Source organism: Capsicum annuum, chromosome 9 (assembly GCF_002878395.1).
Source record: "Capsicum annuum cultivar UCD-10X-F1 chromosome 9, UCD10Xv1.1, whole genome shotgun sequence".
Lineage (NCBI taxonomy): Eukaryota > Viridiplantae > Streptophyta > Magnoliopsida > Solanales > Solanaceae > Capsicum > Capsicum annuum.
In genome coordinates, this window is record NC_061119.1 from 204539326 (window position 1) to 204611414 (window position 72089).

Genomic DNA, 72089 nt, shown 5'->3' on the forward strand with positions numbered 1-72089 from the left:
AACAAAAAGAATAATTAATAAAGAGATAAATGATATAAAAAGCAGAGACCCAATAAAATATGTACACCTTGGAGGTACAGAGATATTAATAAAAGCATGTTTTAGAGAAGGAATAGATACACCAATAGAATTATATTTAGCAGATGATAGAATTATAAAACCTGTAGAAAAAAGCATAAGAACTGCCATAAAAGGAAATTTAATATACCAAAAATTTAAATTTATAATAAGTGCAAATTATTCAGTAGCGGTAACAGATAAAAAATATAGATAAATCATTAGTATTATATTGAAAAATATCAGGAATAGAATTAACCCCAGGAAGTAAAATATTTACAGCAAGATGCAAAAATTTATATGTATTAACAACAAAACATAAAATAACAGGAAAAATAAGATTAACAAAATACGAATAGAAAGTCCATTCGAACAAATTGTAAAAACAATAGATTATAATGATTATAGCTATAGAGACATAGATATAGAAGAAAATTTAGAAATAATAAATGATAGAATAAGTACAACGAAAAGAATAGCTGATGAAAAACCCGAATCATCAAGCTCATAAAAAAGAACAAGTTATGAAATAAATTCAAAAAATAATTTAAACCAATATTACATAACAGGAAAGGTAAATGAAAAAGAATATTTAATACTCTTAAATACAGGACAAGAAGAAAATTATATAGCAAAATATCTAGTAAAAAATGAAGAAATAAAAATTGATAATGATATATGCTCAGATATACCAAAAAGTTTAATAAATAGTAAAAATATAGCAGAAAAAGAAATAATAATAGGAATTAGAAAAATAAAAATAGAATTTGAAGTAAAGGAAGAAATGCAAAAAGCAGACATAATATTAGGAATAAAATGGCTAGGACAAGTAAAACCATATAATATAGAACATACACAATTAACCTTAATATAACAGAGAGAAATTATTCTTAAGAAGAGCCTTAACATAAAATGAAAATATATGTATTAATGAAGATAGTAGTAGAAGGATATTACAGTAGATATTATACGCCTATGATAGATACAGGAGCAGAAGCTAATTTATGTAGATATAATTGCTTACCAGAAAGCAAATGAGATAAATTAAAAATACCAATAATAGTTAAAGGATTTAATAATGAAGGAAGCTTAATTACTTATAAAGCTAGGAATGTAAAAATACAAGTATGGGATAAGATATTAACAATAGAAGAAATTTATAATTATGAACTAACATCAAAAGATATACTTTTAGGAATGTCGTTTTTAGATAAATTATACCCACATATAATAACTAGAACAGATTGGTGGTTTACAACACCATGTAAACAGAAAGTAAGAGCAAAAAGAGTTAATAATAAAATAAGAAAGAAAACTGATTGGATAAAAGGAAGCGAAAAAATTACACAAAAGTTAGAAAATATAAAAAATACTGAAGATACAATAGAACTAGTTGTATTTTCGATAAATAAAACAGAAATAACTATATTTTTAATAAATAAGATAGAAATAATTAAGAAAAAATTAGAACAATTATATAGTGAAGATCCATTAAAAGGATGGAAAAAACATAAAACTACTATAAAAATTGAATTAATAGATAAAAATAGCATAATAACCCAGAAACCATTAACATATAATTTTGACGATTTAAAAGAATTTAAAATGCATATAGATGAATTATTAGAAAAACAATATATACAAAAAAGTAATAGTAAACATAATAGTCCAGCATTTATAGTAAATAAACATAGTGAACAAAAAAGAGGAAAAAGTAGAATGATTATTGACTATAGAAGTTTAAATGCAGAGACTATGACATATAATTATCCAATACCAAACAAGATATTAAAAATAAGACAAATACAGGGATATAATTATTTTAGTAAATTCGATTGTACATCAGGATTTTACCATTTAAAGTTAGAAGAAGAATCTAAAGAATTAACCGCATTTATGGTACCACAAGGATTTTATGAATGGAACGTATTACCATTTGGATATAAAAATGCACCAGGTAGATATCAACATTTTATGGATAGTTATTTTAAACAATTATCTAATTGTATAGTATACATAGATGATATATTATTATATACAAAAACTAAAGAAAAACATTTAAAATTATTAGGACAATTTACAGATATAATAGAAAAATCGGGAATAAGTCTAAGTGAAAAGAAAGCCGAAATCATGAAAAATCAGATAGAATTTTTAGGAATACAAATAGATAAGAGTGGAGTAAAAATGCAACAATATATAGTACAAAAAATAATAAATTTGAAAGAAGAATTAGATACGAAAAAGAAATTACAATTATTTTTAGGATTAGTAAACCAAGTAAGGGAATATATTCCAAAATTAGCAGAAACTTTAAAACCACTACAGAAAAAATTAAAAAAAGGATGTAGAATATAACTATAATGAAGAAGATAAAAAACAAGCTCAGAAAATAAAATTACTTTGTAAAGAATTACCAAAACTACAATTTCCAGATGAAAATAGAAAATTTATATATATAGTAGAAGCAGATGCTAGTGAATGTAGTTATGGAGGAGTACTAAATACCGATATGAAGCAGAAAAATTAGAACACCATTGTAGATATTACTCAGGTACGTTCAATGAAACAGAAATAAAATGGAAAATAAATAGGAAAGAATTATGTTCATTATATAAATGTTTGTTAGCATTTGAGCCATATATTGTATATAACAAGTTTATTGTACGAACAGATAATACACAGGTACGCTGGTAGTTAACAAAGAAAATACAAAATTCAGTTACAACAAAAGAGATTTGGAGACTAGTCTTGAATATATTAAATTTCACATTTATAATTGAAGTAATTAGTACTAACAAAAATGCTATTGCAGATTACATATCAAGACAAAGCTACACAGACTGATATAATAGAAGAGGATACTCTAGAAAAAATACTCAACACCCTAACTACGCTTTCAATGAAAGTGGACAGTATGAGTAATGAAATAGAAAAGCTAAAGACTAATGAAGTTAAACTGAAGTCTACAGCTACAAATCAACTAACTCAGCAGTGTGCAGAGCTATGTCAATCGGAAGACATTAAAGTTCCAGAGCTAGAAGGAGACGATGGGACACTCCACAAAACCCATAACATTTATCAATCTACTTCTGCAGGTACAAGCAAAGGAGTTAAGAAAAACACAAATATGAGGCAAGAAGCCGTGGTGGGGAGTAACCAGAGTAGAGGCGTTGTTTAAGGGAAAATGTCCAGATTACCATGTAATAGTGACCGAAGAACATGTTATTTAAGAATAATCTAGTATATAGTAATCTAAGATGACCATATTTTGTTATGTACATGATTGAAGGGAATATTTTGAAAATAGCAATTTTATGAAAATGAATAATTATTTATCTGATGTAATGGTAGATAAATTTAAAATACTTATTTTGTATGCACTTAAGGATATAAAAGTAGTAGATATAAGAAAAATCATATTAGAAAAAACATTTGGTAAATATTATATGACTAGAATAAATTACATACCATACCTACCTAACTACTCTTACAAATACTTACCATGATAAATTACATATATCTAGAATTTTTGGAAAAAGATATGAGAAACATACAGTTAATAGAAAAACAGATGAAAGTAAATTTAGACAAATACATGAAAACTAAAGATATAAAATATATAGAATTTCTTAATGAAAATGTGCAAGAACTACTAAGACTAAAACAAACAACTACAAAATATTATAATAAAATATTTAGTCAATTTTAAATGATAGATAATCTTAAAGTCTTAATCTTATATATACTTAGAGATATAGAAATTATAGATATTAAGAAAATAATATTAAAAAAAGTATTAGACTATGAAATTGAAACTATAAATTGGATAGCACAGTTATACCTGGATAATTACCCAGATGGATATTATTCAGATTAAGAGATGTTAAAATATATTAGAAAAACTAGAGAAAATCAAGATAATCTAAATAAAGAAATTAATTATAGAAACCGAATTAGAAAAATAATGGAGAATCTAAAAGAAAAATTAATATGGATAGAAGAAACCTTAGAAAATTTAGGAAAAAGTACATGTGATAGTTTATATAATTTAAAAAACTCGCTACGAGAAGAACAACACAAAATAATAAATAAAATTGAAAATCTAGAATTAGATATACATTACAGTACAATTAGGATAAATTATTATACAGAAATCTGTAACTCTGCAATTACTACAGGATAAAATGATAGACTACAAATATTTAAAATATTGGAGAGAAAATATGGTTGAAACAATATCACAAAGAAAAACAGATCCATTATATATAATAGATCTATTTCACAAGTTATCTTCACAAGTTAGTTATCACAGAGCTCAGTTATTTAAAAAATACATCAGTAGCATATATGTTTGATCAGGCCACAACACATAGCTTTTCATCAGGCCACGACACATAGATCAGTTATTTATCTCTTTTCATCAGGCCACGACACATAGCTTTCCTCGCCAATTCAAAAGTTCTTTCTCAGTTTATTGTAGCAGTCTGACATTTTAAAAAAAGAGGTGTGGGATGCCTATTATCTTCATCTACCAGATAGTACAGGGAACATAATGCATTAGATGTCATCCCTCAGTGGGCGAGTATACTATTGTGTATAATTTCTTGTGTACAACTAATTTTAAAATGAAAATCCATTTGTGAAAACCATGGGAAGAAACACTAATTTAGACCTTCATTTGTGATATCTTACCGTCTAAATAAGTGCTTCTCTTTCTTCCTTGATTCGATCCCAATTTAATATCAAAAATAACAAAAATAAAAATTTTATGTGTTGCATCAATTAAGAATCAAGCAAAACCTTCATGGAAAAACCTTGGTATAAAAATAAGTTTGCTTTTAATATTACTGATGATGAACTGTTGAAATTACAAATGATAGGTGATCAAGAAAATCATGATTTCAGTTATCTTGGTGCAGTATTACCTAAAAAAAATCAGTGTTGTTCAACAATCACAAGCTCTACGGATGAAGAACCTCTTCCAGAGGCAAAAGGCCAATGGGAGATACCATATGAGATCCATGAATCTCTTATCAAGACCGTATTCAAGCTCCACGGCTAGCCTGAACTCTTTGGACTTTTTAAACTTAGCTAACTGAAATATATTAGCAGCTAAAAGGAGGAAAAATCAACTGAGACTCTGTTAGTAGTGGCAAGCAAGGCGGAATTGTGATTATGGTACCTAAAATTTTCCTTGATCTGTTGATACTTATAGATTGTCTTGTGACATAGAATAGAAACACAACGCGTCCACCTTGATTCATGCTTTGGCAAAGGAAGAGTTCAAAATTAACCCCAGTGTAGTAATTAATTTCAAATCAATTAATGTGCTAAAAATCATGTAATTCTAGTTTAAAAAATCTCAAATTTTAAGATGTGATTTGGACACTTGCGTTCTACCTGCTTCAATAAAATGATCTGCCATTATTGTAATCTGACAAGTAAATTCATCAAAGAAGAAAATTTAATACATAAATAAAGAAGATACGTTTAATTAATTGACAATTCAGTTCAAAAAGCAAGTTATTAAACGATTAATGAACCATCTCAAAGGCGCAATGAAAGAATTTTTTTTAATGAACAAACGACAAATAACAAAAGGAAATCGCTCTATATATGTTTATTAGCGGTAATACCTAAGGTGCTATGAATCAAAACTTTTTTTGAGAAATTTATGAGGAATTCAATCAAAAGCTTAAACGACACACCTTACATGCAGAATTCCACATCTCTTATGAAATCTGTGCATATCTCCACTTAATAACTCTTACACCTCTGTGCAGGGCATGTAATATGGAAATATCACTGGCTTTATGCAATCAACACTCAATTAATTTCCAGTTAAATAAGAATTATATATGGCCTGTGTATATGAAGTAATGAATCAAAAGGCATTCATATCATGGTGAATTAAAAAAAAAGAAGAATTTATTGGTGAAAAGAATACATTAGATATGCTAACCCATGAAATCAACAGGAGAAGCACCTAAGAAGCAAATCTAAGAACTGTGAGTATCCTCCCATGTTGTTTTCCTCCATCAGAAGACAAATTTAACATCAATGAAGGTGTTGCTTAAGCACATTTGCGTAATTGCCCCAACTCTTGAATAATTCCTCAACCCAGAACAATTTATTTCCGAGCTTCATCCTCCTGACGATGTTGCTTGCTTCACTTTCTGCAGAGTTAGTAACTTAAATAGTCACTCAACTTATGACTTTTCTCTCAGAAAGTCACTCAACTTTGTTTCTTACTCCAAAAGTCACTCAACTCATGATTCTTCTCTCAGAAAGTCACCCAACTTTAATTTTTACTTCAAAATTCACTTAACTGTGAATATTTTACTTACAAAGTCACTCAACTTATTTACTTAATTAACTATTAATTAAAATTTACTAACATGAGATTTTATTTAAAATCAAAATTCTAAAAAAACTAAAAAATCATTTGAACCATATTCTTATACATTCTCATGTTTACTTTATAACCAACTGAAATTTTGAAATATCATAAATAATTTATATCAATTCACTTATAATGTTAATACTAATTTTTAAGATTTTCAGAATCATATTAATTTAGCTGATTAGATTTAATTAACTTCAACGTGATACTTATTTGTGGAATTGATTTTTCAATCATAATGTATTTTGTTATATTACCGCTTGTATAATATACAGATGTATCAAATAAATACAATGAATTTTATTCCTAATAAGTTGACAAAAGGGAACACTATAGATTTTAAACTAAAATGATATGATATAAAACATTAGCAAATGTTATTAAACATTAGTAACATTATAATATATACATAACAATGAGGTAAAATTAGCAGCAAAAATTGTACAATTAAATGATTGTGATTTTAGGATATTAATTGATGATTTGTATGATTATATATACTTTAGAGTATAGAATAATTATTCGACAAGAAAATTGCAAAAAATAATAGTAAAATCAAAATTCTAAGAAATAAAGAGATATTCTTTTAAATCATTTAAATGAATTTTGGATGGGGGGTGGGGGGGGTGGGGGGTCATTAAATTGATGGTTTAAATGATTTTTTAATTTCTTAAAATTTTTATTTTAAATAAAAATTACATGTTAGCAAATTTTAATGAAAAAAATTAATTAAATACTTGAGTGACTTTGTAGGTAAGACATTCATAGTTGAGTAACTTTTGAAGTAAACGTAAAGTTAAGTGACTTTCTGAGAAAAAAAAATCATAAGTTGAGTCACCATTAACTCCTTTTTCCATATTTTGAATATAATAAAAACTAATTAGTAGTACCTACGTAAGAATCTGAGTACATTACAAGTGGTGACGATTCTTCACTATGTCCGCGGGGTATGGATTCGTCTCCTTTGTTGATTGTTATCTGTTTTCACTGAAATTCAACCCGTGAAGTTTTTGGCATGAAAGGACTGTAGAGAATTTTGAAAGACACCTTTTAGGATTCCTTATTGTTGTTGTGTAACTGAGAAAAAAGTAGAAAAAACTTCTAGGTGAAAATTATAAACGAATTAGCTTAATCAACTGATGTCGCTATTAATAATTCTATTGCCACACTAATAAGTCTCCACTATGAAAATCAATACTTCAGAAAGCATAGGAATTCAAACTTAAAGCTTCACTAAAACGAAAAAAAAAATATTAAAAGCATAGTGAGACCAAATTTAGAACAAATTGACTTGATGCTGGATTTTCAAAAGAAAAAGTTAAGGTGACTTGTATTTTTCAACTCCAATGTGGAACAAAACAAATCTGAAAGATAGCCAAAATAGTTCACGTACACTTTTAAGAATTTTGTGTTCCTCGTAATACCATTGTCTACTGTCAAATTGCCACAAAATAGGCAATGAATCTGCAAATCAGTAAACACAAGAGTCAAAAATTCAGTCTTTACTACACTTTCAGTCAGTTTAGCCAAAAACGATGGAGAATGAAGGAGAAAAACAAAAATTTTCTGAGCAATACCATGATAACAAAAAAGATATGCAAAATCAGTAAATAGAAGAGCCAAAAGTTCACTCTTTACTATATCTTTCAGTCATTTCACCCAAAAGCGATGGAGAATGAAGGAGAAGAACAAAAATTTCTTGAACAATACCATAAGAACAAAATGGTCATCTCCCTAAATTAAAAAAATTATGATCTATTTGATTAAAAAGTAGACTTAAAAGGTTTATTTAAGAAAGAGTCCCAATAAAAAGAGCCAAAAGTTCACTTTTTACGATACCTTTCAGTCAATTCGGCCAAAAGCAATGGAGAATGAAGCAGAAGAATAAAAATTCCCTGAATAATACCATAAGACCAAAAAGACGTAGGATTGTGGAGTTATAGTTTTGTTGTAGAATTTCTTATTTTTGAGAAGAAGGGAAAAAAGATGAAGATCGAAGAGTTTTCTTGAAATGACACTAAGTGCTTGTTTGGAATTGCTTATTTCTCAAAGAAACACACTTATTTTAAGAACAAACACTTTGTCTTTTTTTAAAAAGAAGAAGAAACAATTTTTTTGCTTCTGGAAAGAAGCAAAAAATTTCTGCTTTTCAGAAAAGCAAAAGCAGAAGCAGAAAATTATTTTTTTCATGACTTAAATATCCCTATCACTCCCCCTTACACACACACACTTATCTTATAAGTATGATTAAAGTTTGAGTTTAATATTTTATACTTCATATTTACATCATAATTTTTTATTTTATTTATGATTTATATATTATTATTTTATTTTCACTCATTTTCTTTATATAATTTTAAAAAATCATTGATGATGACCCGAAGAATATATAACTTTTTATTTTTTATATTAATGATAACAAATGACAGATGAATCACGTTACAAGAATAAATGATATTTTGATAACACTTGTAAATTTTTTTCTCGAATATTAAATAAATAATTCATGAAAAGTGATATATTTGTTACCATGTAGTTTACATATATGAAGAAGGAGATAAGCCTCCTGATATACTTTCAGAAATACAAGATAGATCTTCTAATAGTATGGAGATATTGCATAGTAAAATTAGGGATGAAATCATTGAAAATTTTGTGATGTATGAAGGACTAATTATTTTTGTCGTTATTTCTTACATAATTAATAATTTAATTTATGAAATAATTTTTATATTTATTTTTGTTTGATATTTTAAAGTGATATTTAAATTATTTAAGTAATATATCATTATTAATATTTTTAATTCATTATGTATTTAAATATTGATTGAAAAATTTAGAGTACGTACTTTTTAATTAAAAGGCTATTGATACCTGTTCTTTTTGGTCATTTATCTCTAAAAAATACTTCTTGAAAAAGATTTTTCAAACACAATCTGTTTATCAAAAGTACTTTTCAAATGAATTTACCACACACAAATTGCTTTTTTCAAAAGCACTTTTCCGAAAAACTATTTTATAAAAGTGCTTCTTAAATAAACAGTTTTGTAATAGTAATCCCAAACGGGCTCTAATTACTACTGCTTTTGTTGCTGCGTGTGCTTGGTAATAGTAAACGATAATTAATGGGTTTATTAATTAAGGAATATAAATGAAAAAGATTAAAATAAAGGATTTAAAATGGAGAAAAAACTCAAAAAAACCTGAAAAAATAACTCTGAATAGCGGCTTTAGAGTCACGCCACATCAACATCTCTAAGTGTTAGCTTTATCTATAATCTATAATATATTAAAAGTATGAAGACCCTTATAAAAGTGATTCAAACTTTTTACCCTTTATTAATATACTCTCATTTAGACAAAATCGCCTTTTTACTATTTTTTCAAATTATAATTATACATAAATACAAATAATATATATTTTAAGAAAAATAAAAAACACCATTATTAAAAGAGTCTTAATTATAGTACCTTATATTTGACAAATAAATACAATCATAAAAGTAAAAAAAAATAAAATTTATTAGTCTAGGATTGTACAACTTGTTTGAAATAGAATTCAACATATACACTAAAACAACAAATTTGTCCTATTTTTGGACAATTGCTTTATTTTTTGGGGGAAAAAACGTCTAAAAATGTGTACAAATTATTTAAAACTTTATTTCAACGTGTGTCTATATAAAGCAATTGTCATATTATACTATATTATGAAGAAATTCAACAAGTGTGTATAAAGCAATTGTCATATTTAAACAACAAATTTATTTTCTACTTCCACTATATTTTCTTATTTTGTTTTCATTCAAGTCGTCCTTTAGGGTCAAAATTTCCTCTCAGGCAAAAATTATTTTCATCGAACACTGGAGCTTTGCGATCATTATCATATTATTTTGTTGTAGTTTACAGATCATAGATGAATGACAGTTGGCTTTGAAACTTATTTTGTGTAAGGTTAGTTTTAATTGCATTGTTTTGATATCTTTATTATCGTGTTATTTTATTTTAATTTACAGGTAGTAGATGAATGACGGTCGGATTTGAATCATATTTTAGGTAAAAGTTAGGTTTAACTATATTATTTTAATATCTCTATTAGTACATTGTTTTGTGGTAGTTTGCAGGTCGTAGATGAGTGTCGATCAGCTTTGAGAAATTTTTATGTGTAAAGGTTAGACTTAAATGTATTATTTTGATATCTCTTTTATCATATTGTTTTGATATCTCTAATTTAAGAAATTTTTTGTGTAAAGATTAGGGTTAGATGTATTGTCTTGATATCTCTATTATCATATTATTTTGTTGTAGTTTACAGATGGTAGATGAATGTCTGTCGGCTTTGAGAATTTTTTTGTGTAAATATTAGATTTAATTGTATTATTTTCATGTCTCTACCATCTGTTGTTGTAGTTTACAGGTGGTAGATGAATGTCAATAGGCTTTGAATTTTTTTTTTTGATAAAGTTTAGATTTAATTAAATAAATTCTCCATCTTTACATATTCAAAAGATGTCGAATTTTATTATTATACTCATCTTTATCTATTTAAACAAATATCCTATTTAGTGTAACATTTGAATTCATTAAAGTGAGATACACGCGCGAGGTGCGTACACCTAAACTAGTATATATATATATATATATATATATATATATATATATAGAGAGAGAGAGAGAGAGAGAGAGAGAGAGAGATTGTTGGGGCTTTGAGCTAAAAGTGACAAAAGATTTTGAAAATGAGGTGTAGGTGACTCAAGTCTTAATAATTGAGCGTAGGTGACAATTACTTTATTATGGATTAAGAAAGTTGGGTAAGTTTGAGAATAACCCACAAGTTTTTTAATTTACACTTTGATCCAAATATTTACCTAATATAACGGGAAATAGAGAGAAAAAAGGCATGTTTCTCTCTCTTTTCATCCATTGTTGTTTTTTCTCTCTTAGCAATTTTTGTTGTTCATTGTTGTTGTTGCTTTATTCATCAGTTTCTGCTTCATTATTATCATCTTCTACTTCATTATCATCTTCATCTTCTTCTTGTTGACCATTATTGTTGTTGTTGCTACCGCTACTGCTGCTATTTGATCAATTTTATAGGTCAAATTTTATTTCATACATCACTTTCCACTTTGGTATTACTTCACAAGAGACTTTGGTAAGTCACATAATAATTTTTAGTTGAATTTGTCATCCAGGTAACTGTTATTGTGCTGTTTTTTCAACAATAGATAGCGCACGAACATGAATGCAACAAAAGAGACATATTTTTAAACAGATCAATCATCTGTTGCAACAAATGATCTATCTGTTGCAACGAAAGATATATGTTGGATTCATGTTTATGGATAGTGTCGTAACATAAATCGAACAAATGGGTCATCTGTTGTAACAGACTAGTTATCTGTTGCAACAGGGTAAACATCTATTGCAACAGATTAGTAACCTGTTGCAACAGAACCTGAACTCGATTCTAACAGACGTGTCATCTATTGCAATAACTGTATAGTCTGTTGCAACATATTATTCACCTATTACAACAGATGACTCATCTGTTGCAATCAGCTTCAGGAGCTTAGCATAGATCCCAAAAAGTAAGTAATCTATTGTGATTGATCACTTACCTATTGCAACAAACTACAAATCTATTGGGATCCATGTTATGACACTATGAAATCACTATTAACCTTTTTTAACAAATGACTTTATTTAGGTACCACTAATGGAGGGATCAATAACAATAGGGGTGGATTGTCATGGTCAATGGATCGAGAAGAGTAATTAATATGTATGGCATTGGAAGGAGGGTAAAATACTAGAAACGATAGCTATGACAGTCCAAAGTGATGTTTCGTATGATGATTTTGTGAACTTAATCATTAGCGATTGTGGACTGAATTGTCAACCGAAAGAACTTATCATCAGCTACATGAATAATCTTTTGAAAATAAGAGAGTACTACCTTTCAAGATAATTGATCAGGTTGGTTGCATGCTTATCTTAGTAATTCACCTAGGTCGGTGTTAAGGGTGTACGTGGTTGAAAAAATGAGAGAAGATGAGAACCAGAATGTAGAAGAAGACAACAACAAGACATCTTTGATGATGGGTTGGATGATCTAGACATGAACATTCCAGTTGATGATCAAACACCTACTCCCGTTGATGCGACAATACGATGGGCAGTTCTTTTCGATCGAAACAGTCTAGCAATCATCAAGACGATGAGACCGGTTTTTACAAGAGAATGTCATTCAAGGACAAGAAAGAACTATCTACTATTTTGTTTATTTCTTGCTTGAAAAAAGATTTCAAAATAATAAAGGTGATTAATTCGAGCAAAGTCTTTTGCTACAAATGTGTTAATCCGAACTGCAGGTGGTGGTTGAGAGTTGTGAAGTACTTAAGTTCTGATAGATTCGTCATTCATAAACATGAAAAGTATCACACATGTGGTTCAGAGCACATTTTGGGCCAAAATCCTCACGCCACGGCAAATATCCTTGGTGAATATGTCAAGAATAGATTCCCCGATGGAAAAGACCCTCCTACAAGGGTTATGGCCAATACACTCCTTATGGAATTGGGTGTCCTAGTCAATTGTTGGAATATATATACGTCCATGGGTATTGCCAAGTACTTCGTTAGAGGAACACACTAGTATGGTATGCAGTCCTTGATGCCTACCGTTACATGCTTGAGTCCACAAATTTCAAAAGTAAGACAACGTTGAATGTTGATGAAAATTCAACGTTTATGTACTTTTTTGTATTCCATGATGCTTGGATTCAAGGTTTTCGATATTTGAGAAAAGACATAGCCGTCGACGGTACCTTTTTTAGGAGCAGGTATAATGGTGTTCTACTAGCGCAGTGGCACAGGATGCGGAGAATTATATCTTATGAATATTTTTTTGAATAACTGCGAAGCTGCATCGAAGATACTAAAGAGTTGTGTTTTGTTTTGGATAGGCATCCAAGTATTCCAAACATGGGTTCAATTTGCTTCACTTCAGCGCACTCTGGTTGTTTTTTATCAGGCATCTTAGAGAGAAAATTTGAACCAAATTTCACAATGAAAGGGTCATGACCCTTTTTATAGAGTAGCTAAAGCATATAGTATAGAGGAGTTTTAAGACCATTTCAATCAAATAGCGAATATGCATCCCAAGGCAGCAGAACATATCGTACGTATCAGTTTTGAGAGATGGACCCAGACATTGTGTCCGACAAATAGGTACATTCTTATGAATTTAATGTCTTGTTTGAGTTACAAGTTTAGTATAATGCCGTACTAAGTGATTCTTTTGTATAGGTACATTATTATGACGTCAAATATAGCTGGATCGGTGAATTCATTGTTTGGTGATAAAAGATAATTTTCCATCGTGGCTCTGTTTGAAATAATAAATAGAAAGTATGGCTAATTTTTTCACGAAAGACGTGTGGAGTTCGAGGACGCAAGAACCTTATTTGTTCTAGAAGTGAAAAAAATAATATCAACGAACATCAGTCTGGGGAATAGGTTATTATCTCATCAAATAGAAGATTATAAGTTCAGTATCAATAGTCATGGTGATGTTGCCACGGTCGATCTTCAAATAAGATATTGTATGTGCAGAGTTTTAAATTGGACAAAATACCCTGTCCACATGCTATGGCAGCATTTCAAGATCAATACGGTGCAAAATATGGAACTAAAATTTACGAGTACTCCTCTCCATATTATTCGGTAGAAAAATATACAATGGCATATAGTGGGCATATTACTCTGGTGCCTCCCAAAGAATCTTGGGTTGTTCCTGTAGAGCTTTTAGGGAGATTAATACCTCCCCCATATATTGATCCAAGCACTATCAAATCGGGAAGAAGGCCATATAAGAGGAGGCGTAGAGTCGGAGAATCATTTCCATCAAGAAGAAACAAGTGTTCCATATGCAAGAGCACTGGCCATAAAAGAACTACATGCATGGATCGTAATTCACCATGATCGTTGTAGTTGCAAAAACTTGTGTTGTTATTTGTCGTGGACTTTTATATATTTAACTCATTGCTGAGAACAAAAATGTTATTATTTATTATATAAAATATTTTTTAATAACTTGTGCATCAATAAAAAGAGGCAAAACATGAACTAAATACAGCAGACCACAAAATTATTTTCAACAGATTACCTATTTGTTGCAACAGATGGACATTAGCTGGAAGAACACAATACAGTTCATCAAACTAAAATATTTTCCTCAAATAGATGATAAATCTATTGGAACAGATGGATAATATGTTGACATAAACTCAATCGATAACCAATCTATTCCAACACATGGTCCATCTATTGAAAGAACTCAAAAACCAAAATTGCTATTGCTACTGGATTCAAAATTGCTCCTTACCTCCAACCGTCGATATCTTAACATGTTTAGAAGAAGAAATAGACAGAATGAAAATTAAAAAAGAATTAAAAAGTTAAAGTCGACCAAAAATAATTTCTTTATTGAATGAAAAATAAAATACATTAGTATAGATCTGATATAGAAAAATTAAAATACATACGCTAAAAGAAAAAACACATTCTAATTATTATTATTATCATTATTATTATTACCAGCTGGCCAATCGTCAACAGGCAGCAGCAGTATCCTCATCAGTCTCTGCATCTCTCTGGACATCCTTTCTCTCATGGTGACCAACTCCCTCTGCAGGCCATTAACCTGCCTCTAAAGTTTCCGCATGGTGTCGTGTAGAATAGCAATGTCCCAAACAAGATCAACCATATCTAGAACATGCATGAATTGACAAAAACATAAACACAAAAGTAAATAAAAGAGTCTGAATATAATATAACTTATACTACCAACTGGTAGATTTACACAGAAAAAACATACCTCATCGAGAAAGGAATATGCTCTTTGAAAAGAAGTGGTCAAAGATGTAATACGAAGAGAAAAAATGCAAAAAATAAATAAAATTGTAGTAGAATGAAGATTAAGGAGGGACCTATTTATAAAGGATTGAATCTGAATGTGTTAGGAAAAAAGGCACGACTGTTCAGTTCCACTGTATTAATTATATTCAAATTGCTTGCTTTTTGTTTTCTGTGAAAATTTGTGACTTTTTCTTTTACATTTGAAATTCTCACCTTTTCAAAATGGCTTGAGACTTAATAACAATAGTTATTATTTTGCTGTTGCAATAAATCGTCCATCTGGTATAATAGATAACCCACTGGCACAACAGATTTACCATCTGTTGCAACGGATGGTCCGTATGTGCAACAGATGAGACATCTTTTACAACATATGTATTATCTGTTGCAAAATATGTTTTTTCTTGACTGGAAAGTAGTTATCTGACATTGAAGATGGTTACTCTTTGAGCCTCCATAGTCTTATACACTACTTAACGATGTGAAGTAAAGAATAAACACTGTATGACATTGATGAGGTGGGAAGAATAAAGTATGTGCAGATGAATGGATCCACTTTTATGCATGGGGGTTATGTATTATTGATTAGGCTATTGTGACAGACACACATAAAGTACAATAATTTTGTGAATACAGTTTTTTATTGATTAGACATTGATTCTTCAAACAAGATCCTGCATTTTACAGTTTAGTTAGATAGGTACGAACTGATAAGGCCAAAGGGTTCCAAGATGGTGGTGTTGATACCCTATTATAATTTAATGACGGTTTTGCTTATGTTTATATGTCAAGTTTGGAGAAGGTTTCAAGTTTTTAGCTACTGTGTAAATATCCAATAGTGATTGGACTGATTTTAATAGTGCAATAGACTTTTGAAAGGTCTCCGAAGCCTCGCACTGTAGAAAATAAGAATAGAAAACCAATAGAAATTCTCCTGGTCCAAATTTATATGGATGGGTTTGCCCGAGAAAACTATTATACAATAGAAGGTGCTTGCAAGAATACCTATGCGGGAAGGGAGAGGTGGAGAAGACCATATATCATCTCAGATCTTGTTTAAAAGGAAACACAAGGAAGAAAGTAAGGAATTTCTAGCAAATCTGGCCAATGAAATTAACTTGAGAGATGGAAAAACTGAATGAGCTTCAAATGTGGAAGTGTATCCAAATATTAAAATTTATCAGTCGTTCTTAAAAAAGAAACATTCTCAAGAGAACTGGATCTGGACACTTTGGTAGGGACTGCGACTAGCGAGTGTAGACTCAATGAATACCCATAAAGTGCAGGACTAGAACTCTAAGGAAGTAGTTTGGCAAACATATAGGATTGGTAAGATTTTCAGTCAATAATGAAACCTGAACCAACAACTCCAGAATTAAAAAAAAGGGAAGCCAAGGCATCAATTTCTGAAGTCTAACTTGTATCACATGCCTTCTTTTTATGGTTCTAATCAGGTCGATGACAGTAGAAACAAAAAGGCCTGAAGTTGGGTAGAAATCCCATGCCTTGTTGTTTCCACTGCCTTTGACCAGACCAGAGCCATAAACAGGAGGCATGATATGCAAGTTTAACTTGAGAAATTGCCATCTTAGCTTGATCCCTTATTTTTACTTCAGGAGTTGTTGGTTCTGATTTCATTCCTGAACGAAAATCTTACCACCATCGGTGCTCGCGAAGTTGAAACCTTAGAGTTTTGGTCCTACATTTTGTGGATCTTCAGTCAGGCCAAGCTATCTAGTTACAGTACCCTAACAAAGTGCTCAACTCCAATCCACTTCAGCATTTTTCTTTTCAAAATGGACTGATGGATTTTCATTTTTGGATACACTTTCACATTTGCAGCTCATTCAATTTTTTCATTTTCATGTCAATTTCATCAGACAGTTTTGCTACACTTTCCTTCCTGCCCTGTGTTTCTTCTTTAATAAGGTTTGAGTTGATGTATGGTCTTCTCTACCCCCCCTTCCCGCACATGTATTCTTTCAGTCATCTTCTGTTATATAATAGTCTCCTCGAGCAACCCATCCATCTAAATTTGGACCAGAGCAGTAACTATATTCATTTCCATTCTTGTTTACAATAGTGCGAGGATTCGGAGGCCTTTCAAAAGTCCATTGAACCCTTAAAATCAGTCTAATCACTATTTGAATATTTATCTTACCACCAAAAACTTGAACCCTTCTCCAAACTTCACACATAAACATTAGCAAAATCTCTATTAAACCGTAACAGGGTATCGACACCACCTACTTAGTCACTCAGCCTTACCAGTTCAAACCTAACAATCTTAACTGTAAAATGCCATATCTTGTTTTAAAGATTAACACCTAATAGATAAAGAACCAACATTCACAAAATCAATATACTGGATGTGTGTTTTTATGATAGGTTGATCAGTAATACATACCTCACACATATGAAGTGGTTTCATCTGCAAGCAGCTTATTCCTCCGAACCCATCTTTATTCTAGCCTTTAATGTTGGTCAGACAAAAGTTGATCCAGTTTTACTTTCTTTTATATTCAAACAAGAGAAAAATAGTTGATGTCAAATAAGAGAAAAACAAAATGAACATTATAAAAAGGTAACACAAAATTGAATGAATCAATGGATGACCCATTTGGTGCAACAGATTCCCCATCTATTTAATTGTTGAGTCATCTGTTGCAATAGGCGATGAATCTGTGGTAACAGATGGATGACATATTGCAACAGATGGGTCATCTGTTGGAATAAATCAAACTAGCCTTGCTACAGGTTTGATTTCTTCTAACAGTTGCTCTGTCTGTTCCAACAGCTGATTCATCAGTTGAAACAGTTGAGAAAACTATTGCAACACTACCAACAACATCAACAATAGCATCAACAACAAAGAAACAACACCATATATTCCAACATCATCAACAACACAAACACTACATGATCCAACAACACCAACAATAGCACCACCAAAGTAACAAACAAAAGACATAAAAAAATGATACTAATAAGGCTTTTTAAGTTCTCCCAACAGATGACTTTTTTTTTGCATATTTTAATAAAATCAATGGTTTGTTTTTTCAAGACTTAAAGGTCACCTTTATTTATATTTTCTCAATAAATAGGAAACTACAAATGGGTAAATCAATAATAACAATAGATGTAAATATTTAATTTAAGTAACATACAAAGAAGAAGATGGGAAGGAAAGAGTAATAGTGAACCATACCTGCAATGTCAAAAAAGCAAAGGGATCAGAACACCCATTTCAGTCAAAAAAAGATATTGATCTGTTGAGATTAAAAAGAATCCTCATCAAAAAGAGGAGAGAAAAGAGAGAAAAAAGGAGACGATTATGATTACCCTAAAGAGGAGAGAAAAAGAATTTTGAATAAAGAAGGAAGATGAGTTGAGTTAATTTATGGTTGAAGGAGAGAGAATTCTAGATATAGGTTTTAAATATTCATTAATAACTTTGATGGGCGCGAGGAGACGGTGACATTGGAAAGACAAAATAAGACTACTCAATGAGGAAATTTTTGAGTTGTCTAAGTAATATTTTTTATTGCCTTAGTATTTTATCTTTTTATCTTAGACAGGAAATTAGGAAATTTCTTTAATAAAAAAAGATTTTAAAACATATAAGTCATACTTTGCAATAGATGACAATTTCTGTTTGAAAATTTTCAACGGCTCGGTCATCTGTCGCAACCGGTTGAACATTTGTTTTTATACGATTACAATTGAGCTCATATGTTAAGCTAATACCTAAATTGATTAAGATAGAACTAGGGGTGATTTCATAGGGTCAACTACAACTTCAATTGAGTCTTTGGCAATTGCATGATGTTGGTATTGCGTTCCTGTCGACCTGAGTCATCAATCGATCACTCTGAGTTGAAACAATTCTTATTACCTCATTATCAAACTAATACCTAAATTTCTTTAAAATAGAACCAGGGGTGAGTTCATAGGATCAACTACAACTTCAATTAAGTCTTTTGGCAATTGCATGATGTTGATATTGCGTCCCTCCTAGCCTGAGTCATCGATCGATCACTCTGAGTTAAAATAATTCTTATTACCTCATTGTCAAGCTAATACCTAAATTGCTTTAAAAAAATCTTAAAAAATATAAGTCATACTTTGCAATAGATGACAATTTCTGTTTGAAAATTTCCAAAGGCTTAATCATTTGTCGCAATAGATGGCAATGCCTATTTGATAATTTATAATAGATAGTTAATCTGTTGCAACAGATGACTTAATATGTTTGATAAATTCCAATAGATAAGTCATCTATTGTAACAGGTTGAAAATTTATTTTTATACAATTTCAATTGAGTTCATATGTTAAGATAATACCCAAATTGATTAAGCTAGAACTAGGGGTGAGTTCATAGGGTCAACTACAACTTTAATTGAGACTTTGGCAATTGCATGATATTGGTATTGCGTTCCTTCCGACCTGAGTCATCGATCGATCACTCTGAGTTGAACTAATTCTTATTACATCATTATCAAGCTAATACCTAAATTACTTTAAAATAAAAAAAGATCTTAAAACATACAAGTCATACTTTGCAACGGATGACAATTTCTGTTCAAAAATTTCCAATGGCTTGGTCATTTGTCGCAACAGATGGCAACACTTATTTGATAATTTACAACAAAAAGTTAATCTATTACAACAAATGACTTAATTTGTCCGATAAATTCCAACAGATAAGTCATCTATTGCAACAGGTTGAATATTTGTTTTTATATAATTTCAATTGAGTTCATATGTTAAGCTAATACCTAAATTTATAAAGTTAGAACTATGGGTGAGTTCATACGGTCAACTACAACTTTAATTGAGACTTTGACAATTGCATGATGTTGGTATTGCGTTCCTCCCAACCCGAGTCGGCGATCGATCACTTTGAGTTGAAATGATTCTTATTAGCTCATTGTCAAGATAATACCTAAATTGATTAAGCTATAACTAGGGGTGAGTTCATAGGGTCAACTACAACTTCAATTGAGTCTTTGGCAATTGCACGATATTGGTATTGCGTTTCTTCCGACCTGAGTCATCGATCGATCACTCTGAGTTGAAACAATTCTTATTTCCTCATTGTCAAGCTAATACATAAATTAATTAAGCTAGAGCTAGGGGTAAGTTCATAGGGTTACCTACAACTTTACTTGACTGTTTGGTAATTGCATGATGTTTGTATTGCGTTCCCCCCGACCTGAGTTGTCGATCGATCACTCTGACTTGAAATGATTCTTATTACCTCATTGTTAAGCTAATACCTAAATTAATTAAGCTAGAACTAGGGGTGAGTTCATAGGGTTAACTATAACTTTAATTAAGTCTTTTGGCAATTGCATGATGTTGATATTGCGTTCCTCTCGACGTGAGTCATTGATCGATCACTCTAAGTTGAAACAATTCTTATTACCTTCTTGTTAAGATAATACCAAAATTGATTAATCTAGAACTAGGGGTGAGTTCATAGGGTTTACTATAACTGCAATTCATTCTTTTGGCAATTTCATGATGAGATGGTTAAAAATTATGCATATCTTTTAAAATTTTTAAAAATAATTAAGATCAATTAGGACTAAATTAATATTTTCAATACTTGTCATTCTTTTCCAAAATACAAATCAACCCATACAAATCATCCATTTGCGGAAAAAATATTTCATCATTTCAAATCTCGAGTTCTCTCTCTTTTCTCTCTCTCAATAATACAGACAAAAACTACTCAACAAATTGCTTAACCCTTCATAACAGATCGATTTTCTTCTTATTTTCGATCATATAGGTGTTATTTTCAACTTCATTCTTATTTGTATCCGTCATTTTCTCTGTCTTCATAGGTACAGAGTTCGAGAAGAGTTCTATATTTGTTATTTTTTCTAAACATTAGGAATTTTAAGTTAATGATGAAAAAAAGACTTTTTGTTGTATTATCTTCAAGAATGGATTTACAATTTTGAGTTTTGATGGTAAAATCGTAGGAAAAACCTGAGAAAACCCTAGTTTTTTTCATAGTATTTCGTGGACTATCATAGTATTGTTGGATGGTGTTTATGGTATTGGTGGTTGTGGTAGTGGTATTGGTGGTCGTCGTGGTGGCACTAGTGGCACTGGTGGTGTTTATGGTGGTTGTTGGTGTTGGTGGCGGCTGGTGGTGATGTCGGTATTGGTGGTGTTTGTAATGTATTTTTTAAATTTATGCATATATCAATTGTAATATAATTTTTATTTTTTTGTTGTTTGTAGGTAAAACATGTCTCCCAAAAGAAAAGAAAGTGAAAGTGGATCAACTTTTGACCACCTAACAAAAAAGACTATAGTATAGAGAGATTCGGAGGAACTTCCTGAACAACCTCAGTCAAGGAAAAGTGAAGCTGAGGAAAGTTATGAAAATAACATTGAGGGAGGTGGACAAGGTTCTGTAGATGGTGATGAGGAAAATGAAAGTGAGGAGGAGAAAAAAGAAGATAAACAAGAAAAGGAGGGAGAAGAAAATGAGAAAGAAGATGATAATGCATGGGCGTGAATTAATACCGAAATCCCAACATGAGGTTGTCAAAGTTATTAGTATTGACAGGTTTCAAGTTGCAATGCTGATAGATGACCCTGCAAAACTAACTGGTGATCTTGTACTTAAATGTCAGTTGGGAAAACTTTTGATGAATTTATGAATATTATGAGGAATGAAAACATAGATGAACTTTTTAAAAAGAGATGTTTTAGACACTTTCTTGAGCTGTCTAAGGACCACACTACCCATTTCTAAATGAGCATGATATATGGTCTTCTCAAGCATAAGATCAAGTACGTGGGGGGTGATAAAGATTCAAAGAAAGGGGAAAAAGATGGATGAAATCTGGATCAATTACTGTGGCATAGTGACGGGCTTGAGATGCGATCATCCAAAGGAACCTCTCACCAAGGAAACACCACGCAAAAGGTCCAAGGCAAGCAGGATAGTCAAACCACCACCATTAAATAGAGGTAAAGCATTGTCCCAGCGACCACCCACCAAAACCAACAAACACAAGGAAAAAATAGATGGATTGTTGGATATTGCTGGACATGGGTGCAAAGCAAATAATTTGATAAAACATCTCAAGGATAAAACCATACCAAAGCAGTACAGGGAGCAATTGTGCTTAGTTTGGTTTGCCCATTCCGCTATAGTGGCAAAAGACGTCAACAAAGTCATAAAAGATGATTTGTTGAAGTTTGCTAGGGATTTTGAGATATTCAACAATTATCCCTGGGGATATGACAACTACTAATTGACTGTCAAATATTTACTGACAAAGCTATCCCCAAAGACGATAACATTATACGGTTTTTCTTGGGCTTTCATGGTAAATTTAATCACTATTTATTTAATTTAATCACTATTTATTTACTCATCCATTAATTTATATTGAATAATTATTATGGGATTTTTTTTTCTTGCCTCCTATTTATATTTTTTAGGCTTGGGCATTTGAAGTCATTCCTTACCTCCAAAAGCAGGTTAAGGATTACCCAGATATGGTTTCTTATCCAAGGATCCTTAGGTGGTTGGTTGCAAAGAGCAATATAAAAATTAAGGGGATTGATCTCTTTAACCCTCCAGATGATCTAATACGGCTTCTTTCAGGTAAAATAATTTGATTCAAAGAAAGATATTAAAACAGATGTGCCATATGTTGCGACAGATGGGTCTTCTGTTGCAATAGATTACCCATCTACTATAAATGGTGCAACAAATGGGTAATCTATTGCAACAGATGATCCATATTTCATAACATATTAACCATCTATTGCTTTGGTTCTCTGAACCCGACTCAACAGATTACCCATTTACTGTAAATTATGCAACAGATGGGTAATTTGATGCTATATATTATTAATTTATTGCGACATACAGATCAGCTATTGCGAAAGATAGATCATCTGTTGCATAAGTTGTCTATATTAACATGTAACCCAACTGACTACAAATTATTATATGATTTAAATGTATCTATTTTTTTATAGGTTGTGCATCGATGGATCGTGCCTACTGAGCAGGAGTTAGGGATGACATCTTTTATTACTCTAGGTCTTGTTGATACAACAGCAGGCCCAATGGTAGAGTTAATAAAGAAGAAATTGGCTTGAGCAACAGCCATAAGAAAAGCAGTTATTCAAGGTCAACCTAATGTTTAGGCTCTTCATGACCAACCTACTTCAACAGATCCAGTTGCTTCTTCTGGAGGTGTTGCTGGTAGAGTTGTTGGTGTTGGTCCAGGCATGCTGATGCTGATTCCAGTCATGATGTTGAGCATGTTGATGCTCAAGAAAAAATAAATATGTTTGAAAACACTCCTTTAACAGGTCCCTCTCACAATTACACAGGTTTCTCTCACCCCTACACTGGTCCCTCTCACCCCTCTTCACCCTCATGTTCTCATTGCAAATACAAAGAGTGTAAGGACAACCTGGATAAACTCTTTGAAAAAGTAGAGGCTATCGCTAAAGCTGTTGAGAAATTAAAATCCAAGAGGGGTGTCATACCATCCAAGAAGGTGAGGGATCCATACACTCCTACAGTGGTTGTTGGGAGGAAGAAAAGAGCAATTATCCAAGTACTCTCTAATTGAAAATCCAAAAAAATTGCAACTCCCCCCTCTTTAAAAGTTTTTGAAGTTCAGGGGTCATTCAAGAAGGTGGAAATATACGCAAAACTTGGCACTAAATAGAAGAGAGATCTGTGACAGGCTAAGAATGCCAAGGAGGTGCACAAGATTACCCCATCCATACCTTTTCTACCTAAGACTTCAGAAGTATGACAGATATGCGTACGCAGTATGTGGAAAGGGTAAGTTTGTTTTTCCTAACCTAGCCTTCTAATCTACTCCATGAAGAAGAAGCTAAGCAATAGATGTATCATCTGTTGTAATATATATGTATTATGGTGCAACTTATGGTGGTTCTGTTGCAATATATTACCCATCTCTTACATAAGTTGAGTTAGATTAGTAAGCTGTGAATAGATTCAGATAATCCTCTACAATAGATGGACCATCCGTTGCATCTTTCCATAATTTTTTCCTTCTTTACAATTACTAACCTATTTAAAATTGACTTCTTATATCACAGTATATTGAAGAAATTCTCTGCCTCATAAGGGGCAGGTAATTAACGTACCCAGAAGCTTATGATGCTGCTTATAGGATAATGGACCTCAAATTTTACAAGAATCTCAAGAATAGGTACAATGATCTCAGTAATCTAGCGTCAAATACCGGTGGTGCGGGATTTGATTCGTTACTTTCTGGGTTCCAATGGGATAAAAAAATAATAAAATATGTTAGAGGGGAGAGGCCAAATCCACACAGCAAGAGCTGGACCGAGGAAAAGAGAATTCTTGGAGTCATGAACGTGGATGACATACATTATCGGGCTATTGAGATACTACTCGAGGAGGGAAAGATCAAGGTTTATGACTGCAACTTACCTCCCTTGGACGAGGCCAATTTTTTTATCCACATGCAGCCACTATTGGAATTATTCCCCATCTTGTTGAGGCAAAGTAAACTAATGGATCATTTTCCAACGAAAGTGTTGATGAAGCAACCATGAGATTTTGAAGGTTGAAACAAGGACATGGACCTTCCAAAAAATAAAACTGTTGTCGCGTGTGGGTCATACGCTCTTGCTCACATCAAATATTTGTTGACCAGCACAAAAATGGCCGAGCCAATAATCTTTCTGTGCAAAAATATTGTGGCAAACATGCAATAGGTCTGGGTTTATGGGGTACTAATTGGACGCTTGTAGCCTGTGTATAAAGAAGAGCCTATGAAATAATAAATTTTTTATTTCAAGTCACTTCACTTTACATACTTTACATACATGTAGTGGCAATTTTGTTTGTCTGATGAAAGTTGAATTTTTTACAATGCAACAGATAGTCCATCTATTGTAAAATATATTCTATTTGTTCAGACAGATAGTTTATTTATTGCAATAGGTTGGTCATCTGTTGTATTATGCCGATGTTTCTATCTAAGTCTTATCTGTTGCAACAGTGGGAAGACCAGTTTGATAATTTCCAATAGATGACCTACATGTTGTAACATATATCTAAATCTATTTGATATTTTTCAACAATTACGTTTGAATATCCATGTGCTCAACAACACCAAACCAGTAGCAATCACAAATACACCACCATGAAAATTTCAGCAATTAGGCTTGAATATTCATGTTCCCAACAACACCAAACTAGCAATAACGCCAACAATATTGTATCTTCTTGCTCGATTTGGTTTCTTTTCAAAAGCCTTAACTTTCTTCAACAAATTCCAAATCATACGATTTGCTTGTGAAGGGTGTCGTTCTTCATACCAATCAAAGTAATCATATCCACTCAACTTCTACAAAAACAAGACAACAATTTCAAAATAATTACAAGTCAATAATTAATCAACTAATTAGATTAAAAAAATATTACCTTTGAAATCTTACAAGCAAAAAACTTACGACTTGGATTTTATTGAATCCAAGAAGTCTTCAATAGAGCTTTATGACCACACTTACAATATCAAAAATCTTTATCACAAAAAACTGTGGAAGATGAGCTCGACATTATCAAACTCAATTGGAAAAAAAATATACAGAAAAACCAAATAAAAATAATTTGAAGAATTTGGATAGAGAAAAAAAGATGATGAAGAAGAAGATTTGGGAATTTAGTGTTAAATTTTAGGAAGAAGGTGAATATATAAGACAATGGGAGAAAATAACCGTTGGGGGCTAAATATGACGCCAAGTCAGCAAAAATAGGGGTTCAACGAGCCTTGGCTTCGTGAATTTGAGGTGTTTAAAATGAATACTGTCTACTTGATTCCTATTTTATTTTAGAAGTTTAAAATGAATACAGTCGATGGGTTCCGCCTTTTTTATTTCAAGTCGCTTCACTTTACATGTAGTGGTAATATTTTAAGTCTAATGAAAGTTGAATTTTTATAATGCAACAGATTGTCCATCTGTTGTAACAGATATTCTACCTGTTCTGACAGATAGTTTATCTGTTCTAATAGGTTGGTCATCTATTGTATTATGTCGATGTTTCTGTCTAAGTTTATCTGTTGCAACAGTGGGAACACCTATAAGATAATTTCCAATAGATTACCTACTTGCTGCAAAATATGTATAAATCTGTTTGATATTTTCTAACTTATATGTCATTTGTTGCAATAGATACCTTATTTATTGCAATATTTGAATCTAGTATTCTATTTTAATTAATAAGTTTAAATCTAGGGATAAAATAAAATTCATAGACAAAACAAAATAAATTGAAGCCTTCAGAAATTCCATGAAATAAATCAACAAATAAATAAAATGTAAAAAAATTGTTATGGGTACAGATGTCAACAAATAAATCAACAATTTAAGTTTTGATGTCAACAATTCCTAAGAAGGGGTAAGGTTATTACTTTGACAGACTCAAGCTATAAAGATCTACTCAATATGGAAAAGTTGTTCTTCATCCGGTGCTATGAAATTCGGCTTTGGTCGTCGTGGATCTTTAATGTCGCCTGCATATGGTTTCTGTACTTTCTATTCTTCGTATTTCCATAAAAATAGTAGAATATTGTCAATGCTATTCAGCAATAGCTTCTACAGTGATATCCACCTGAAAAGCCAGAATTGGTTAATGCTAATCACGGAGATACAAAAAAAAAACGGATAACTCATTTGTTTTAGCAAATCAAACAGGTTTTTCTCCTATTTTAAATTATCCCAAACAGATTATTTTTGTTACAACAGATGGATCAACTGTTGGGATAAGTTATAATATGAGGAAGACCTATATGATAATTTCCAACAGATGAACTATCTGTTGCAACATATGACTCATCTGTTTGGAAAAACTAAAATGGTAGAAAGTCTTAATTTAATTTATCCTAACAGATGACCCATTTGTTGCAGCAGATAGGTCATCTGTTGGTACAAATTAAAGTGGTACGTAGAGCTGTTTTATTTGCTAAAATAGATGAGACATATGTTGAAACAGATATTGTATCTGATGCAACAGGTTAGTAAACTGTTGCAACAGATGTTTATATCTGTTTGATAATTTTCAGCAAATGTATCATCTGTTCAAATAGATATGTGTCTGTTTGTTAGTTGAAACAGACGATATATATTCACCTTCTTCAACTCTCGATTGGTCGGAACAAGCGACGGATGTACAATCTAACATAAATCATTACATATATTAGAATGATGATTAGGTCATTCAAGAAAATCATTAATTAAAATAAAAACTTAATTATAATTATACTTACTGCATTCTTCGGGGGGAAGACAAAAATTTTGGTATTTTTTTCAGTTTTGGTTGACAACCATCTCAAGATTCTTGGACAGGAAACTTCTTCCTAGTAGTTCACTTGTTGTCTCAAATAAGGAATGACTTCAAACGCCCAAGCCTATAAAATAATACTAATAAATCAAAATATTATTGAATAAAAAAATGAATCATATCATAATAAAAGAAACATTACCATGAAAGCCCATAGAAAGCCATATAAGTTGACAATTTTTAGTGTTAACGGAGTCAACAAATATTTGACAGTCATTTTGAAGCTTTCATAACTCCAAGGATAGTTGTTAAATGCCTCAAGATCCTCAGAGAGGATTATTAAACCAATGACTATGATGTTGTTAACGTCTCTCGCCCAAAGAATATTATGTACAAACCAAACTAAGCACAATGATTACTTATGCTTCTTTGAAATTCTTTTATCTTTCAATGCTTCTATCAAATTTTTATTTTTGAAACTTGGACCAACAATGGACACCAGGTCATCACGATCACTCGACTTGCCTTTGCCTTTTTTGGGTATGCGAGGTGATTTTTTTTAGGTTAGAATAGGTATAATTTAAAAAGGAAAAGGAGGATAACATTTTAGTCCAGTAACTCTGGCAAACCCATTCCAACCAAAACAAACAGGCATACCACAGTAATTTATCCACACCTCATCTATCTTATCTTTGTTTTCATATATAAACCTATGCTTAAGAAGATCATATACCATTTTCATTTTAAAATGAGCACTTTTGTCCTCCGGCAAATCAAGATATTGCCCAAAGCAGCTATCCCTAAAATAAGCATCTAATTTTTGTTCTCGAAGTATTTTTCTGAAGACGTCAAAAGATTTTTCCATGGCTAACTTAACCATGAAATCACTCATTAAATTTGTGGCACTATCGCACTGCATTCTCACAAGAGAACTATCAATGCTGAAGGTTTTGACCAACTCTATGGTGGAAGGGCTATTAGCATTTGGATAATCTCTTTTGAAATATTCCTTCTCCCCATGTTTATCATTGTGCTCTTGATTGAGATAACACTTGTAAAGCAAGCTCATAGAGTTGTAGATGTAGCCTAGTTGCTTCACTTGCTCCTTTACTTGGACTTGATTAGGTTTTTGTTTTTTGGGAGTCGTATTATCTAAAATTAACAGGAACATAAAATAGATCATAGTTGATTAATACATCGTTAAAAAAGAATAATAGTAAATCTAACATGCAAAACAATAAAATAACAGTTCCAACAGATCACACATCTGCTGCACCAGGTAGGTTATCTGTTGCACCAAATAACTAACTTGTTGCAATGGTTGAGTAATCTGTTGCAATAATACAAAATATATCACTCATCTGTGAGATAAATGAATGGTATGTACAACAGATCACACAGCTGTTGCAACATATGAGTGATCTGTTGGAACAATTAACTAACCTATTATAATGGATGAGTAATCTGTTGCAATAATACAAAACATATCACTCATTTGTTGAGACAAATGAATGGTTTGTGCAATAGATCACACATCAGCTGCAACATATGAGTGATCTATTGGAACAGTTATCAACGGTTAATATTGTTTAGATTTCTTCCAACAGAAAGGTCGTCTATCGCGATAGATGAATAATCAGTTGGAAAAATTAAGTCTTGAACATGTCCTATTAGAATAGTTGATAGGATTTTATCCAACAGAAGGTTCATCTGTTGCATCAGATGATTAATCTGTTGCATCAGATAATTAATTTGTTGCATAAGATTTTTAATCTTATAGTTTCTCCATTGCATCAGATGGTTAATCTTTTGCATTAGATTTTTAATCTGATGGTTTCTGTGTTGCATCTGATACATTTGTTACATCAGATGGTTAATCTATTACAACATATGGTTAATCTGTTGCATCATATGGTTAATCTATTGCATTATATGGTTAATCTATTGCATTAGATTTTTAATCCAATGGTTCCTCCGTTGCATCAGATGAATATCCATTGCATCAAATTTTAAATCTGATGGTTCCTCTATTATATCTGATGTATCTGTTGCATCAGATGGTTAGTTTGTTGTAACATATGGTTAATCTATTACATTAGATAGTTAATTTATTATGTCATATGGTTAATCTATTACATCAGTTTTTAAATTTGATGGTTCCTCTGTTGCATCAGATGGTTAATCTATTGTATCATATTCTAAATCTGTTGCATTAGATGGTTAATCTGCTGCATCAGATGGTTAATCTGTTGTAGAAAAAATAGTAACATGATTTTGTTTAATAGAACAACAACAATATCACCATTTTAACTAAGAATAAGAACAAATCAACCCAGCAATGGGCGCAATACGAAAAACACCAACATCATTGTTTTATTTGTATAAACACAAGCAACAAAAATCAAACTTCAAAAAAATACAACAAACAATAAAAATCATAATTCACTACGAAAAGAGAAGAGAAGAAATACCAAAAATTAGGGTTTTATTCAAATCGCATTTCAGATCAAAGCAACAAATATTGAAATTGTTAACCAATACTAGAAGAGAAGTTGGTTCAAGTTCCTCATTCTCTTTAAAACTAAAAAGGCCATAATTTTTTACCTGTGAAAGAAGAAAAAAGACGATGAAGAATTCAAAGTTTTTGTGGTCGGAGGTCAAGGTTGTCACGTCGATTGGAGGTTGTCACGTCGATTGGCGGTTGAAAGTCAAAAAGGAACTCGAAGCCCAACTATTTATCGTCGGAGGTTGAAGTCTCCGGGGATTGAAAGGAGAAATTTACAGAACTGTTGGTTGGGAGAAATTATCGAGAGAGAGAGGAGAGGCATTTGATTTGGAGAGGCGAAGGGTGTGGGTTGATTTATATTTTTGAAAAGATTAGAAAGTTTTGAAAATACTAATCAAGTCCACAATTAACTTAATCAAACTTTTTAATTATGTTTGACTCTTTAAGTTGGTCAATGTCACCACTCCTTCATTCAAAACTTAAATGACACCTTTCCTTTAATTTTCTCTAGATTGTTTGACTAATCGGTTAATTCTCTTAGAAGTTTTCATTATAATATTCAGGATAAATTACATATTGTTCAATTAATTTAGTTGATAAATATAGAAATTTAATATCCAATAATTTATTTTATCTATTAAATTACTTATATTTTATTACTTTTATTAACACAACTGTCAATAACATTATTTGTACAAATTTTGAAAATACTTATTCGATGATAAAATTTAAAAAGTTTTATTTTAAAATTATCTTTAGCACGTTGATTTATCTTCAAAGAATTAAAATAATCTTCAAAGAAATAATATTATACATGTATTTCTATTTTACGTGTTTTGAATAATTTATCTTGTGTATTACTTTTTTCTGATGCACCTATTTGACAGATGAATGCAATGTTATGAAATATTTCATTAAAATATCAATCAAATTATTTTTATAAAAATAGTCTTCTCTAGGTAGCCTGATCTATTAAGAAATTGGTATTCTTCCGTTATATAATTCATAAGAAAAATTTGGGTAGGCACGTATAAAAAGGGTGGTAATATATTATATACTCTTAAATTAAAATTAAGAACTAATTAAGGTTACCACATAATTTTCCCTGTGGGATTATTGTAAAGTCCGGCCATAGTGACTTTTGTGATGGTTGGAGCAAAGTAAAATGACTTTTGCGTAATAGACACAAAGCTAAGTGACCATCGATGAAATTTACTCTATGGTGGAATTTTGAACTCTTCAACTAATCTGGAGTTGCTTGAATTGTATATCGTTGATGAGTTGTTGTATCCTAGAGGAGACAAGTCAAGAGATATACTATTTGATCGGTGTAGATTATGCCGTAGTGGGCTTGAATCTTCTTAAAGAGAGCGAGATATCCACGCCTCAGCCAAGAAGAAGATTATCTTCTTCTTTTTTTTTCATTTATTGTTCATTTTACTATTTCAACTGTAATTTATTCGAATTGTGGTATATTACGTCAACACCAGCATTACTAATGCAAGCATTACTAATACACCATATTCTATATTATTCTTATACACTCTACCAAACGACCCTTAGGCACTTGAGCTAAGTGTAAACTAAAAACTTTGTTTGATCAGAATATGACTCTAATGCGCACAGAGGCTCGATGGAACTGAGTCTTTCAACAACATTTTCAAAAGGAACTCATCTTCATTTAGCGAAATTAACGGTCAAGGATCTTCGAGAGCAGAGAAAAAGATAGGTAGTTGGTAAGATCAGTTGTGGGACATTAACGGGTAGCTATCAATGTTGAATCAGATCAGTATCGTGCCTTCACCTCATCGAAGGTTTAGAAGCCTTCGAGACCAAGAAATTTCATCTAAAAGGGAATAGAAAGGCAGGGAGCTCTATCGATAGAGCTAAAGCTGTCATTCATTAATCCATCCTCGACATACTAAGGAAAAGGGTTGATCCAACTTCAAATCAAACAGCATAAATATAAAAACTATCACACACTTCAACTCTTAATAAAGCAATTCAATTAGACATTTTGGGTTCAAAACTTTGAAAGAACTTTTATGTGTGTTTTCATTTTAGGGTTAGGTAGTTAAGTTAAACACATAAAACATGTCTAAACACATAAAAAATATCATTTCTTTTAATCATAAGCATTAATCTCAAGTAGAAACATGTTTGAGTTTTACTACTTAAATTATTGAGGCGAATAAATATAATTATTAGCTCCTAATACATCCAACGGCGATACATAATTTTGGAATTTTTGTAATAAGTTTGTAAGGATGGAGATTTGTGTAAATATGATAAGTTAAGATTATGTTTATGTTATTTTTTCATTTAGTAAACCTATAGAGAATGAAAAATCAAAAGGAAAATTGATTAAATTAAAATAGATAATCACTTTGGTAATTAATGTTTTTTCCTTCTTACGCTTAAAGATATTTTATGTGCTTATTGACGCCAAATCATAAGATGCCAATCATTCAAGGCACATTAGTACATGTACTTAAACATACAAATTTGATGACGGAGTCGGAATTCACTAAGGAATTCAAGATATAAAGAAGTAAACATATGTAAGAACCTGGTAAATTTAACATTTATTATATACACATTAAAAAATATTTTTGATATCGTGTATACAGTGTAATTTTCGATCAACGGGTTCATATAGTCATGACAATAATGATTGGAGCTTAGATTTTTTTTATATGTGAGCAACATGTAAGTACTAATTATGAGTTTGCGACAATATGCACAGTTTGTACTTAAACATTTTGTGCACGAAAGTTCAAAATCAAAATTATTTCACATCTATGACCAGGTACATCAATAAACATAATTGATCATAAGAATCTATAAGTTTGATTTTGATATGGTTACTAAAACGAAAAAGAAAATAGCATACCATACAATTAAAAACCAACTCTTTTTATTCATCAAGAATCAGTATCATATAGTAGTATGTATAGTACTTCTCACCTAAGTCGTCGGACTCTCCAAAAATGTTGCCACACCCGTATCAGATCCTCCAAAAATGTTCTACTTTTGAAGGATGCGGCAACATTTTTGAAGAATCTGAGCAACTTAGCTTCTCACTTCTCATTTATCACAGTAAGTGTTGGCTGCCATGTTATTACATTCCTACTAGTCCTGTTCCCCTGTGGATCATTCAAGATTTTCTCATGATTTACCTCTTCATTTTCCTTGTTGATCTCCAATAAGACTGAACATGATGAATCTTGCTTACAATCAATCCCAAAGAAACTAACATGATGATTATTCCGCGCCTTATTTTTATCACTAGATGACTTGTTCTTGATAATACTAGTGTATTGTGACTTGGATGAATCTTGTGAGGATTTCTTGATTCTTTTCCTTAGTTTCTTTAAGGTACATTGTGGGACAACATAGTATTTTTGACCTGGGATGAGGATTTCATCTTTGTGGACTACTGAATCCCAAGGTTTTTTGAATACATCAGGCTTGGCTAGAATGAAAGAAGGGTATTTGTCAAGAATCCTGTATGCAGGGGTTGCCATGTAGTAGTATTCAGCTTTCCCACCTGCATGGATGATTTTTAAGGGCGCCGATGACCTTCCTGAGGTGAACAAGGTTGACTTATCGGAAGTATGGTGTCCACGAGGATGGTTATTATCTGACCGCTCTGGCATGGAGAATGAGGCTGACTTAGGTGGACCGTGATGTCCTAGAGGAGGGTTATCTGACCGTTCTGGCATGGAGAATGAGACTGATCTAGGTGGACCATGGCGGCCTAGAAGAGGGTTATCTGACCGTTCTGGCATGGAGAATGAGACTGATTTAGCCGGACCATGGTGTCCTAGAGGAGGATTATCTGACCGTTCTGGCATGGAGAACGAGACTGACTTAGCCGGACCATGGTGGCCTAGAGGAGCGTTATCTGACCGTTCTGGCATGGAGAACGAGACTGATTTAAGTGGACCGTGGTGGCCTAGAGGAGGGTTATCCGACCGCTCTGGCATGCAGAACGAGCCATACTTAGGCCGACCATGGCGGCTGGGAGAAGGATTAGTTCTCCCCTTGGCCGCTGAGTTCCGTTTCTTGCCACCAAAGAGTTTGTTTAACATCTTAAGGGAGGATTGAAATAGTATGAATTCCAACACCTTATGCAAGAGGCATTAGAGAATGTGGATTATTGATACTTATAGTTTGCACTTCTAGAGGTTTGATGAAATCAAGGATCTCAATATGCATAATTGCATACATGTTTATATTCTAAGGTAGCTGGATCTTATAAAGATCAGTGTTGTAATATTCTTTAGATTAGTCCTAAGAATTTGGTATATGGATAATGCAGGCCAAAGTTTGTTGTTTGTAATTTGTTTGTATGTGAAGCAAGGCAGATGCCATTCAAAATGTGATTTTTTTACATCCCTAAAAGCATAAACTATGGAACTCTATTTAAAAGTTAGATCAATTATCCTTAACTCTATTTCTTTATTGTATTTTCCCTTTATGGGATAGTAATTATTTCTGGAAATGCGATAACTATATTTACTTGAAATTTACAGCTTGTTCCATATCTTCTCATTTATATTCCTCAATAGTTCAACAAAGGTTCAATGGACAGGTTGGTGTGAAAGCCACTAGACACCTATATATATTGCTTGGACTATCCAAAAATGTTGCGCCACCTTGTATCGGTCGGATCCTCCAATTACACTACTTTGACACATATATATTGCTCAGACTCACCGAAAATATTGTCACACCTTGTGTTGGATCCTCCAATGATACACTATTTGACACTTATATATATATTGTTCAGACTCCGAAAACGTTGTCACACCTTGTGTTGGATCCTCCAATGAAACACTACTTGACACTTATATATATTGCTCAGACTCTCCGACAATGTTGTCACACCTTGTGTTGGATCCTCCAATGATACACTACTTGACACCAATATATGTTGCTCGGACTCACCAAAAATGTTGGCACACCTTGTATCATATCCTTCAATGATACATTTCTTGAAACCTCTATATGTTGCTCGGACGACTATCCAAAAATGCTATCACTTTGTGTATTGGATCCTCCAATGATACACTACTTGACATCTATACATGTTGCTCGGATCCAAAAATGTTGCCGCAGTTTGTGTCGGCTCCTTTAATGATATATTGCTCGGACTCCCCAAAATGTTGTACCACCTTGTGTTGGGTCCTCTAAAGATACAGTATTGACACCAATATATGCTGCTCGGAGTGCTCTTCAAAAATGTTGTCCCACCTTGTGTTGGATCCTCCAATGATACACTACTTGAAACCTATATATGTTGCTCAAACTCCTCAAAAATGTTGCCGCAGTTTGTGTCGGCTCCTTTAATGATATATTGCTCGGACTCCCCAAAATGTTGTACCACCTTGTGTTGGGTCCTCTAAAGATACAGTATTGACACCAATATATGCTGCTCGGAGTGCTCTTCAAAAATGTTGTCCCACCTTGTGTTGGATCCTCCAATGATACACTACTTGAAACCTATATATGTTGCTCAAACTCCTCAAAAATGTTGCCGCACATCGTTTTAGACGATCCTCCAAGAATACAACCTATATATGTTGCTCGGTCTCACCGACTCGGTACAATCCACACACCCGAGCCTTCACTCTGAGACAAGAGGTTACTTACAAGTTACATCTATGAATAACATTCTTCAAGCATTTGAGAAATAAAAATGTACACCAATCAACAACATGCAGTGTGACCCAAGTACGTCTAGGAAGTATAGAGTGTACGCAGACTTTACTTTTAACTTATAAAATAGAGAGATTATTTCCGATATGAAGAACCAAAAAATTGGTTGCTCAAAAGAGTAGTTACTAGTGAAGATTAAGATGACGAAACAACAAAATTTCAAGTAAATTTCCACAAAGTAAGTGCAAGTTTATGTTCAACTTTTAGGTTGATGCTCTCCTTGCTAGTGTAAAGTGTTAACTTGAATCAATTGGTGTTACAATATTGTAAAGAGAAAATGCTCTGTTTCCACCCTAAACTATACAAGAAATTGCTGAGACACACCCGAACTTTAGGAGGGTCCTATTACCCATGCATGGACTAATTAAAACCGTATTTTTGACAACCTTAGTGCCTACGTGTCACATACGTGGACCTTCAGTGTGTTGATTCACTGATGTGCCACGTAGGCACTAAGGTTGCCAAAAATACAGTTTTAATTAGTGTCGTGGTAATAGAACCCTCCTAAAATTCGGGTGCGTCTCAACAATTTTGTGTATAGTTCAAGATGAAAAACAAAACATTTACTCTATTGTAAATATCTCATAGTATCCATTGATCACTTTTTGAATCTTGTTCTTGAATAGCCATTATGCGTGAAATTTTATGATAATAATATACCTTGGAGTTTTACTTATTGACTTTACTATAATGACAAAAGTGAAAATTGGACATAAGAATTGGGAAATTTGAGAAAACGTAATAATACTTAAAAAAACGAAGTTGTGTTTGGAATAATACTAACGGAAGTCGTTTTTAAATTTTTGTGAGTGATTGAAATGAAAACAACTTCTTCGAGTTTTGTGCTTTTGGAGAATTTCCAAAATTCAATTTGAATTTCAAAAAATTGTAACAATTTTATGTTCAAACAATTTTTTCTGATAATATTCTACAAAAAAAGTAAAAAAAAAAAAAGTTTGTGCGTGTGTGGTGATGGTTGGGGGGGGGGGGGGGGGGCAAAGAACAGAAAGGGCCGCTCGGTTGAAACTAATTCCACCAAAATGGCCACTGATTTGACAATTTCAAAAGGAAGTCATTTCGGCCTTCTCGTCGGCTGTCTTTTCTTTTCTCAATTTATTTTTTAATTTCTCATATCAATTATTTTAATATGTAATACTATAATCATCCTAACATGCACAAACAATTTTTTCTGATAATATTCTACAATTTTTTTTTTTTTTTTTTTTTTTTTTTTTATATGCATATCATTAATATAAAAATATATTCTATACAATAATTATATATTTCTACATACATTTTATACAATCTTTAGCTACAATAATTATTTAGATACATATTATATACAATAATTATACAGTTTATTTACATATCTTATACACATATATATATTATACAACAATAATGTAGTTTTAATACACATCATATATACGTATATTATACAATTATTATACAGTTTCTATGCGCATTCTATATAGTATATTCACCATATTAATACAATTTCTATATCATATTGATACAATCCCTGTACCATGTTGATACAGTTCCTGTACCATATTAATACACTTCTTATACCATGTTGATATAACACATATACCATATTGGCACAGTTTCGACTGACGATTTTTGGCGACTCCATATCCAATAACACAAACATGGGTCATTTATTTGTAGATTGTGAAGCAACCCCCCCCCCCCCCACCCCCACCCCGTCAAAAAAAAATTCATAAAAGCATAATTTTAGTTTCTAAAATTACTAAAAATTCCTCCAGTTTTAAAAAACTATAAATATTTCAACTTCTATTAATTTAGGTAAAAAAAATGAGATGCATCCTAATACATTCTTTTTATCCGATTTTAACTTTACCAACTCTTCCTACATTAACGGCTACATTTACGGAGGAATTTTTATGACAATTTCATCCCACAATTTTCTCTTCTTCAAATTTTTGAATTAAAGTATTTTTTTTTTTAATTCATCTTCACTTTTTTCTTATTATGTTCAATGGTTTTTCTCAAAAGTCAAATTAAACATCATATCCCTTTAGTTCACCCAATTGATTGTTTGGAGTTTTGTGTTAAAGATGATGATGTTTTCGCTGCTCGAGTTATGGATAAAATTACTATTCACGCGAAGAAAATTGTCCTCGATGAGATTATTTTCGGCCGATTTTTTGTTATCGGTACTTCAGGTAAACCTCCTAAATCCAACACGATTCTCCGGCTATGGATGAAATTTATTTCGTATGATAAAAATTAATTGTACAGAAAAGGAATTGCTTCATATCCTCAACATTTAGGGGTAAGGCATACGTATTTTTCATTGAGAAAAGTGAGTACTGTGAAGCTATACCAAGATGCTTATGTTAGCGATAACTTTAAGTTATTGGATATACAGCTGGAAAACACTACAATTTTTTAACACAACAAATGCTGGGAAGATATACATTATGCAATTTCAGAGGCTCATCATTTAGTTTACATTGTTGGATGGTCAGTTTTTCACCAAGTGAAGTTAATTCGGGAGCCCACCAAGCCATTGTTGGGTGATTCTTCAAAAGAGGATCTACCAGTTCAGGAGGTATAGTTCGTGCAAAAAAAGAAAAGTTGTTGAAGTTACATCAGACAAGTTATTGTATGTTTGTTACTAGTTAAGATTTTAGTTCGAAATACATTTTTTATCACGCCTGATTCTTTTTTCATATTGTATTTCTGAGTAGGGGTGTGCAAAAATCGAACCGACCGATAAATCAAATCGATAAAAATGTTATTGGTTTATTGTTATTGGATTAACGGATTTTTAATGATTTTATAAAAAAAAATTCTTGGGTTATTGGTTTGGTTCGATTTTTTCTTATTGGGTTATTGGATAAATCAATAACCCAATAAGTGTGTGTGTGCGTGTGCGTACACACACACACACACATATATATATAGGTATAAATGATGTCATTTAAATGAACATTTTTATCAAATTGGGCTTTAAATTAAGGATTATTTGAAAAATAAATAAATAATTATAATCTGTAATTTAGTCTCAAAATAATTTTATTTGGATAAATATGCGTTTGATTTTGTTAAACCAAGAAGCTCGAGATTAAGTGAAGTGTTAATTTTTATCGGGTTTCGGTTTAATTTGGTCAATCTATTAAAGTGACTATAACTGAATTAAAATTGACTTCAATTGTAATGCAATTGGCCAATTGACTTCAATTTGGTGAAAATTTAAATAAATTTGACTAATTCTTAATTTAATCGGGGTTATCAATTAAATAACCCCAATTTCAGTTTATTCTTATTTTTAAATTACCAACCCACTCTTCAAATTAACAAGCCCAAGCCAAATTTCCTTTTGACTTTGCCAAATTAACCCCAAATTTCAGCAGCCCACCTAAAACTATATCCACCAACAGCCCAAACATCTACAAAACCTACCCAGCCCACACCATTTAATCCTTTCTCCTTCAATAAGCAAAATCTGCTTATAGCTCACCAAAAACAAACAACAGCCATGACAAAAACCGTGTACAATCTACACCAACAGCAGTGGGAAAACCACCATCCAACCCGTTTTCTGCTTCAACTTCACAGTCATGTGCTTTCCCACACGATTTTGGTACGAAATCTTCTAGAAAGAGGGTGAGGTGTTATCCCCAACATCCGAATTTCGTGATTTTGGGGATAACACGTACGGATTCATACCTGTTTGGCAAATTTTCGTTGGTTCTTGGAAAAATGATCCATTTCCCCCAATGGTTGTTGGCCATCTGTTGAAAATCCGTTCAAGAAAATCAATAGGGGTGCTATTTGTGAGGATTCTCCTCTTTTGAATTCAAAACGAACCCTCAACCCCCCCTTCTATAAATAGCTCTCTTTAGGGTCTGAAGAAGGGGGATTTTCTTTCTTTTGGTAACTAACTATTCCTAGGCTTTAGGGTTGAGAAAATTAGGGGAGAAGATTGGAGGTTTGAAGAAGGAGAAATCTTTAGGTTGGTTTGAAAGGCTAGCTCGAAAGTTGGGGTATGGGAAATCTGAAAATAAGAATTTGTTTTTTCTGCTAAAATTTTCTTGTCCATTTTTCTGGGAAGCTAGTCGATCAATTGGAGAGTTTCCCAATCGACAATAAGAGCTCCCAGTAGGGACAATTTTGCTGATAGCTCGAGTCCCTTTTTGCCGCTCCCTGAAAGGTAACATCCTATTCCTTTGAGCTCTCGAGTGCTTCTGTTTTATCTCATTTTTTTGAAGTCGTAAAGAAATAAATTTTCCGTGTGATTGTATGCTGGTTTGTTTGCTGGTAGATGACTGTGATAGCCATAGGTTTCATTCATGGTATGTTATGCAGTTCAAACGACATTGTTGATGAAGTTTTCGATTTAATACTCTCATTTTTTGTATACTGTTTTAGGTCTATACAGCTGATCTACGCAGCTGATTTTCTTAAAGTTTCATTTTTTTTCGCTAATTTCAATTTGATGGTGGTTTGTCACGGCTGATTTGATGGTGAAAAGCATCATGGTTTAATCATTTTGGATTGGTGGTAATTTGTTAAAGCTGGTCTCACTGTTAAAGATTTTTACTCTAGTCTCGTTCGATGGTTTCGGATGAGGGTGTTTTGTTATGTTATTAGTATTTGACATCGTTTGTTTATTGGGACTTTCTCTTGAATTCTGTGCCTTCTCAGGTGACGAAGGACAACGAGCATACGTCAAAATAAAAGTTAGTAAAGATCCTTTGATTCCCCGATGACTGTCTGATTATTGAAGACTCATTTCTGAGTTCATCGGGAAGGGGAGGAGGATAGAAATACTACGCCTCACCGTTTTTGTTAAAATATTTTGCTAAAATGTTCCTGCTGTTTTGTCCTCATCACTTCCTTTGGTTAGTTTGGAATGTCTTTGGATTAAAACCGTTTTTTTAAGCTATGGTATGAAATCTTTGCTCTTTTAGTTCCCTGTTTAAGTTTGTAGTTCTTTTTGGGTGTCACTGCTACTTTAGGACGCCGCCTATGATCTTCTTCTGATTTTTTTCGAAACATTACATGACTCGTAGTTAAATACGTTTTTTAGTTTTCCGTGTCGTCGCCCTTTTTTAAGCTTCAGGTTACTATATTAGCATAGGGGATGCTCTTAGCCGAAAAAGTGCTTCTTGCTGCATATTTAAGTTGTACCTTTTTATTCTCTTCATTTTTTAAAAATAAAAAATAAAAATATATAAGCTCTAAAATATATAATCTTTGACTTCGTCTTGCTCTAAAATGTAAATGACGTGTTGATCATAAAATGGTTTGAGGCTCAATGCAATAGATGTTATGTTTGATTGTTTTGTTCTCCCAGTTTTTTTTTTCACTATAAGATGTTGGTACACTATTTTCCATGTTTTGTTTGGGACATTATTTGCAAAGAATAATAGGTCCTTCTGTTTTTTTTTTTTTTTATCAAGATATGAGAATTTTCTGTTTTTTTCCTAATTGATCTCATCGCTAGCCGGAACAGTTTTTCGCATTATGTGTAAGGTTTTAAACCTATCTCCTACCATTACTTATTTAACTCCATACAAGAGTATGGATGATATGTCTTGCTGAAAAAACCTTTTAAATAATGTTCATCAGTAATAATGTTTACATTTCGTAGCATTCCCTTTTGTAGAATATAGTCTTTGATTAATCAGACCTAAGATTCTACCCAGGCACCCCATGATTATTCCTTCCAGCCTTGTATATTTTTTCTCCTTAATTTGATTGATTGTTGTTCCTGTTGCAACACTTAATTTTTTTATTTATTTTTTATTTTTTTTTGCATATGAATCTATCGTGGAGTCCAAATAGGACTCTTTCCCCTTTACATTTCGGAAAGGGCCAGTGAGGCCCACCCTTTGAGTCAAGCCTGAAAGAAATCCAAGAATCCATTGCATGGCATACGGAGTTGCAAGGAGTCGAAAGGAAAACAGGTTAAAGTCTCATATTTGAAGCAGCTAAGAGACAAAAGTCTCATTTATTATTTCATTTTGTTTAATTAGTGTTGTTTTTTTATTATTTATTGTTTATTTTATTTTGTTTATTCATTTTATTCATTCATTTGGGTCTCAAAGCCAAAGTTGTATTTAATACAGGTGAAGTGAAAACTCGAGCCAAAGGGCCCGAAAACATAAAAATAGGACAGGTGAAATGGGTCAAAGGCCCGATTAGAATAGGACAGGTTCTGTTGGTTTTGGCCCAATGACCTAAATCGTTTACTTTCTTCTCCCTTTCCCCGTTTACTTACTTATTTCATTTGTGTAGACTTAGTTGAAATTCCTATTAGGTCGTCTAAAATTGTTTTTACACAAATCTTTTCGACAAAATCAATCACTTTTCAAAAATAAACTTTTTTTAAGATTAATCGAAGACGATTTTTAAACAGTCTGGATAACCGCAAGTTAGTGGACGTTTTAGGTGTCTTTAATAGGAGCCGCTTATTTAGAATCTCTAACTTAAACGATTTTACTGTTTTGAATCGTCTAAGTACATTTAAAGGTTTCTTAATTCTTTTTCAAAATTAAGTGGCGACTTTTAATAAGTCAAAATTTCTGCAAAACAATACTAAGGGTCAATTTTAAGTAAATAATTTACATGATTGATATTAAAGTAAATAATTTACATGATTGATATTAAATTTATAATAACATAATAACACGTGAAAACATATTTTTTGGTGGGAAAAATAAGCATAAATAAGAACTTACATGAAGTAACTTAGAAAGAGGTTTTCCTTTTGGGAATTCCCTAAGAGCTTCAGAAAAATGGAAAAACAATTGATCCCAAACACTAAATAATACAAATTTGATTTTATACAAAGATGAGAAGTAGGTTGAGAGAGGAAAGGTTATACATTCGAGGGAGAGATTGGTTGAGGAGGAGATTTTTATTCTAAGGATTTTCTTTCTAGATTTTGTCCTATCTTTCTACTGAATATCTTTAGTCTTATATAGACTCAAAGAAAGAAAAAAAGAGTGATCCAAAAACATTCTACGTGGCCTTCAAACAAATGATCGACACTTCAAGATAAAAAGCTTGAAAAGAATCTAATAATGCAAGTTGGGTATTCAGTGGGTTCCACTGTCATATGCATTACTATTTTCTTTTTGACTTTTACATATGCATGCTTCTACAGTTTTTCCTTTTTTTTGGAGGGTAATGATAAAGGAAGCACTCTATTATTTGTACAGGACACAAAGTGGGCATTCCCACCTAACAGACCTTATCTTTAAAATAAGTTGTTTCTTCCATGTCTTGTTGTTTACTCTTCCACTTCTCTATTCTTTTCTTCCATGTCTGGTTGTTTATTCTTCCACGTCTCTACCTTTTTTTTTATGTCTGATTATCTTCCGGTGTCCAAATTGTGCAGGGCAATGGAGTCAAAACTCATTCCTGAGTCATCGTCTTCATTCGGATCCTGTGCATCTTGGAGATAGGCTAAACTATTTTGATACTCGTCTTCTTCTTCGTCTAGTCTTGGAGTATTATTAGTTGTATTACTAATATCTGAAACTACTTTGTCTGTACTTGTACTGGCTCTATCAATATGTTTGTCCTGACCTTGGTTACTAAAAAACCTTTCTAGTGTCTATTGTAATATGATCTCAATTTTTTCTTTTTTCTTTTTAGAAATCAAAGTCTTCTTTAATTTATTATTAACAGTGGTAGGAGGTTTTTGTCTAGATGAAGGACTAGCTTCATCTTCATTTTTGGGAAAAATGGCAGCCATTAACGGATTTGACTTGTCTTTATCAGTTACCGTTTGAACTTAACTAGTTGTACCAACATCCGATACAGTGGATTTTTTAGCATTCAGAGGGGAATGCACACCCTTCTCATCCATTTTTCTTAGAGACGGAAAACTCTGAGTCTATGTGCTTGCATTTATATTCCTTGTCTGATACTTACTGAGCTTTTCTTGGAGAGTCTGTACTTGTTCCATTAATTTAGAATATTCTGTGATAAGGGTCTCCTTTTGAAGATTCAATCTTTTGAATGCTTCGGTCATTGAGGTGCAGTGATTACAAAAAATTATTTTTCGGTGTCTTTTTGAATGTTATATTGAGGTGTCTGGTTAGAATTTTGTCTAAGGGATAGAGATATATAAAAATTTGGTCCTAAATGTCCTCTGACATAATCTGAGGCTTCAAAAAAATCATTAAAACCCTTATAAAGAGGGCCTCTCATGCCATTTACAGAATTCATTACTTCTAACCATGTCTGAAAAATTTCATTTGTTCTGCCATGTATGACTACATAATATTTAAACCTAGGCTTACTTTTGTCTGACATATATTGACATAATGCATTCATGGATGCTAAGAAATGTTTATGGTTTGATTTATTAAAGGCTATCCATAGATTATCTACTAAGTATTTTTGCGGTCTATCTAAAACATGTTCAGGTCTTGGTATAAAAGATAAATTGCAAGAAGGATAAGCAATTAAATTGTATGATCCAAAATCAATCTTTTCTAGTGTATCTACTAAGTTTTGTGGTCTGAATCTAATATTACCTAGCATTGTCTGGTAGTACATGTTTTGTGACGAGGAAGAAGATGCTACTCCCTTACCTTTGTCTGTATTAGGTTGACCGGTTGATCTCATGCTGAAACAAATATAAACTTAATTTAAAACAGGTTTAGTTTTTAGCTGTAATCTACTTAATTGGTCCGCTAAATCATTTTCTTTACCTTTTATATACTCAAAAATAATATTTTTATAGACTGATATGGTGTCAGGGAAGTTTAACCGTCTTCTTTTACTACTAGACTTATCTTTAACTTGTTGACTAAACCTGACTATAGCTTCATAGTCTGTCCTTACCATAACTTCATCTTTATTTAATATATATAATTTAAAACTGTTTAGGCCATATATAATGGCTAGTATTTCTAAATCTATAGCACTCATGTTTCCTTTTTCTTTGTATAAGCCACTTTGATAGGCACATATTTGTTCTTCATTTTTACTACTATATTTATTAGGTCTTGTTTTTAACACGGTTCCCCATCCTAATTTACTTCCGTCTGTCTGAACGATTAAATAATCGGTTTCTAGTGGAATTTTTTAGTCTGAAATATGTTTGACTCTTCTTTAATTTGTTGGACTAATTTAATGTCTTCATTATTAAAATGTTTTTGACCTTTACTTCCATTTTTAGCATATAAAGGTCCGGTTATTTTGCTTAAGTCCTGAATGAAATTTCTAGCGTAATTTACTAATCCTAGAATTTTTTTTAAGTCTTTCGTATTTTCTAATTTGTCTGGCATTTCTAATAATTTCTTTGCTATATGTCGTTGGAGTTTAATCTTTCCTTCTCCTAAGATTACTCCTAGAAAATTAATATAGGTTTTACATAGTTCCATTTTCTTTTTACTTATTATTATTCCATGTTTTACGAATAACCTAAAGACTGTTTGTAAATGTCCTAAATGCTCCTGCATATTTTTACTAAATACCAGAATATCATCTACATAGACTAATACAAAGTTTTTATATTCTCTAAAAATATTATCCATTTTTCTTTTAAAAATGGGTGGAGCTGTCTTTAAACCAAAAGGCATAACCAGCCATTCAAAATGTTCTCCTGGACAAGTGAATGTTGTCCATTCTACATTGTTCAGGTGCATTTTTATCTATCAATATCCTGATTTACAATCAAATTTACTATATATTCGTTTACCTTGGATTCTATTAATTAATTCACTTTTGTCTGGCAATTTATACGCATCTGTTTTAGTATTATCATTTAGTCTTTTGTAATTTATTACCATTCACTATAATTTCTTATCATAAATGCAGCTAACCTATGTTTAGAAGTTGATCTTCTTATTACTTCTAGAGTTAATAATTCTTTTATTTGTCTATCGAATTCTTCTGTATCTTCATTATTAGCTTCTATAGATGCTGTTTTTATTGTATATTCTGGGTTAATGATTTCTAATTTACACGTTAGCTCATTAGAATTTCAATGTGCTAAGGATTTTTCTCCTATTATTTCTATTTTATCTAGAATATTTATAACTTTATCTAAATCTCTAGGACTATTTATCATGCCTATTTTATTTATACCTTTTTGAAAATTATAAAATTGAGTTTCAACATTTATTAATGTATAGTCTTTTTCTATTTCTTCTATATATTCTAATCCTTCTGCATTAATTAGTGTGTAATTTTTTAATTCTTCAATGCTTTCCTTTAGCGTTTTATTTTCTTTTAATAGGTTACTATTTTGGCATTGATTTTGACATTTGTCATTATTTGAGCATTCTTTACAACATGTTTTTGAAACTATTTTTTTGTGTGTGTTGTTAGTGTTCTATATACTATTGGTAATGTTACTATTTGTACTGGAGTATAGGTTAGATTTTTAAATAGTACTATTCCATCCCTTGTTAAGAGACATCCTCCTCTATTTTGTATGCAAAAACACAATTCTATTACAAAGTTTGAACCTATGTTTAAATCTCTTGCTAATATTCTGTTAATATTGTAAGTTGGCTTGTAGAATTCATTACATGTGTTTAAGAAACTTATTTGTGCATTTTCTATGTAATAATTATAGATATTCTGAGATCCGTCCATTTGTATAGCTATTATGGGTTTATCAAAAGTCTTTAGTAAATGTTCTAGTGCTATTTCTTTATTAATTATACAACTTGTACATCCTGGGTCTACTAGTGCTAGAGTTTCTATCTCTATATCTTGGATTCTAATTTTCACTAATACTTTTATGGTAGAAAACTCTTTATCTTCATTACATATTAGGCTAGTGCCATTATCTTCTATGTTCATAAGTTCTGCTTCTAATTTTTCTAAATGTACATTTTCTTGTGTATCTTCTGGTATATTTATTTATTCTCTAGTTATTTTAGCTTTTCCTTTTTCGAAGGTAGTTAGCCTTTGTTCTAGATTATTTACTCTGACTTCTAGAGTTGCTACTCTTAAATTTAGAATTTGATTATTTGTGTAAGTTGGTTCTGTATTTGGTTCTGATTTTATTTTTATCTTTAGAGTGTTTTCTATACAATTTACACAGGCTTCTAAATAACATCTTCTACATTTAGCTCTATTTTCTTTGCTGGGGTACCAACTACATATACAACATCTATTACTAGCTAGACCTTTATATTTTTTAAAATTCATGTACACATTCTTGAGTGACATTCATTAAATTATTAATTACTATGTTATTTAAATCTAAATCATCTAGATGATCTATTTCTTGTCCTAACTCATTTACTAAATTATCCTCTTCTGAATCTGAAGAGTTAGTTTTAGAAATGTCTTCTATATCAAAACTTATTATTGAATATATACTCTCTGTATCTGACATGTATTCATCTACATTTAGTAATGTTTCTTGAAAATCTTCTATTAATTGAGAATTTCTAGTTCTATTATTATTTCTTTTAGGAAATACATTGGCTAAATGATCTATGCTTCCACAAGTATAACATTCTAATTTGTTTTTATAGTTTCTATCATTTCTATATTTTTTAACATGTCTATCTCTATTTAGCCATGGTTTTTTAGCTTTTGATTTTCTTAAGAAGTATTGTTTACGACTAAATGGTTTTTGGTCATATTTTTTCTTATATCTTTTAGATTGTTTCTGATTATCATAATTTTGGGTTGTGTATATAACAGATTTACAGAAATTCATTTCATTTCTTTTTAGTTGTTTTTGTATTTGTATATTCGTACATTTTTCTGTTAGTATATCCATTATATGTTGAGTTCTATGTCCTATGGTCCATTTTACGTTTGGGCTAGCTACTACACCATCTCTTTTATACCATCTTTCTTCTATTTCTCTTCCTAAGGCTCCTGGTAGCTTATTAAATAGTTTTTTACCTAGTTCTTCATTAAAAGTATTTCTGCTGATCGTGCAGTAATAAAAATAATCTTGTAAAACTTTCTTGATATATATCCAATGTGAGATGCTAAGTTGTTCTAGTTTTATTAAAGCTTCTTTTTGTAATGCTAATAGTCCTCTATTTGGATCTTTTCCGGTTAGTAACATATGCATTTTATTTGTGAAGTTATAGAGATTTGGACCCATACTTAACAGAACCTGAAAGTCATGTGGACAGTTTGTTTTAAAACTTTTCCACGTAGCTTTTGCCGATTCTCCTAAAAAGGTTTCTAAGTATTTGTACATTATTTCTGTATCGGTTTCCATATAATGTCTTAAATAATCTGCTGCTACTATTCTTTTCCATAAATCTATTACTGTATCCCACATTTGTGGGTCATGTGCTGCTATATTTAGTATTTTACCTTTACTACCTCCTTCTTGTAGTTTAATTGGTTCTTCTATTGGCATTCTCTTTCCTTCTGGTCTTATATTATCTCCTCTAAGTTCTGTATCTGGATTTATCCTAACTGCTGGCCTCCTAGGTACATTACCTATACTATAATCTATTGGTTGAGAATTCGGGTTTGTCTGTTGGAAAGTGCTTGCACTTGTTGAACTAGTTGCTTCTAATTCTGCTAATTCTTTATAACTCATTATGGAACTTAGTATGGATTTTATATCTTCATCTTTCTTTTCAGAAATTAATTCTTTGTTATTTCTATATCCTAGGTTATCACTTCTTTCTAAGCAGTTTTTGAAATGTTCTATACATTCTTTTATTTCCAATTCATTTTTCTGACATCCTTTACATTTAAAGGTTATATGTTTATATTCTTCTGCTAACATTTGAGCTTTTTCTATTACTATATCTACTTCATAGCCTTCTTGTAAAACTTCTATATTCATAAATTCTTGCTCTGTTTCTATAGTACTTTCCGTTTCAGCGTCGTTTAAATCTCTTCTAGTTGTATAATTATAATCTGTAAATCTAACTGAAGTTTCTCCCGTACTTGTAGTATATAGTAAATGAGATTCTGGTGTAAGAATTTTTGGTTTATTAAATTTGTTTAGATTCCATTCTAAACCTTCCTTTTATGCAATTCTGGTAATTCTTGTTCTTGCTGCACTGGTTTTTGAGCTTCTTTACCCTTAATTAAGATAGCTATCTTTTTATGTAAGTCTAATAATAATTCTCTTATAGTATTATTTTGTTTTAACAAAATTTTATCTGTTATACTTGAAGGTATATGCTTAGATAATCCATCTGGTTCGCTATGATAGCTTTTTGATTTTTCTAGTGCCTCACTATAATTTTTATCTTCTTCACTCATGAAAGTGATATTTCTTCTAATCTTTGTATTGTTATTTTCAACTCTCTTATTTCTTTATTTATTAATTCTACTTGCTCTACAATTTTTGTTACTAGTTGAGTGGTTTTAATTTCTAACTCTTTTGTTTTTTCTGCTATAGTTTTTATTAATTTTTCTATTTCTATTTTTGTAGGTATCTTTTCTAGATTGAAGTTTTGATTTAAATATTGAATTTCCTATTTATTTCTAACTCTTGAGATTTTAAATAATCTAAATTTTCCTCTATTTTTTCTAGTATCTTTTTCTGTTTATTTTGAGTAACTCCTATTTCTTCAAACATTCTTATTATATCATTATATTTTTCCTGAATTTTTTTCCCTTAAATTTATTATTAAATCTATTATGGTATTATATTGTTTATCTTCTGAATGTAAAAGGTGTTCTCCTTGGCTGAAATTACATCTTATAGTCGTATTATCTTTTAACACTCTGTATTTCTTTTCAGGTTGAAATCTAAGATCTAAATATTCAAGGCATTTAAATGAAGCTATTTTGTTATGATAGATGATAATAACTAATTGTAAGTTTACTAATTTTATTAAAATACCCTAATCTATTATTAGAATATGTAATCTCTAGTTCTACTTCTTCTATATATTTTTATCAACCTTGTCTGTTCTCTAATTATTGATTCTTTTAAAATTTTTGATGTTATTTTAACAATTTTATCTATTTCAGTATCTGTAAGGACTAGATTATCAATTTTTTTTATTTCGTCTTTAATCCAAAATAATTATTTTTTAAAATGCTTTAATAATTCTTTAAGCTGATTTTTATAAATTATTTCTTCATATATCTGACGTCTGGTTTCTCTAATGTGTATAACGTATTTAAGTGGCATACCTTATCTTAATGAAATTTTATTTACTTGTTGTAAATAGTAATTTGTCCTATAATAAGAGTTTTCTATTCTTATGTTATTGAAATTTAATTCTTCTTTAGAAATTTTTAGCAGAGTTTTTAAATATTTTATATCTACTTGGTCTAAATTTTCTTGAGTTATTTGACCTTGTATTTTTTTTATATTGTCTTTTAATTTTATTTCTTTTTCTCTTAATTTGGATCTATGATGAACTTCTTCTTCTATCCACTTATTTAATCGTCTTACTCTTTGAAAAATAGGTAGATCTTGCATATATTATCCTAATTGATATGCTTTTTTATTAATTCGCTCCTTAAGCCACCGTATTCCGTCATTATTATTTTCTAAATCTCTATCACAACCGTATAATTCCCAATTTAAAGCACTTACTAGTTCTTCACTCACTTTTCTAGACGTATTATATAGATTGTATAATCTATTTGCTTCTATTAATCTTTTTCTACTTTTTTCTAAATTTAGTTTCCTAGTGATGATAATAGCTCTTTTTTTATATTCTCTATGTAAATAGAAATAACTACTCCTTATATCTTGGAAAGCTTGATGTCTTTTCATACACCTGTCTAGATTTATATTCTAGTGGTCAAGTCTTTTTATTATTATCTTTCCCTGTAGTTCTTTCTTTTAAGTTTATATGCAAGTGTTTTATAATGGTTGGGTTTACAGTTCTTTCATCTATGCATTTGTCTTACCTTCCTTTACTTGTATTTGATGATCTTGTATCTATATGTTCTCTCTTATTCTATTTATATGTGATATGATGTATATTTGTGTTCTGTACCTTAGTGTGTTGTTGTAATATATGTGAGATATATTAGATCTGTTTGTGCAAGCGGTGTGGGCTACCATTGTGGAACATTCTCTGATTGCAGGTGACGTGCCCTTAGTGTATATTTTGTATGCTTTATTTACTACTTTTCTTGGTCGGCTTATGATACCTACTAAGTATAAGTGGACTGTACTCGTGCCTACTGCACCCTTTTGGTGTAGGACTTAGCTCGAGTGCGCCTTAGCTTGATTGACTCGGGCGATTGTTGGAGCTTCCAAGGTAGCAGTTGGACATTCATGCGTCCGAAGTTCACCTCTATCTTTCTATAGTTGTTATGTCTTTATTAGTATTCGGAGACAGTTATTATTCCTTTATGGTTATTTTTCCAATGTATTTGACTCTTGGATTGTATTAGTAGTTCTTACACTATTGACACCTAGTTTTGGGCATGATTGATATTTTGAATAAGTTCTTTCTGCATTGTTATGATTACTTATATGGTTAGTCTTCGTTCTAGAAGCCTTACCATGGGATATTTCTATCTTTTCTTCTTTTCGTATTAGTTTGGGTGATAGGCTTATTTTAACATCCCGTACTTTCGAGCTAGAATCTAGACCATCGTTCCTACGTATTTAGACCCAAACTAGATAATTCCTTGTTAATATATGTGTGGTTATCAATCCTATAGTGTGGTAATACCTTTGAATATGAATTGAGGTCACAAAAATCCCCTAACTCTAAGATAAGTTGAAAACATTTCTAGCGATTAAGTTTCAGTGGATGTTTAAACTTGGGTCAACTTCCATCGACCATAACTTATTGTATATATCGAATTAGAGGGCCTAGTATATATCAAATGAAAGGTCTTCGAAGTAGCTTTCCAACGATACCAATTTCGCCAAAATCTGATACCCGAATAAAAAGTTACAGCTATTTTTGTGAGAGAGGCAGTAGCTGCACGGGATTAGCGTGCGACACACCTAATTTTCAGGTTCTGTTTTCACGTTTTTAAGGGCAATTTGGACCTTTACCTCACCCAAGGTCTATCCATAACATAAGATTCACACCCCAAAAGCAGAATACACTCCATAATTTAATTTTTCCTCTCAAATAAAAACCCTAAATCCTTTCTGTCAAGATCAAGAATCAAGATCTTAAGTTCAAGACTCCAAGAAAAGGGTCAAGATCCGGGTTACATCTATCAAGATGTAGGTTCCATCTTTCAACTCTTATAGTCTAAGGTACGTGGGGTTTATCCTAAAAAAACTACATGGGCTTGTAAACATCAGAGCATGATTTAAAGATTATTAAGCATGAATTTTAAAGGGGTTTTGGAATCTATATTTAAATTATGTATTCCGAATGTTTTAGTGTTACTATTACTTTGGCCTTGTGGTATTTTCCCCTAAATTGATTTACATGTATATGTATATGTATGAAAATTGAGATTTGAGATTGTTTGAGAGCACAAATTATGAATTTCCTCTCGTGTATTGAATTAAAGTTTATTGTTTTGTCAGAAAAGAGTTGAAATGCATGTTTTACGATGTGAAAGTAGTTTTCTCAATTTCATAGTATTTGAACATGATTTAGACATGATGAGAGGGTGTTTCTTGAGATATCTATGTTTTGTGTTAAAGAGAAAGAATTGCATTAAATTAAGAATTTTGACATGACCACCTTTGTTTATTGAATAGTTGATAAGGAGAATTACTTGTATGGTTTCACATGAGTTTTAAAGAATGAGTTTCTTGGAAAGAATTGTTGATATGGTGATCCTGAATTTCATGATTTGAGAATAGAGACATAATTTGCTATAAATGGCTCAGAGAATGTGACTTGCAAGTCAATGGTATGATGATACCATGTAAATATATGCCATAACAGAACTAGAGTCTTCAGAGTTTGATTTTCAAAGATTGCATATTGTAAAGAATTAAAAATAGGCTTAAAGAGGGTTAGGTGGTTACCCTAAGAGGGCACGAGTCAATCGACTTATAGCCTAAAATTGTGTTTTGCCGATACGAGTATGTTACTTTTGTACTCTGGCGACGACCCTGTGGTGTAGTAGAGATTTAGAGACTCTGACGCTTACGTCAAACTTGGGTTGGGGGCTTGGCTGCCGAGTTAAGGGCAGATTCCATATAGCCCGTAGAATTACAGAATTGTATGGTATACCCCCTAGCACAGAAGTAAAACAAAGAGTATGTCACAGAGTTCAGATAGTTTTATAGTCTTTTAATCACGTCCATGTGACTTTTACTATGTGACATATTTATGAACCATTTTTAAATGGCTCTCATATATGTTTAATATCAAATATTATTTTGGGTTTGCTCTGCGTACCAGTACAACCGTATTGACCCCCTACCTCTCAATATCTGAGGCTCAATCTAGCAGTTCAGCTAAGCAATAGATCTTTCCAGACAGAAGTGCAGAGTTCAGTTGGTGAGCCTTTTATGTTTCAGAAGGCCTGTTTAATTTTCAGACATTTATTTATGGTTTTGGTCTACTGGGGGCCTTGTTTCAGTTTTTAGACATCTTTGTTTCATATGTTGTAGAGGTTTCACAGACGGAGTCAAATATTATTTAAGATGTTGTTGAATTACAGTCTTTAACATTTTGTTGATTTCAGAGCATGACCATGATCCCATACTCAGTTATATTTCCGCATTTCTTTTCTGTATATGAATGGTGTATGTGATTACAAGTTAGATGGGCGTCTGGGCCTTCATGGTTTGGATTGCTTGTCTCGGCCAGGGCCTCGATCGAGTCGTGACACTTACTTGTCAAGGTACGCATGACAAGTGCCATCATGACCCTTATTTTTGGGTCGTGACATATGGAGTCAATAAGGCGGAGAATAATTACTCAAGTGACAATAACGACCCATCGAGGCCTAAACCAACCATCATGCCACCAGTTGCAAGAGAAGACGCAGTTAGTCTTGAATAGTTGTAGTTATCTTTGTTATGTTTAACTTTTAATTAGGATTTTGACTTTTTTCAGATACAAATTTGTCTACAACAGTATTTCAGTTATCTTTGTGGATGTTTTTTTTTTGGTTGAACTAAAGTAGACGTGTTTTGTTTGAAGATTATGTTTTATTAATAAGTAATTCAGTTACTTCCTTTTAATAAGTGTTCCAGCCGCAATAGATATTTGATTTATAATTGATTTTTATGTTGATTTTTTATCTTATATTAAAACTTTTGTTCCTTTAATAAGTGTTTCAACTATTGTAGAAATATCACAGATTTCTATGAGAGGCATATTACCAAAAGAGAAACATTTATTGATATATAAGATATACATTTGAAAAAATATCAAAAAATATTATTAGATACATATTAACAGAAAAAGATACAAGATTATATAACAAAAAGTAAGTGGTATTCTGATTACATCATCTAATATATCATATACAACAATAATTCAGTTATGCATATGTATTTAGCCACATATTTAATAAAAAGAGATACGTTTTGATAACTTGCATCTGTGGGTATTCAACACATTTGTTAAATGTATCTCTTAAATAAATGTGTCGTATGTTATATGTATATGAGAGAGATACTAGCAATGTAAGATATACATCAAATTTTGTTTGTTAAATATCTTGTGGGGATAATGGGAAAACCACTAAAGTTTCTTATATTTGTTGGTTAAACTATTAAACTTCATTCTGAAAAGGTGAGAAGTTTGAATTTCTATTGTCTTTCTGGTCACAAGAGTTTCTTGGTATTTGACTCGTAGTTTATCTAATAGATATCACTATTAGCAGCAAAAAATAAAAGAGAAAGCATTCAGATTGCTATACGCCCAAAAGTTTCTTGGGGTGAATCTGGTATTGCTGGAACTATGCAGGTCCAATGTATTGATCTTTGCTCACCCTGTGGAGCAAAAATGATTTTGGATCTGCAAAACTGATTTTGAAAGTGAATTTGTTAAAAAAAATGGAATAACTAACAAATTATCATTTTGTGGAATTTTATTTAGTTATCAGCATGATTGGTTGGGTTAATTGGTTAATTTAATGCAGCTGCAGCTATTACAGTCCTTGATTTTTACTAATTAGTTAAACTAAAAATTACACAAACCCACAACTTATGTTTCACTTATTACAAAAGATTTCATCTCTTCAAATATATTACAAAAATTTCACTTTTTAAGTTTCTCTCTCTCAAAATACATATACATAGTTTCTCCAATTTTAACTCATGATTTTTCTCGTTAGAAGAAGGCTGCAATCAAGGAGTAGTTACCTTTTTTGAATTCAATTGTGTTTGAGTCCAACTGTTAACTCGCTGGCATTCAGTTTTAATTTAATCTCCTTTTAACATTCTGAATTTTTAAGATCTGAGGTTACTTATTTTTTTCTTTACTTCACTGAAAATTGGAGATCCTGAATGAACAAATTGTTGTATATTGTAATCGAATAATTTTTTGATTTCTATTTTACCAAAATATAAGTTGGATATCTGAATTCTCCTTTTTTTATTTTCAAAATCGTCTATTTCAAGTACTAAATTAACAATATAGTACTTAGTAAATGGATGATTCTCCTTCTTTTAATTTAGAATTAACTCAGTTAGAGTATAATGAATCAACAAATCAGGTTGTTAGATTCGTTTCCGGAGTATTTGATTACAAGGAACTTAACTTTGTTGAAAACATATCAAAACATCGTAACAATCTCATTAAGATGAAAAAGCTCAACAAAGTTGCTGATGGAAGGTTGAAAAAACAAATTGAAGAATCGTCAAGAAAATCCAAAAAAATGATACTGCACGGCCACGTTTGCCAAAGGTGATTCTGATTTTTCGATTTTGATTTTTATTGTTAATTTGGTTCTGAGATTTTTGTGTTTTTTTTCAGTAATATGAGGTTTTAAAACCTTTAATTACTTGAAGATGGTTGTTATTTATGTTGTAGATTTTGGCTTTTTTCATCAAATTGATGTTTTTTAGAAGTCGCCAGTGTAAAATACAAAATAACTGTTTGTATATATTAGGCATATACATATGTGATACTGCGTTTGTTTGAACTACAATGATATCTATAGTTTTTATACATATGTGATACCTGTGTGTTTATATATTAGAAAGTATGTATGTGTTGTAACCATACATTATTCGTTACATGCTGTTGAACATATATATAAGTGTTGTTGGAATTATGTTTTGTTATGTGTGTTTGAGGCAGTGGACATTACCTATGTATATGTTAGACATATACATAATTTTTGATATGTTGTTAGACGTGTAATGAAATGCCCAATTCATATACATCACATTTTTATGTATATGGTATTAATATACATAAGCAATGGACATTATTTATGTATATGTTAGATATATACATAATTTTTGATATGTTATTAGACGTGTAATGAAATGTCTAGTACATATACATCATATTTTATGTATATGTTATTAATATACATAAGTAATGTATATGTTTTGACCATATATACTCACATATGATATCTTTTTTCATTTTCAATAGGGTCTGAAATACAGGATAAAAATGTCCCTGCGCATTCGTTGCATTTCGTTAGTTCGTGCAATCGCAGTATTAAATCAGATATAAAGAATTATCTCGGTGAAGAAGTTCAAAATCTTTTCCGTCAAATAATTTTTGGTTTCTTTCTAAACATGCCTCAGTGTAGCTTTCAGGGTTAGATTTCCAAATGCTTACCGATGCTTAAGATAGAGCAAGATAACTCGGATGAAATTCATGTTTACGTACAGAAAACATTCTCAAGCTATATATGTTTGAGTTTGCTATAATATCCGGACTTAAATGGACAGAGAACATCGAGGAATACCTTTATATTGAATCATCAAAGTCTGTATTAACAATGAAGTATTTCCAGATGCAAAAAAGATTATCAAAATATTTATTTTTGTTCAGCGATTCAAGTTGGGAAACTTCGATAATAATACCGATGCTTTGAACATGTTCATACTTTATTCCATTCATACTTTTGTCTATTCACAAATACGTGATGCAAGTATTAGTAGATCCGACTTTGTGATAGTTGACGATGGAAGGTACGAACAATTCCCATGGGGGAAGACTTCATTTCAAAAGCTTATGAGAACGTGGAGACAAAATTTCTTTGTTGAAAAATAGTTATACCAGATGGGAAAAATGCCCCATGTGCTAAAGGTTTGGATGTATAAATGTTTTTCTGAGGTAGATAGTACGATAGCTGAGCGGGTTGGAAATGAAATTCCAAGAATTTTTAACTGAAAGGTTGTTGGGATCAAGGTCAAGTACAAGAAGTTCATGGGTAGTATGTTCAGTAAGGTAAGTATTTAGTAAATTAGTTAAGTTAATGTTTTATTTCATTTTGTTGACTTTAATAAACTCGTAAAGTTGCCATTTTTTATTGGTTAACAGTTTGTATACAATAATATACGGCCAACTCGTGAAGAAGTGCAAAGATTTGATTTGTCAATGATTGAGGGCATTGAATTAAATGACACTGAATCTACATTCTCACATGATACTTCTGCCGATCGTAGTGGTAAAAGTTCTGTTGTCGACATACATACATATTCGGACTCCGACCTACAAGATTTTGATGATTTCAGTACAGTTCTATCTCCGAAAATTCTTAAAAAGGAAGGTCTAACTACTGATGCATCAACATCACAACCTACAAAGAAGCGGATGACAGTCCGTTTTGATGCTAGAACTGCCGAGATACAAGAACATGAGAAACTACCACTAAACATTTCAAGAGGATAAATGTCAAGACAAAACACGAACTTCTGTTTTAGAGCGTGTTGACGCAGAAAAGATATGTCTATAATCATCCAACAAGTTTGTTCATCAGGCCACTTCTGATGTCAAGTGGTATGAGATAAAGTCATTTTGATAGTCTTATGTCAGTTTTTCATAAGGTCAACACTATAAATCAAATTATGAAAACACTAAGATGTTCTTTGTCTTTTTATTTGTAGGTTGACAAAAAATTCAACGATCTTCACGATCTAATTATTAAATAATATGAAGACTCAAATGTCAAAATTTATAAACAACATGCCAAACTCATGCTCATGCTATGTTATTTAATTATTGAATTTGTATTTGTATATGGATTATATCTGTGTCCTTATCATTTATCTGATTTATCTTGAATATTGATTACAAAAATAAAGTTTATATACACCATAAATTGTTTTATGTAATTTTCGTTATAATTTCCTTTACAGTGGCTCACCTCTATATACTAGTTTAATATTCAAACATAGTTTTATATAGAATGACAGTTCATATGTATATTATCTAATATACATAAAACTGTGTTATATATATATATATATATTTTCATATGTATATTGTCTAATATACATAACTGTGACAAGATATTTCATATGTATTTATCTAATATGTATATTATCTAATACCTATAAGCTGTGTTTTGACATTTCATATGTATATGATATAATTTTTTATGGATGTACCAACTGCTTTTGTTATTAAAATAAGATGGTGTACAAGCAAATAGTTGGAAAGAAAAGGGAGCATTCAATGTAAGTTCATTGTTGAAGCATTTTAAGGTTAATTGTGCCTATTTCTTAGTTGAATTTGATATTTTCAAAATTATGCTTACACATCTTTTATAACAAAATTAACAGGATCATGATGTGGGAGGTTCATAAGAGGGAGATGTATCATCAAAAGAGCAGGTTGATGAGATGGATATCATCCCAATTGTGAAAGTCAAAGGAAAAAGAGTGTTTTTTTTTTATATAAATATATCTTTTTCTTATCCTTGATTGTTGTTATCAAAATTATACTTACATATATATATAATACTAATTTCAACTGGATCATGAAGTGAAAGGTTTTAAAACGGAAGATGTACCATTACAAGATAATGTTGAAGAGATGGATATATTCACAATCAAGAAAGACAAAGAAAAAGGGGTATTTTTTTTCTAAATAATAGTTTTACATAGGTTGTTTCATATATGAATTTATCATAATTTTTTTTACTTAAATTATTTTATGATATATTTTGATCTTGATATTTTGTGGATTTTGAATGATGTGCCTTATAATACCATTATTATTATGATGTCTATGTGATATGTAATATAGATATGAATATAATATACATAAGTAGTACATCAAAATGAGAACGTTATCATAAATCATTCAATGATTATCTTTAACTTGTAGGTTATCGGCGACACTGATAAATCCTTAAACAACGTGTTTGGTGATAATATAATAGAGGATACTTATTTTGATGAAAATCACAGTCCTATACATAAACAATCTGAGGTTAGATATCTCATATTTTAAATCGGACCATTAAAATATAAAAGTGATTTAGTTATGTATATATTTTATATTATCTTTATCAAGATTCTAAAGGGTGGAGTATCCATATTGGAACTGCCACATTAGATGCTCTTGTCTAAGCTGTGGTAAATCAGAAATTGAACTACGCCAATGTTGAAATATCTATTGTCGTGCATATCCATAAAGATTACCCGATAAATACATAAAGTCCATTTTTTACAATATATATGTCAAATATTTTATACATGTCATTAATTTTACTAACGTGTTTAATCAAAACTAACACTATACACATAATATTTACTATTAGGATGATTACTCAAGTACAATTCTAGAATCTGCTCAAGCTGAGTTAGACACCATAATGGAAGGTTTGCCAGCACCTGTGGATGATCTTCCTCTCGAAGTCGTTATTCCATTAGAAGAAATGGTCATCCAGCATTTCATATTTGATAGTCAAATTCCTTCAGATTTTTCAAATGCAGTTGCCGCAGCACATCAAGCTGCAAAAACCTCTTAAAAGGACCAAGATTAAGTCTAAAGTATTCAAGTCACCATACCTGACAGAGTTTGCTTCTGGTTCAAAAGCCATTGAGGATGAAACTACAGAATTGAAACATAAATTTTCATTTGATGGTTTCATAATATTTGACAATATGCCGAGAGGTTTCATTGAAGGGCACAAGCAGTGGATTGAGGAAGGTCTATTGAAGTTTCATGCAAAAAAGTAAGTCTTTTTATTATTAAACTGAATATTTTTTGTCAATATGCGTATACTGTTAATATTTTTTTCTTACTAACAAAATTTAACATATTATAGAAAAATAAATGATGACCACTACAAAGCAAACGCATCTGCTCTTGGGATTTAATAAATTGATTTTATCGCTGCTCATACACGGTTAAAAAGTTAATTTTACTTGATGTCTCAAACAAATGCATGCTGAAACGATGAGGTATTTTTTATTTAAATATTTTTGTTAACAACTTTCATATTTACATAGATATACCTAAACTCATTTTTCTTACATATACAAAGATTAGTTATGTTTTTATTTTGTCAAAGTCATGTTATAATGGTGATTTATGTATGCACATTCAATTTATATATATGTATTTATGTTGTGTATGTGCTTTACTAGTATGTATATATCTGCCTGACTAAAAAGTTTATGTCTGCTTGTTGTTGACAGTTACCTATATATATGTCCGAGTGAAAAGTACAATATTGGATGTCTTTGATATATGTCTGTCTTATTCTATGCATATGTCTGCTTGTTGATATGCATGTGCAATTGATAATGAATAGCTATATATGTATATATCTGCATGTTATGTATATACACTATCAATTTATAAATATATCTTCCTGCATGTTATGTATATTAACTACTCAGTTATGTATACACTTTTTAATTTATTTTACTTAGCATAAACATATAAAAATGTTCCAAGTGTAACCCACGTAATGTCTCTTCTTTACACTTCAATTTTGTAGCATATTGATGTGATATTATATCACTTGTGTAAGAAATTAAAATTAAGAATTGATCAAGAATACATATTCACAATAACAAACTACTTTTTCAAAAGCTATATTGAGAACACGTACCATAGATATTATCCCGATGAATCAAATACGGTACTTTCTACACAACAAGATTATGGTCAGCCTGTTGTTGTGGCCCAGAATGAAGAGGCAATAACAAGAATAATCAAGGAATTTTACATTTCGGCTGGATTTCTATGGCACCTAGTTGATGAGGTATATGCTCCTGCGAACTGCAATGAAAACTTTCACTGGGTATTAGCTGTTATTGCTCTAAAGGATATACGCATGTCTCACTGTTCAATTTAAGCAATATGAAGTCATCACCCAAAATTCACAAGTTGGTAGTGATGTTGCCTACTTACTTGTCTGACATCGAATTTTTTGATGAAACATCACGTACATATTGGGCAACTCTTGATGCATATAGGGATAAGATGAGTCAAAGAACACAGTTAGTGAATCAACGTCCGTTCGAGGTTGAGTATATGCAAAATATTACGCAACAAGAATATGACAGCTTGTAAGTAATCTTTTATATTTTTTGATGAACTATTACTTATGATGTGTTAGACAAAATAATGTGTTTCTTTATATGCATGTCCGGGACTATGGGTTATTTGTTGCTGGGTATGCAGAATACCTAAGTGAAGGAATGGACGTGTCTTTAGTTGGTTTTGAAGCAGAATACCATCGTATGCTATACTCGTCACTCCTTTGAAATTACTTCTTCGGAAAACGAAGAAATGTTATGTTAGTGATAATGACTACCCTCCAAGACCAAGGATAAAAAATCTAACCCTTCCCGATAAAACTAAAATAGTTAGCATTGAGAAGTCTTAAAGATGATTATGGTGATGATTTTTTATTTCTGTGTATTTGTTAGGAATATTAAATTTTAAACTTTAGATGTTTTGTATGTACAAATTTATTTTAACACATTTACCATATGTTTTTGGATTATTGGTTAAACTGTTTCTACATTATTCTTGTGTCTTGTGCATATTAAGTATTTCTATAAGTGACGTTTTGCATGTAATTTTTGTTATAAAAGATTGTACATGTGTAATACCCCGTATTTTCGTGCTAGAATTCTAACCGTCGTCCCTGCGCGTCTAAGATCTAATCCAAGTGATTCTCACATGAATACAAGTTGCATGATCATTATCCTATTCTATGGAGTAGTTTAGAGGTGGAAAATGTTTATAGCAATGATCGAGAACAAGGTTGATCTAAGACCAATTGATTCATCCAAAGTTTGACATTCGATTCTACAAAGGTCAACTTCAAATGTGAATATATCTTAATATACATGGTATTTTTCATCCCAAGGCCTATCAAATTATATATAATTGAATTATCTTTCCAACGATATAAATTTTGCAAAAATTCGATACCCGAGCGAAGAGTTATGCCCATTTTTGTGAGAGGCAGTAAGGGTGTGCGATGGGCAATGCGCCGCCCAATCAAATGTGTGCGAATGGGAGTGCGAGGCACACTTAAATGTCTACCATAAGGTGTGTGACGCACACCTTAAGGTCTGCCATGGGTTGTGCGTCGCATACCTCACTTTCAAGTGCCAAAAACACCCCTATATATGTCTATAACACGGGATTAAATTCCCACAACATCAAAATAAGTTTACTTTCTCTCAAAATAACCAAGAACAACCTTTAGGGTTTCAACATAAAAACCTCAATAGCTAGAGATTCAACCGCGAGAATTCTATAATTTTTACATATTCAGAATCCCCGTTACGAAGGCTACAAGGAACACCCAAAAGTTCGTGAATACCATTACGTCATTCAGAAAGTCATTCAAAGGTTCAAGTTTAAGGTATGTGGAATTTTTTCAACAAGAACACTCTTTCGTTCTTGTGCCCAAAAATACTTTCTTTTATGAAATTATGAATTTTTATATGTTTTACTATGATTTTGAAGCATGAACTTATATCCTATATTGATTATCATGAGATTATGATATTTTTGATATTTTAGAAGCGGAATTATATGAGAATGAGGATATTTTGTGCCTTATAACTGAATTTTCCAGATTTTGAAGGGATTTATATATGTTTATGATGTAAAGCTTGAATCTTGATAAGTTTTAATGTGATATTGAGACATGAGTTTTGAACTCTATTTGAGATTGTTGTTTTTGAGAAATCATGTGTTATAAACACCTTGAAATTTGAATGATTTGAGATGATGAAGAATGGTTTGACCTCGATGGTCGCGGAAGAATTATTTTTGAACCCGAGATGAGAAAAGAAATTCACTTTTATTGATTATTCTGAAAAGGGTAGCAAGATGGCTCCCGTTGTGAATTGTTGAACTATTTAATAGTGGATTTTATTTTGAAAAGATCTGAGCTAAGTACGGGAGTAGTATTTAGCACTGAGCGGGAGGTATAGCTGTTTTGGTACTTCCCTAGAACTACGTTCCCCCCATAGGATGAGGCTGATATAGTGACCACTAGTTTTTGAATTGATGATTAAGGTCCTATTCTGATGGCAAGGATAGGACAGCTATCCCCAACGTGGGTAAGACGTTGGAATCCATGTAGATCACATGGTTTATGTAGGTTATGAGAAACTCCCAACGTGTGCGTGTGTGTACCCTCCTATCTAAGATGAATGTATATGTTTTGAAGGATTGGTTTTGAGAAAGTTATTGTTTCCGAAAGATTGAGATATTATGTTCTAAAGAGAATTGTTTTGAAATTTGATTACTCTATATGTTTGAAACCAAGGAAGAAGTGAATTGAGAATTTATTGTAATGACTCACTTGTTTTACTTTACATGTATTAATCATCCATAATTTCGATGATTTAATTCGAGCTAAGTGAGTCATTTATATCAACATGCATAATTTAATAAACTGTGATGATATTAAGATATTATTTTATATATGCATTGTACTGGCCCACATATTCGTATGTGGGCTACATTTTCTCGAAATGTAGGTACAAGGTATAGTGTACATCTTCAGATCCAGTCAGTTCGCGGCATCCAGTTAGCAGGTGATGAGTTCTTTTGATTCAAGGGCTTAAGTTAGTTATACAGTTCGAGAAGTGTTGTATTTTCTTTATCCAGCCGAATTGAGTTGGGATAGTCGGGAGTCATGACCCAGCTACCTATAGTCAGTACTATTAGAGGCTTCATAGACAGTCAGTAGAAGTTGATGTATTCCATTTTAGTTTTGATTGTAAAAGCAGAGTTGTAATCTTGTAAATTTAGTTTTGTATCTATCATATTCTGAAAAGAGTTATTTTCCGCAGATTTGTATAGATTTATACTTTTTGTTCAGTTGCTTATGAGTTATGCCAGTAGAAGGGTTAGCTTGGGGTGTCACTTGTGATCCTAAGCACTGGGTGACGTCTCGGGACCCGATTTCGGGGCGTTACAACATGACTTATCTATATTATATTTTTCAAGCTAATACATATAGAAGTGTTATGTAGGAAGTATTTATATTCATATACATACACTTTCGGTATACGTTCATTCATACATACTAATATATAAGAGATGGCTAATTATTCTAACTATTTTTGTTCTAAAAAATATAGCATGCTAATTTAATCTAATATACTGCATATAGTTTGTATGCGTGTATATGTCTACATATACATAGCATTAATGTCTACATATTCATACTTTATTATAAGTGCACTATAGAATGTATATATATTCATATACATAAACTTATAACATAGCTTGATTCATACATACATAACATCTGGACAATAAGTCTAACTATTCTTTCTTAAAAATTTCATAATGTTTGGTGAACCAATACACTTCTTATAGTTTGTATGCGTGTGTATATACGCATATACATAGAATTTTCATATATCGTAAATTACTAACTATATAAATAGTATGTATGTATACATAGAATTATGTATGCATATACTTACATTATTATAAGTGTACTATATGATGTATATATTTTATATACATAAACTTATGACATAGCTTGATTCCTACATACATAACATCTGGACAATAAATCTAACTGTTCTATCTTAAAAATTTCGTAATGTTTTGTGACTCTGATACACTTATTATAGTTTGTATGCTTGTATATGTACGCATATACATAGAATTTATATACATCATAAATTACAAACTATATAAACAGTATATATATATGTGTGTGCGTGTGTACATGTACCTATACATGTAATTTAATTTTTACATATAGATAATATTATAAGGCACGTTAACTACTACTTTGTTTGTCGTAGTTAAGTTATGCTTATCTACAAATGATTACAAACATTAATGAATAACAAATGCATGTAGAAACGTTAATGAAACAACTAATTATTGTAGCAAATACATACACAACACAAATAAAAAAAATACATCAAACATAAATGGTAAACTGAAGAAAACTCATATTTATTTTAACGTATCAACACCCAACTAAAATTGTTCAATAAAGTCATTACTTAAAAGTTGATAATAATAATCGAGTGATTAATATTCAAGAGTATAGAAAAACTATAAGTTAGTTCTCCTTTGTAAAAAAGTTACAGGAACGCCTATTGTGCTCCTCATGTCCACATCGTCCACAACGATTTGTGATTGATGAAAGAGTTTCTCTTGATTTCTTCTTCCTCCCTTTCTTCGGTCTTCTTGGAATTCTTTTATATATCGGTGGAAGAACTTCTTCCTCGTCTACACTGTTAGGAACATTTTAGTCCTTATCTAGCATTGGAAAGATTGGAACTTCATAAGTCTTCACCAAAGTGATTGTCCTGTAGTATTCTGAACAGTATGCGCCAAAGTCTTTTACATGTTTAGACTTCAAGACGGCAATAGCGTGAGGACAAGGTATCTAATCTATTTGGAATCTCCCACAGTTGCACGTGCCACTTTTAAGGTCGGCGATGTATCTTCTTACAGATTCATAAACTGAGTATATATAGGTTGAGGAAGCTTTCACCTGAACGAAAAAAAAATATAATCAGACTACTTTTTTTGCAAAAAATATAGAAACGCAATATTTTAGGTCAATATACAGTTAATTAAATTCTACATCTAAATGCATAATAAAAGTTCAGAAAACTTTTACATACCGTCATCCTCAAAGCTTTTACACCGTTGAGATTAAAAAATTCATCAAATCTACGACCCAAAGTCATTTTTATATATGAAGTTATATCACTATATTTACAGTTTCAAGAACCAACTAACATTCGTACCTCCTCTAAGAATTCATTTATTGGAAATTTCCGGGCCTCCACCAAACACCCATTAATACACTTAGTAATATTCGAAGTCATCATTCAACCTTTGTTTACCGGTGAATGACACCTATTCCTTTTTTCATAACCAACTTCTTGTAGGTATTTTTTCACTCTCGGATCAGGATTTTTCAATTTTTGTCATTAGGTAATCAAAATCGTCTTTTCTATAAGCCTTCGCCATTAAATAATACAAATCGCTAAGACTTTCTTTGCTCTACAAAAGTAACCACAAATATTTTTTAGAGATACCAAATGCATGCAAGGTATGGGACATTTGGATATACAATACTCATAGCTTTGATAATACTTTCATTCCTATCAGATACAACACACATGCTGTCACATTATCTGAAAGCAGTTCTGAATTGGTTGAAAAATCACGTCCAGGAATTGTCATTCTTCGTATCCACAACCTCATACATAAATGGTAATATGCATCCTACATTACGTATCAACTATATTAATAAAGGTCAACATAAATATTTTTTTTAAAAATGTAAATTAGTATGGTGTGTTTACACAAAATATTGTATTATACACTAAACTATTTTTTTAAATGACATACAAAGTCTTGACAAAAAAAATCCGCATACATGAACCATCCACTGTACTTGCAGAGAGGAAAGTCCCTTTATATGGTCCACTTAAATGTGCACCATCAACAACTACAACGGGCCTGCAAAACTCAAAATCCCTTACCATTAGATGTAACTCTATGAACAGATACATGAATAGATTATCCCATGTCTTGTGCATTGGTATGTGTGAATTAGGATACATATTATTTAACATATAAATGTATCTCGATACTTGTCTATAACCATCAACCGGACCACCTATAAGCATCGATATGGTACGTTTCTTTGCATGCCAGAAATTCATATAATTTATAACAACACCATATACAACTTTCATTTCTTCGATGATGTCTCTGAGTGTGTGCTTTCTCTTATGGTTAACTAACTTAGGAGCCGTGAATTCACATACAAAATTAGTAGTCGCTAAAATATTCTGCCATACCCCATCACTCAAACGATACGTATGTTCTGGGTTAAATCTCCGAATGATAAAAACATCTATTTTATTGTAACTAGATAGTTTCAATGTCTATTTACAATCCTCATTATAACATCGGAGGACATAGCTGAAATAGAAAAAGGCAATAATATGATTAGTATTAATAACAATTTATAAGTTTTTAGCATTTGTCTGTTACAAATCAGTTATACAAAGAAAAAACATATACAAAATAACTTATTTACTATACATTAATAAACAAATTAAACACATGTATTTGTGTGTCAAACAATTTGTAAAAAACAAACAACAGAATACAAATTATTTTATTACACATGTACAAAAGACATTATATGTATATGTGACATATTAAACAATATTTTCTTATGTATATAAGATTGACGAATTATTGGGTCTGTCAGAATGACATATACATAACAATGGGTATGTATACGTGACCAAATAATCAATTGTTCTTTTGTACGTAGAAACGAAGTTTTGTTGGGTCTATTAAAATTAACATATACAAAGCACATTGAATATATATGTGCAATCAGTTTCTTCCAAAGAATACGCTATTGCCGTTTTTGATATTGTATTTCACAACAGATTCAATCCATAAAAACTTCATATTTTTGTATATTTCATACAACTGTAGATAACATTGTTATCTAAACATGAAAACAATCTACGCAATACAAAATTAAATATTATAATAATATACACACAACATTTAACATTATATTACGGTAAGATATAAATTCATATATATAGTTATCAAATATGGTAAAAGTTGAAATTTAACACATGAAATTTAAGTAAACAAATTTATTAACAAGACTAAATAACATAATACCTGTTTTTTTCTGAACGTTTTACTTTGCAATTGAATCCATGTGACACCACTTATTTCGACATCACTGAAACACACGACTTTTTATCGTTATATATCTGTTTCACCTTCACATCAATACTCTTGCTATCACAGATCAAGTTATCAACTTCAAATTCCGACACATACAACGAATATTGATTTTGTGTCTCAACAACAAAGAGAGCCAGAGCATTTGATTCAACTCCCTCCAAACAAATCACAGCTCTTGTTTCTCTATCAAACGGTATGTCCTCTGCGCATTTATCAATCGTTGATATGCACAACGGATACATAACAAAGCCTGGTTGAGATTTCTTTAACTCAACATACAACCGAACGCCATTATCATTATGAAAAGGTTATTCATTGTTGTTGACAACATAACGTACATCAATAGTTTTTCGAGCTTCGTCAATGTCAAATTCAACAGCAATTGACGAAATCAACCTCAAATAATTTATCGATTCCGCGACAACAATTCCTTTACTTTTATACTTAACATATTCAGTTTCGATTCTTCATTCACCAGAGTGCCTCAAAACAATAGAAATATTCATCTTCTTGAATTTCAATAAATCATTTTTTCTAAAAAAAAAGATTAAAAAAATCGGTGATCAGATTGTTTGTGATTTATGTTTTTTGTTTGATTTGGTTTTTATGTATTTGTTTTTTCCAAAATTTGAATTACAGTAGCTGTTACATAATTTAAGAGATGTAGTAATCCACTTATTAATGTAGTTGCATTAATACGTGCTTAATAGAAGGGGAAGCCATTATTTTTCTTATTTAAAGAAGATACGAAATTCTCATATACAAAATTTTCGATGTATATATTGGTCGTGTTATGTATATGAAACGGGAGAGAGAGTAAAGTAATTAAATAAGTGGGAGAGAGTGTAAATAATTCTAACAGGGTTGGGGTTTATGTTATTTATACTTAGTTAACTAGTTACATGTATCATTAAGATGTATCTCACATTCATTATATGTATCTGAAATCACAAAAAATGGGATTTTATGAAATTCTAAAAAAATGGGGATAAAAATATAAATATGGATAAACATGTCAGATTTACGTAAACTTTACAAAAACAAATAATTAAAAAGTGGACCAAAATGGCTCAAGAAGGAAAGGGAGGGCCAACATAGTCCAAAGCCTATTAAATGGTAATAATTTGACCGACTGATCATTATTTGGCAAATTAATCACATGATGGTCATTTATTTTACAAATGACCGGTGGGTGTCCTTTTTCAAAAAATGACCAAACCGTCACTTATTTAAAATTATATATATAAAGGCTAAATAAATTTATTTGTGAATTTTATCCATCTTGACGAAAGAAAAAAGAAAGGAAGATTTTTATAAGGAAAAATCACATAAATATACCATTTAAGAATCAATATTACAAAACATACGAATATTATTTTTTATTTACAAAATGTAATTCTTATTTACAAAATCTATCAACTAGTCAGAATTCAGTTTATATGGGAAAAAAATGAACTAATTTAAAGAAAGTAATCATGTGAGTTTATTGTTTGGTAATTATAATAGGCAAGTAAACTAAATTTAGAAATTTATTATCTTTTTCATCCATATTTTGACAGAAGGTAAAACGGCTTCTTCTCCGTCATTGTGTATGTGTGTGGCAGGGAGGAGGGGAAGTACTCCATCTTAAGCCTTGAAAAGCCTAATCTTACAAAATCAATGTGATTTTCATGACCCTTGTATCAATAAATGTTCTCTGAAAATATTGCAATTTATTCTCATCTAGTTATCTCAACCAATCTAAAAAAATTTCACTAATAACATCTAGAGAAATTTTGCAATATGTACCAATTTTATTTTTATATATCAAAAGTAGCAACATTTTTCTTTCAAATTGTAGCAACATACAGTGTCTACATTTCTATCGAATATTTAGCAGACATGATCATTAGCCATCATACTAATATGCTTATATAGTAAAACAATTTTTACATGGACAAAGTGAATTCATTTAGTATTCTAATAATCATTATTTGGCAAGGCCGGCTGAAACATGAAGCAACTAAAGTTGTTGTAGGCCCCTAATTTGGAGGCCTTAAAATTTCATAACTTGTGTATATATTATTTTTTTTTTCAATTTATATAATAATATTTGAATTTCAAGAGTCAAACGAGTTATTATTTTTGTAATATATAAGTTTTATTTAAAACTTTAATGATTCTTCGTATAAACATTCAACTAAAAGTTAAAAAGTTTGAATTTCGAAAAACAAAAAGTGTTAATCGATTGGGTCTGACAAAGTATTTTAAATTCTCCCACATCATCATTCGTCAATATAAATTTTTTTATAGGTCAATCTCTTTAAAGAAATTTAAAATCTTGAAAACAAGATATGTACCTTCTACAATATATAAATATGATCTAATAGTATTTACACAACTTATATATATTAATTTATTTTTGAAAAATTTATGAATAGCCTATTTTTTTTGCGAAATCTATTTCAACGGGCATATGATATCGACGGCCTGAGTATAGGAAAAACTAACAAAAAATAAAAAATACTTCAAGACGTTATATACAGTATATGATTCTTTTTATTTTTTCGAATAAAATCGTAAAGTCTCTCATTGAAGTTTTGTTTTAGATCAGACCACCATACTGATTGAGTTGCCTCTGTTATTTGGTCACTTGAAGTGAGTAAAAATCCACTGCTTCAATCACAAGAGAAGAATGAGGAACTCACTAGTATAAACGTACCGTATCTTAGAGCAATTTGTGCATTAACAATGTATAATTCTGCTCCTACACGAAAAATTAAAATGGAATCAAGCATATACACGTCTTATTTAAAAGGGATCGTTTATATGAACGGCCATTTGCTTTACTAACAAAAATGGTCCAGATCTTATTGATCAGTCAGATGCAACTTATTTATCTGACTCACATGATGTTCAGTCTTAAGCAAAATACATGTTTTCAGGCAGAGTAACTTCTCATATCATCTCTACAAAGCAATTCATAGTTGCTACTTCTTCAAATCATGCTAAGATAATTGATATTCATAAAGCAAGCAACGCGTATCGTTAGGATCAATGATTCATTCTATTCGAGAAAGATGTGAACCCAAGTGTGATGCCAAAACAATTTTATATGAAGACAACGCTATATGTATAGTCTAATTAAAGAGAGAGATTATAAAAAACGGGAAATATTTAATAAAAGTTATCTTTCATACGTAATTTCTAGAAAAATAATGATTTTAATGTGCAACAAATTTGTTTAAGTAATTTTGAAGACTCTAAATTTTCACTAACTTCAAGTCTTGAAACATGATATACGAGACTGGACATTTGAATCATAGTACATAATTGGCTTAAGCCATCAGCGACCCCTTAAAAATGTTTGAAAATTTCAATTAGGCATCTCAACTCAGTTTTGTACCTATTCAGCACTCCAACATTAACTAGTATGTACTTGTTAAGCATTTGTCTCATAATTCGTCAAACACTCAAATGTGTAATACAAACACGGAGGACGTAGAAAACTAACAAATTAAATAAAGACATGTGGCATTTAGACCTAAAACAATGATTAAAAAACAAATTTTGAGTACTAAGAAAAAAAGAATTTTTAATCTTTTTAATAATATCCAAAAATGATTTCCTGGCCCATCTCCCTCCCATATTTTTCTTCTCCAACATCACTTCTCCTCCACCAACAACACAAAAATTTTGTTCTAAGTCAACCCTTTACTTAGCGGGCTTAGGACTATAAGAATGGTTGGGACAACGAATATCCATCTCATTCGTCTTTTGAATAACCTTATAACTATCAAAGGCTATATAAGTGACTAATTCCTATAAATTAGGAGGCATTAAAAATAAGGAAATTGTTGGAGATATCTTATCATTCTATCTAGTCCTAATAGGCTTGATGCTAAGAAAGAATCTCTTGCAGGAAGGTTGGTTAGAGATTTCTTGTAAAAACACTAGCCTTGTTAAGTTTATAATAAGAGTATTTTTGTCCTTGAATCTTTTTGTATTATTCTCATTATGCACATAACGGAGGAGCCGCATAAGGTGAAATTCTCACGTATGGTTCTGAAAAGGGAGATTCTTTCAATGAAATGACGACCATAACGGATGTTGGCTCTGTTGGAAAAAATGTTATAACATTGATATTAGAACTGGAATTATTAAGAGTAAGAGAATATTCGCAAATACTGT

The 72089-nt window shown here is 31.3% G+C and overlaps 1 protein-coding gene and 1 long non-coding RNA gene across 2 annotated transcripts; one reads left to right on the plus strand and one right to left on the minus strand.

The window, feature by feature from the left end:
- Positions 1 to 33142: 33142 nt before the first annotated feature.
- LOC124887222 lies at positions 33143 to 42881 on the minus strand. The gene is made up of 2 exons (XM_047396458.1): positions 42669 to 42881; positions 33143 to 35865 (listed from the first exon to the last, which is right to left on the minus strand). The coding sequence occupies exon 2, from the start codon at positions 34320 to 34322 to the stop codon at positions 33309 to 33311; it is 1014 nt and encodes a 337-aa protein (XP_047252414.1). The 5' UTR covers positions 34323 to 35865; positions 42669 to 42881; the 3' UTR covers positions 33143 to 33308.
- LOC107854025 lies at positions 39415 to 43583 on the plus strand. The gene is made up of 2 exons (XR_001669921.2): positions 39415 to 41894; positions 43331 to 43583. It is a non-coding gene; the product is annotated as an uncharacterized LOC107854025 (long non-coding RNA).
- The last annotated feature ends 28506 nt before the right edge of the window (positions 43584 to 72089 follow it).

Bases quoted from the DNA above. Each gene is read 5' to 3' on its own strand.
- LOC124887222 (XM_047396458.1), bottom strand. From the start codon at position 34,322: ATGTTAAACAAACTCTTTGGTGGCAAGAAACGGAACTCAGCGGCCAAG.